The 61,021-nt window shown below is 39.3% G+C and overlaps 2 protein-coding genes and 1 pseudogene across 2 annotated transcripts in view; 2 read left to right on the plus strand and 1 right to left on the minus strand.

The window, feature by feature from the left end:
* Nucleotides 1-1,072, plus strand: part of LOC149116045 (uncharacterized) — a 15,836-nt gene extending 14,764 nt beyond the window's left edge. The window contains exon 9 of the mRNA XM_089283515.1: nt 1-1,072. This exon is cut by the window's left edge and continues 506 nt beyond it. The gene's annotated coding sequence lies outside the window, so the exon portion shown is untranslated.
* Nucleotides 1,073-33,485: 32,413 nt separating this feature from the next.
* On the plus strand, nt 33,486-58,925 carry LOC149116047 (uncharacterized). The gene is made up of 9 exons (XM_089283535.1): nt 33,486-33,576; nt 35,008-36,653; nt 37,406-37,533; nt 38,045-38,165; nt 52,013-52,107; nt 55,161-55,194; nt 56,056-56,127; nt 56,457-56,551; nt 57,524-58,925. The coding sequence occupies exons 2-9, from the start codon at nt 35,034-35,036 to the stop codon at nt 57,567-57,569; spliced, it is 2,211 nt and encodes a 736-aa protein (XP_089139661.1). The 5' UTR covers nt 33,486-33,576; nt 35,008-35,033; the 3' UTR covers nt 57,570-58,925.
* On the minus strand, nt 38,426-39,632 carry LOC149116048 (uncharacterized; annotated as a pseudogene).
* Nucleotides 58,926-61,021: the final 2,096 nt, after the last annotated feature.

Raw genomic sequence — 61,021 nt, forward strand, 5'->3', positions numbered from 1 at the left:
ATTAAATAAATTAGATTTACCTGCATGATTTTTAGCTCTAAGCACGTCATCATATAGGGTGCTTGGTTAATGTTCTCATCATTTAAATTTTTATTAAGTCTATAAGGTGGCTTGCTCATTGCAATCCGTGATCTTTAGAAAACAGCGATAGATAAATAATCAAATACTATACAGCTGACTGTAGCTAAAGATTTAAGGTTTTATGTAGGTCTTGTGGTAATTATAAATATATCATGTAAACAGCAAAGATGTTATCGCAAACTTCGCTAGAATTATAAATTAATTAAGTTGGCAGTGAGAATCAGAGTGAAAAACAGGTTTTTAATATCGAGGACTTCAATGTCAGCGACTCGATTAGAGCCGGACAGGTAGATTTGCTAAATTGCTCTGTATCACGGTTACCGCTCCTGAGGGAGGGAAAACATTGAGACACTCCCAGCAGAACGTAATTAAACTTTGATAGAATCGAGTGAAGTTTGTGATAGTGTTTTTCTCAATATATAGAGACTTTTTGGGTTAGACCATTAAGGATCAAGGAGGGGGACGATTCCCTACAGAAATTCGCTTAAGGCAAAATCGATCATCCAGAACAAAATTCTGGGGGCGATTTATCAAGAAAAATAAATTCAAGTGCGGTACTTACGTGCCATAAAAATCAACAACAAAAATTGGCACAATTTGCACCTGCACTTGCACGCTGCAAAATGTTTACCTCTCTCCTTGATTTCTGTATGGCCTGCCCCTTGCCCAAGACGGCCCCACTATGGTGGTCTATGGATAATTTTAGTTGATTTTAGCTGAGAATATTTTTACTCTTTTGTCGAACAGTTTTTATTGATTTCACACCTCCTATCGGTTTGACTGAGTTGGAAATGTTTTAACAAACTATACGATCGTCGTCTTTCAGTTAAAGGGATCATTAAATAAATCAGAAATGTTGGACAATTTGTTTAAAGAGCGCTGCATTTATATATTACAATAGCGCGAAAGTAATTGCCAGCGTTTAGATTTTTGCAATTTATTTTTACTTTACGAGGTAATAACAGAATAATAAATATCTTTGAAAGCTGGATCTCAAATCATCTGTTTGTTGAGTGTGTGACGATTCCCCTGATGAGACCCCCATATAAAAAGGACGGGGTGCCCGTCGTTCGTTTCAGGGGCAAAAAACGCAGGTTTGGTATCTCTTGGGGTGTTCAGCCTCAGAAGGTCCAGAGTGGGAGCTTTCTCGGTACTTTTTAGGGTGTTAAGCGTAAAAAATATGACAGGAGATAATGTTTTGTTTTAGAATTGGTACCTTTTTCAGGGGTGGAAAAAATTTCAAACAGTATCTTGGTACCGATTCATTCTGTTGCCTCGTGGACTTTCGTACAATTGCTTCAACTGAGAGGAAAAAAAAAAAATGGCGGCCACACGGCGAAATTATTCCCTAGCCGTGTTCTCTCCGTTTCACTTGATCAGTCGACGAGGAACAAGAGAGAACCGGATTGCAATGTACCATAGCAAAGAGACGATTCATGTTGTGTGGCATAATTAGCAAATAAAGAAGCCTAAGCCGTGTGTTACACTGCATGTGATAAAACACGACGGGCATTTGAGAGTACGAAGGAAATGTAGGAAACGCGAGCCGCACGCGAGTGTTTTCTGCATTCAGTCGAGTGTTCCAAAATGTCCGGATCGTTTTATCACAGTGTAATACACGGCTTAGGCTTCTTCATTTGCTTTATGATATAGAGGTAATGTGGCGAAAAACAATAAAACACTCTTTTTCTATGTTTAATACTCTTATGAAACATGGGTATGGGTTAATCAGATATTAACTACAATGATTATTCGATCATTCTTCATGCTCTCAAAAGAAGAAACGATAAGTCCCCACGCCAATTAGGCTTGCATCAACTTGATTATTTGTTACTTGTTGTTCCCCAATGAAAACCTGAACTGAATGAGCTCGAGCACCATAACTCCAGAAACTTATGCCGTGAAAGCGAATAACAGATGAACGAGATAAACAAGCATGAGTTCTATCCATCCCCTTTCCTCTCAGACAATAACGACGGCACACCGGATTTTGTTGTTGAACTTGAGTATTCCATACAGCAGTACAGCAGTACAGTTCCCTTATAGTACCCCTTTGTTATTAAACGTTTTAGGCTCTTGTTTGGTTCGAATCGTCACCCCAGAGTTATCAGAGGGTGAGCACAGGAGCCATTCACTTATAGTTATAAAAGATTGTCAAATATAGTTTCAACTCTCACGACAGAAATCTCTTCTCGAAGTAACCGTATATTCTAAAATTTCGAATACTATTTGCTCACTGGATCAAGTCTTTAAAATGTGATGACAGGCTTTTGGCCTGGGAAAGCACTTTTCTAAAACACGGGAAAATTCTCTGGCTGCAGGGAGGCCGGGATCTTTCACGGGGACGTCATCTTCAGAGACATCAACAGCTGAGCAGACAAAACTCGGGTCCAACAGTGGCATTTAACAGTTATTAACGCTCCCAGAAATTCTGTTGTCTACGTCAAAGCTAAAGTTCACAAAGCTAACAACCCAAGTGCGCTATTGTTTCTGCCTATCTCTAGTTGTCCAAGCTACCAAACCAATGCAATTTTCCAATCGCTTAGACAAAATCGTGCCAAATCCTTACGTACTTATAAACGACACTACTGAACCACGCTGTCGAAGTTTTTCGTGATTTCAACTTCTCCAAAGAAATTAAACAACTAATTATTGTAACCATGCTATAACTGCATAGCATGCAGACCACGCAATTAGCTCTCTTGAACGTAAATAATAATAATAACAATAATAATAATAAAGTTTTTTGGGCGCATTTAAAAAAACTCAATGCGCTTACATTACTATACTATCAATAATTCATCACGACTGTTGTTCAACTTGTTTACCATCTCACTCGGGACTGAATATAGGAACGGAAGTTCAACGTGCCCGTTATCTTATCAGGTGAGCACGGAAATAGTTTTGCTTTGCGTGCACGGTGTAATCAGTGATAGTTTCTTTTGCTGTGGCATATATAGGGTGGACGTTCATTTATGCAAGCTGGGAAAACCGTAAGTAACAAAATTTACTAATGTATTGTTTGAAATATCATTAGAAATAACAAATCTATTGTTTTTAAAACGCCGAATAGCCGATCGAGAACAGACCAACGTAAGGCGCAGTATTAGAAATTTCTTTTCCGCTGTCTTTACTGACCCGCTCTCGATCTTCACGCTTGTCAGCGCAAAACACCGAAAGGTTCTTAAATTTCCCGCATAGTTTATAATAAAACTGACGAAATCTGACGGATAAATGATATAAGCGCAAGTGTAATTGCGATGGAACTGGAAACAAACTGGCCATGCAATTCGCCTGCTTGCACTTGTTTGTAGACACAGTAAATCCAGTCGGTGTCGTAGGTAGCTGTTATGGGCACTCTGTGGTATTTTTTTGGTATCTTTCATTTCTGACATGCTTGTCGCCACAAATTCCATCTAAGCATGCATTAGAGCTGTCTAGAGCACTCGTTCTTCGGTAACTACTTGTCTTGCTAACTTAGCCATCAGTTACCAGGAGTAAACCTCATGACCCCTTTCAACTGTCTCTAAATTGTTCATTTTGAATACATTACAGCCACATGTTTCACCCGGTTGTCGATTGTAAATAAATATTAGTCAATCAGGCCCCTTCCTGAGGGATTACATCATCATATAAAGAAGAGGTCAACAAAGACTCTATAAGTTATTGTTTCTGTCTGTAGACTTAATGATGATTTGTTACTCGTGCTACCTTTGGCTCGGTTCATAATAATGTCTTGTTTGAATCAGAGATAAAATGTCCCCTGATTTTATTCTGAGCCGGAAGTAGCTCAACTACAGCTCTATTGGCGAGCCAGATCTGAGCCAAAATTAATAATCTCTGGGGACGCGGCACGGTGGGCTGTACTCTGCAAGTAACTGGCAACTAGATCCATGTCTGGCGGGGGTCTCTTTGTACACGTATCTCCTATTTGTTTTTGTATATCTTTGCCTTAGGATTCCAAAAGATCTGCCTTGGCTTCCTGAAAATACTGAGCTGCAATTGGAAGTGAAAATTCCTCTCGCTGAAGGTGGAGGTCCAGATCGTGCTCAAGGTAAGGTCGAATACGTTCTGATTGTAAAATTCTCAGTCTAGTTAATTGAATCATGTAGTCCAGGTAGTTCATATCGACAAAGCATATGTATCCTTCCTTGGCTTTCTCATAATTTGTTCGCATTAGGAAAATGTTTTGTTTGCTAGTCACGAGATGATATATGTATGAATTCCTATGGTTCTGTCTGATCCATTTTTGTAGTATAAATTAAGTCTTTACTTACTTTACTTTACTTTACTTTACTTTACTTTACTTTATTTTACTTTACTTTACTTTACTTATGCAATACAATGTTAAAGCGTCGGAACTTGGTTCATGGTAAATTTTGCAAAGTCGGGACAATACTTGGATATTTAGGGAAGACCTGTCACTTGATGATAGTCCTCGGCGTTTGAATGGAGTTGCCATTACCCGCTTAATTTTGCCGCAAACATGCAACTTGACTTCATTAAATCTCTCGAGAATTTGACATGCAAATTGAAAAATGTCTTAAAGAAAACTTTGTCTTACGAAATTCAAATGACGCACATATTTTTACATTAAGCTACTGGCTTAGCTCGCTTGACCTAATAAAAGGTAAGCTTAATACGCCACACTCCATTTACAAAACGTGTTAACTACACGTACACTGAAATATGGAAATAATTTTTACGATCTTCTGGGTTCAGAAGCAAAATAGCGAACAAAGTAACAGCAAAAGATAAATGCCTACATACACGCCTCGAATATTACACTTGACTGCACATTGACAACTACAGGAGACTTCTATCCATCTAATTTCTAGAGCAACTCTAAATCCGGCACTGAGTTTTAGAAAAGCTAAACTTGGAACAGTAAAAGTAAACGTATGACTAAAGTCGCAACAATGTATGTAAATAAGGCTGGAGCTATTAAAAAGTTCTGCGTTAGTCGATTCGTGGTCAAATATGGCGTCCATTGGAGCTCCGATCTCTTCAACGGTTGAAGGTCAAAGGATGCAAAACGAGATTTGGACCATGATCCCACGCACGCTGCTGTCCAACCTCTGCGTCAAACCTGTATTAGCCGGGCACCCTCGCCGGATCCTTGCTAAGCTAGTGTCTGCGTTGTACAGGCCTAGGGAGTCCGTTTTAAAAAGGGTCATATTAATATTCCCCAGTATTAAAAGTATTTCTAGTAAACTGGATCATTTAATTGCTACATTAGAATAATTAAAGCGATTTAAGTATACAGTTAAAGCATCTATATTGATCGAATTATGTGCAGTTTCGCACAATCAAACAAAAATAAAACTTCTGCAAAACAGAAAAGACGAGAAAAATGTCACACTTCCGTGACAGCTCTTCGTCGGCAAACTTAAATAACCGATCTCTTTTTTGCAGTGTCCGTTTAATACAGGTTTCTAACAATAGAAATGACCATAAAAGTCAAGTTTAAGTTGTTCGCGTCCGCTTGATATTAAGCTGCTTTCTGCTTAACAGAGGGTGTTCCCTTAATATGGGGTCCGCTAAATACAGGTTTGACTGTAGATGAGCAGCTAAGGTCATATGTGAACTTTATATGACAATAGCTACAGGTGCAGTTCCTCAGTAACTTTATACTTTGGTTTTGGCTTAACTTCCGGGAGACCAGTGAAAAAGCCGAGAAAATGAGTCAAGCGCTGGGCGGTCGGACTGAACTATCAACTATACCGCGTACGAATAAATGGCACTGTATTATACCTATTTTCATTTCAAAAATGTTGATGAATTTTTGAATGTAAGACAATAACAGCAACTCCTTAAAAAATTTCTCCTCGAAACATCAAAATCGGGGATTCCCCTGCTTTTGTTTTCCTTACTGTGTTTTTGAGTTTGTCTACATGATTTGCATATGACCATGGCGCACTGTCATTTTTCGACAAGACATGCCAGAATCTCTAGCGATGGGAATACCGCAAACAATCACTGACATTACCGAAAGAAGGAAAAATAGCCTCATTAATACACTGGCAACAGTTGCTGGCACTTTTCCAACAGCTATACTTTAACGGATGAATACTACCACTGTTTAACAAGTGGTGCTAAAACTGATAGTGGTCAGCGGTGACACCATTGTAGTTAAATAACGTGGCGATCCATGCTCTACATTCATCATTGCCACCGAAGCATCGCATAGGGTGGACATCCTTTAAGCTGGGGAAACCGGTGAGTACCAGATTTACGCATGTATTATTTCTAAGATGACTAGAGGGAACGAAACATATATTTCGATTTAAAAAGCGCTGAACAGCTGACTGGGCAAACAGACCTAATGCAAGGCGTAAGGTGAGGAATTTTGAGAAAATTTTTTGTTTTTCGTCATCATCTTTGATTTATCATAGTATCTCTCTTCACGCTGGTCGGTGCATAAAGCTGCAAGTATCTTGAATTTACGGCACAGTACATACTAAAATTTACGAAAGCTGAAGGATAAATGATTAGCGCAAGATGCAATTGCATGGAACGACCGGCTTGTTTGCAAACAATATCCGTAAATCGATGTGTAGGTACCGGACGCTCTGTGACATTTTTTTGTGTGTTATCTTTCATTTCTGATATGTTTGTTGTAACTTATTCCGTCTAAGCATGCATTAGAGCAATCTCGAGTGCCAGTTTTGAGGTAGAAAGTGAGCGCGTTACTAACTTAGCCATATGATAAATCAAATACATATCAGACGCTACAACGACACAGCAAATTATTGCCGGGAAGTTACACAAACTTACTGTAAGATTCGGGGAAATCAATTAATTTTTAAGAAACTAGAGATAATGCATCGGTACACTGCAAAAATTATCGGAACATCGCTCATAATTTCACAAAAATCAGAAGGATACTTCGAGATTTCGAGATGACCCATTCAGATGTTAGTGCTCAAACAGCGTTTATTAAAGTTGTTGCGACTAATTCCATCTAAGCATACATTAGAGCGACATGTAGCGCTAGTTCAGTGGTAGGAAGCGAGCGCGTTCCCAATGGCTACTAGTTGTCTTGCCAACTTCGTCATGAGTTAGCAAGTGAGTCTCATGACCCCTTCAAGCTGTCTTTATAGCTTTCATTTTGAATACCTTTACTAGCCCACGTGTCACTGGATGGCTGAAAGTATCAGAATAAATGTTATGCACTCAGACCTCTTCCGCCGACTAATATGGCTTACACTATCAGAAAACAAGCAAGAAGGCGACACTCCATGAACAAAGTGTTGTTTTCTCTGTCCGAGGACTTAAGATTATTTGTACTTCATGCAGTTTGGCTCGATTCATAATAATGTCGTTGTTTGAATCAGGAATCATATGCTCAATTGATTTTACTTTGAGCCAAAGTAGCCGAGCTTTAGTTCTGTTGACGAGCGAGATCTCGAGAGATCTGAACCAAACTTTGTACACCGTTACGCGGGGGTGACATCTCTATCGCACTCTACAAGGACAGAGCAAATTATTGCCGGGAATTTATACAAACTACCGGAAGATTCGAGGAATCAATTAATTTTTAGAAAACTGGAGATAATGCATCGGTACACTGCAAAAAGTATCGGAACGTCGCTCACAATTTTACAAAAGTCAGTAGGATACTTCGAGATTTCGAGACGACCCATTACTTGATGTTAGTGCTCTAACAGCGTTTATTGAAGTTGTTGTAACTAATTCCATATAAGCATACATTAGAGCGGTATGTAGCGCCCGTTTAGCGCTAAGAGGCGAGCGCGCTCCCTTTGGCTACTTGTCTTGCTAACTCAGCCATAAGTTAGCAAGTGAGCCTCATGACCCCCTTCAAGCTGTCTTTACAGCTTTCAGATTGAATACCTTCATCAACCCACGTGTCACTGGATGGCTGAAAGTATCAGAATAAATGTCAGCCAATCAGACCCCCTCCCCCGCGTGATATGGCTTACATTATCAGAAAACAAGAAGGCCGGCACTCCATGAACAAATTGTTGTTTTCTCTGTCTGTGGACTTAAGATTATTTGTACTTCATGTATTTTGGCTCGATTCATAATAACGTCGTTGTTTGAATCAGGAATCATATGCTCGACTGATTTTATTTTGAACCGAAATAGCCGAGCTATAGCTCTGTTGACGAGCGAGATCTCGAGAGATCTGAACCAAACTTGCATAACGTTACACTGGGGTGACATCTCTATCGCACGCTATAAGTATAACGACACAGCAAATTATTGCCGGGAATTTATACAAACTACCGGAAGATAGGAAGGAAGTCAGTATGATACTTCGAGATTCCGAGACGACCCATTACTTGATGTTAGTGCTCAAACAGAGTTTATTGAAGTTGTTGTGACTAATTCCATCTAAGCATACATTAGAGCGGTATGTAGCGCCAGTTTAGCGCTAAGAAGCGAGCGTGTTTCCAGTGGCTACTTGTCTTGCTAACTTAGCCATAAGTTAGCAAGTGAGCCTCATGACCCCTTCAAGCTGTCTTTATAGCTTTCATATTGAATACCTTTACTAGCCCACGTGTCACTGGATGTCTGAAAGAATCAAAATAAATGTTACCCACTCAGACCGCTTCCGCCGACTAATATGGCTTACATTATCAGAAAACAAGAAGCCCGACACTCCATGAACAAACTGTTGTTTTCTCTGTCCGTGGACTCAGGAAGATTATTTGCACTTCATGCAGTTTGGCTCGATTCATAATAACGTCGTTGTTTGAATCAGGAATCAAATGGTCAATTGATTTTACTTTGAGCCAAAGTAGCCGAGCTATAGCTCTGTTGACGAGCGAGATCTCGAGAGATCTGAAGCAAACTTTGTATGACGTTACACGGGGGTGACATCTCTGTTGCCGCTACAACGACACAGCAATTTATTGCCGGAAATTTACACAAACTACCGAAAGATTTGGGGGAATCAATTAATTTTCAGGGAACTAGAGATAGTGCATCGGTACACTGCAAAAAGTATCGGAACGTCGCTCATAATTTTACAAAAATCCGGAGTAGGATACTTCAAGATTTCGAGACGACCCATTACTTGATGTTAGTGCTCTGACAGCGTTTATTGAAGTTGTTGTGACTAATTCCATCTAAACATACATTAGAGTGATATGTAGCGCTAGTTCAGCGGTAGGAAGATTATTTGTACTTCATGCATTTTGGCTCGATTCATAATAACGTCGATGTTTGAATCAAGAATCAAATGCTCGACTGATTTTCTTTTGAGCCGAAATAGCCGAGCTATAGCTCTGTTGACGAGCGAGATCTCGAGAGATCTGAACCAAACTTGCGTAACGTTACGCGGGGGTGACATCTCTATCGCACGCTATAACGACAGAGCAAATTATTGCCGGGAATTTATACAAACTACCGGAAGATAGGAAGGAAGTCAGTATGATACTTCGAGATTTCGAGACGACCCATTACTTGATGTTAGTGCTCTAAAAGCGTTTATTAAAGTTGTTGTGACTAATTCCATCTTAGCATACATTAGAGCAGTATGTAGCGCCAGTTTAGCGCTAAGAAGCGAGCGCGTTCCCAGTGGCTATGTGTCTTGCTAACTTAGCCATAAGTTAGCAAGTGAGCCTCATGACCCCTTCAAGCTGTCTCCATAGCTTTCAGATTGAATACCTTTACTAGCCCACGTGTTACTGGATGGCTGAAAGTATCAGAATAAATGTCAGCCAATCAGATCCCCTTCCTCGAGTGATATGGTTTACATTATCGGAAAACAAGAAGGCCGGCACTCCATGAACAAACTGTTGTTTTCTTTGTCCGTGAACTTAAGATTATTTGTACTTCCTGCATTTTGGCTTGATTCATAATAACGTCGTTGTTTGAATCAGGAATCATATGCTCGACTGATTTTATTTTGAACCGAAATAGCCGAGCTATAGCTCTGTTGACGAGCGAGATCTCGAGAGATCTGAACCAAACTTGCGTTACACGGGATGAGCTCTCTCTTGCGCGCTCAACGACACAGCAAATTATAGCCGGTAATTTATACAAGCTACCGAAAGATAGGAAGGAAGTCAGTATGATACTTCGAGATTCCGAGACGACCCATTACTTGATGTTAGTGCTCTAACAGCGTTTATTGAAGTTGTTGTGACTAATTCCATCTAAACATACATTAGAGCGGTATGTAGCGCCAGTTTAACGCTGAGAAGCGAGCGTGTTTCCAGTGGCTACTTGTCTTGCCAACTTAGCCATAATAACGTCGTTGTTTGAATCAGGATTCTTTTGCTCGACTGATTTTATTTTGAGCCGAAGAAGCCGATCTATAGCTTTGTTAACGAGCGAGATCTCGAGAGATCTGAACGGTAAAATGCCGAATAGAGCACCATGTCGAAAAGAGTATATTGCACAATTTATGCATAAATTTTGTAGTTATGCAAGAGCACGTGGCAGACCCCAAGCCGCCAGGCATGTAATACTCGTGACCTTTGCGTGCTTCATTCAAGAGGGGGGCGTAAGGGGGGTCCGAAAACCGCAAAACCGCGTAAAAAAAACAAAATACCGAAACCGTAGTTACAAATGTGCTACGGTACTGACATCATTACTTCTAGTTCGCCATTCCATTAGAAAAACGACCTTATTTAGTTTGATAAAAGTGTACGTTAATGTTAAGGTGGTCTTATACCTAACATTTTTTTTTTGCAAGACAACTCTGTGGAACAGTTTTGGTATCACGTTAAAGGACTTTGCACTCTGACTTCAAAAATGAGCTTTTCCAGGTCACGTGCCACGATAGTTAATGAATAACTAGCTCCTAAGTATTAAAAAGTGGTGTTCATTATAAACACGATAACGTAATAATGAATGGTTCGAGAAGTATGGAATTAAGTTCATCCTGTCCGTAAGCAAGTTGTCCAGGAGACAAACCTCAGAAAACAGTGTTTTGAGGGGGTTTTTCTCGTGAAATTGTAAAAAAGTATACTAATGTTAACTAACATTAACTATATTAATTAAATAACAGGGAAAAATTTCATAAATTGCAAATTTTGGACGTTTAAGACCTAGATAATTGTGTCCTTCATCAATGTTGAAAATTTGACAACATTCGGTTAAAACCCAGTGGAGATATTGTGTGCGAGATATTGATGATCCGTCTATTTGGTCATTTTGAGAAATAAGGCTTTAAAGTTTTACTTCGGTCTCCGAGAACCCAAATTAGCCCTGTGAACAAGGGGCGGGGGGGGGGGGGGGAGGTTAGGGGCAGGGGGAGGGGTATATTTAAAGGTTTTACATAAATGTTTCATTGAACACCCGAATACACAGCAGTCATAGAAATGTTAACCATGTATAAGGAGCGTATAAGATGGTAGAAGAAACAATGTTCAGGACCATGATGCAAAATTCTCATAACTACACATCTTTAAAGCGTTTGTGTAAGGTATCATTAAAATGTACTGAATTGAATCCATTTTGTGAGTACTTTTAGACTGTAAACAATGGTTGCTATGGGTGTTGCTATGTTGAAATATAGCTAGAAGTGTTCAGATTTCTTAATTTAAACGTAAATTCAGGAGTAATTAGAGGAAAATCGTTTCAAAACACGATTTACAAATGGACAGGGATGTTGAATCTTCATGTTCCCAAAAAATGGTTTTTTGGAGAAAAATGTATATCTGAGAGTATAAGACCCCCTTAAAGTCATTCCGCTGAAATAGAACCTGCACTGAGATTTTTGTGAAACTTTGCCTGTCGATTGTTTATATTATAGGAACTTAAATTTTGAAATAAAAATGAGGGGTCCCCATGTTCGTTGAGGAGCAAAAGTACCTTGTTTATACCCATGTAAATCCTTATAATAGCACCATGATTGTAGTTACGATTGCTTGGTAAATTCACGTTTCCCACGATTGCTTTTTGTTCTACACTGAGAACTGGTTCATATTTTATTTTACACAGAGAAATTTATTACTCAATTCAAAACAACAGAAAAAAAATGATAGGCCACCGTGCTCGTTTGCGAGAAAATGACGATTTACCTCTATGGTGAGGTCCAGCTGTAAAGAAAAAGCCGCCATTTTTTAATGCGCGCGCGCTAATCACGCGTGGAATTATGCGCAGTAGGGATGCGCAATGCAATACTAGGGAATGACCTTAAGGACGGTGCCTACTTTTGGTAGTGCGCACACGTTCTGCGCATTACGCAAGGCGTGGTTTAAGTGGCACGCGCACGCTGGGATTGACAATCAACTACGCTACCAGGTACACGACTGAAATGAAAGAAAAACTTTTCTACTGTGACCAAATCAAGTTTAATGAACCTGTACTTAACCCAGGAACACCAGAATAGCAGCATATCGCTAACCACTAACTGTTAATATCTTCCAGCTGAAACACTAGCTGTTATCTGTCGAAAATTATACTGAAATCCAACTGCAAACATGTACCTGCAGATGGCGCAGTGCCCGCGTAAAACAAGCGCGAGATACGCAAATGTTTTACTTACTGGGGAGGTGACAGGAAAAAATGTAACGGGCACCGTAAAAGTTTTCAAAAAAAGATCAATAAGTCAAAAAAACGCGTGGTCCCCCCTACATTTTATGTTATGAAATGGAAGTGGCAAGCCTATTCAACACAAGATTAGTTTCTGGTTGCAGGCGCGTAGCTGAGGTTTTTAAAAGGGTGTTCGTATTGACAGGAATATTTAGTAAGGGGGGTTATTAAATACGAGCGCCGAAGGCGCGAGCCTCTAGGGGGGTCTGGGGGCATGCCTCCCCCCCAGAAAATTTTGAAATCTAGAGGCCCGGAAATGCTATTTTTAGCATTGTGCACGTCAATATTTCAAACTCGATGGAGTGTAAAATAACAGGTATTTTTAGTCATAACAACAATATTTCCGACGTTTTGTTAACTTGACATATTCATACACTAAACGTTTTACAAAAGCTTGACGTGTGCTGCAAAGGAATCTCAGGGTAGAAGCTTTTAAAGCCCCCCACCCCCCGGCTCCGCCGTCAATGTACTAAAAGCAGCGTCAAAGCGTTGCTTTAATTATGAATACATGTAACTTGGCCTCTCAATACGTAACTACGGCTAGTTTAGCGAGGCTCTGTCCTTGTCAGATCCTTGCGATTGTGTAAGTCTATATCCACGGAAAACGATCGATGTTTAATATAACACAACAGTATACAGGCCTAAACACGCTTTTGTGGTCTAACATAACGAATTTTAGCCTAAAAGGAATAAAAGTTAGTCACTTACCTTTGGAAAAGTAACTTAAAATAGAAGCTGATCGTCCGGCTGATCGTTTAGACGCCATTTTTTAAACTCTATACTTCATGTAAGGTTCTCGAATTTCACTTGTACCCATTCTCCTAACAATTTAATACTTTCTCGATACTTTTAGCGTCTTCTTGCAGGGTAATTTAAACGCTGCAACACTCAAAGTTTGTTTTCCATTCCTCCACTATTTGCTAAAAGCTGAAAATCAACAGCTTGTGCTTTCAGTCCTCCATTATTGACCTCCAAAGGGGGTTCGTTCGAACTCCTCGAACTCCCCCTCCTACGCGTCTTGGTTGTGAGCAAAAGGTATTTAGACTGTATTTTAGTTGAACCATAGTAAGGGTGTCAGAAAAAAAAAAGCGCCATTGCAACGATTTTGTTATTAAAAATAAACCAAAAATGGTTTTTATGTTACCATTTACCATGTAGTTTTAAGATCTTTATAAATGTGTTTGCTTTTCTGTATGAAAGAGGGAATTCTAAGAAAATATTTTTCCTTTTTGTTCAGAAAAATGCTGATGTCAGCATTTTTGTTGAGATTCAAGGCTAATTATCTCGAAAAAATGCGTGGCTACCCCAGTTTTTCTTTGTGGATTCCAATAGCCCTTGAAAAGATCTACTTTTTCCGCGTAGTCATTCTCTGGCGCAAAAACCTTTGTATTTAGTAGGCACCGTCCTTAAAATCATCATTTGACGCACCATTTTGTTAAACAAGTTTGAGAGCCTCGCATGCAAAACCACATTATTCTTCCGTCTTTGAAACACTCAAATATTTTTGTGCAATGTTTAAATGTGTTCTGAGTTGATTTTGGGGAATGTTGCCTTGTCTGAGGGTCTGAATGGGGTTTAGTGTTTAGTGTTATTCGACCATAATTTTTAGTGTTTGCCGTGAAATTAACCAATTTTTTAATGTTTACTGTTTCTGGAGAAACTGTTTACTGTTTCTGTGTTTGGAGGGTTTTCCGTGGAAACCCCATAGGGTCCCATAGTCTTTTAGCATTGTGAATTCTCATCTGCTCTGTGAAAATCGGTAATAAAATCACTCATGACCTTTGAGCCCGTGCTCAAAGCCTCTCAAAGGTTCTGTAGTCTCTTTTTTCGATCCAATGTGCAACAGTATTCTGCCTATTCTGGGAAGCCTGGGTAGTACTGGGGAACTACCTCGTGCCAGGAGCCCACGATCCTTTGGTCAGCGTCGAAACAACATGGCGGCAATGGCGGCATCGAAAATATAGTCGAGAGTTTTCGGAATTCTCCTTGGAAAACTTCGGTAGTCTTCGGACATCTTTGGTAGTCTCTGTACATCTTCGGTGGTCTTCGGAAATCTTCGGCTGTCTTCGGGAATCTTCGGAAATCTTCCAAAAAGATCGGGAATCGTAGGAAAGTGGCCGAAAACGTCTTAATATACTGACCAAAATAACATTGCCCTTTTTTGCATTGCCGTTTTTGTTTCCTTCTGGATAAAATTTACTGTTACAGAGAATTACTGTTAGTGTTAAAATGCCTAAAATTTGACTGTTCTGTGTTACAGAGTCAAAATTTTAAGTGTTTAGTGTTATGGAGGTACCCCAATTCAGACCCTCTTGTCTTTTTGGGTGCAAAATAATTAAATTTCGAAGACACGTATTTCATTCACTTAATAGTACTTCGTGAATATAATTAATTTTCACCATCTGCGAATTCTCGGTTTTCACTGGTCCTGCAATCAGCACCAAACATCGTAATCAAGAATCTGGGATATGATAGATGATCAACATATAAGCAACCGCGCCAAGATTTAGATCTCTGCTGGTTTTCATTCGCAGAAGTGTTTCACCCAGATCTATTGAGCTTTGTATGGAGACACCACGTTGGTGCCCCTCGGAGGGGCACAAATATGGCGGCCGTACAATAAAAAAAACATCTGTCATTGAGTTTCGCTATTGAAACGAAGCGTTATTACTCTTGAGCTCAAGCACGTTGAAATAAATATTTCTTCTGGTGCAAGAACTGTTCAGCTAGCAAAACTAAAGCGATAACTCAACTTTTGACCTATGCGACAGCCTTCTGAGGCCGCCATTGTAATGTCACGCATCGTAAAAGATAAGAAATTCAAATGTGCCCTACAGTTGCAAAATGAAGAACTCTGTTGAGCTAACGAGGAATAAAACAAAAATAGCGGTGATAAACATATTAAACTTACGCATTTTAATAACTTGACGTTTCGTATGCTACGCAACATACATTTTCAAAAGTGGAATAAAGTATGAAAATGTATGTTGCGTAGCATACGAAACGTCAAGTTATTAAAATGCGTAAGTTTAATATGTTTATCACCGCTATTTGTGTTTTATTCCTCGTTAAACTACGATGGCCCAAGAACAAAAGTCTGTTGAGCTAAAACACTTTAAAATGTCAAGTTTCTAAAGGGTCTTTTATATGATGAAACTGAAACCTCAAAAGGCAAGGTAATTTTTAATTTTGAAAAAAGACCACTGTACCGGCGCGGGTGCTCGTGAAAGAAACAACAAAGGCCCATTTGGCTTGAACAACTTTATTTCCAGAGTAAACCTGTCAAAACTGAAATAACATAACGCCGTGAGCGGTAGAGAACAAAAAGGGGAAAATACAATGCGAGAAACGACAGAAAACTTTCGCCTTTCCGGGCTACAAGGGCGCCGCGTGGTCGAAACTACTAAAACTAACAAAGCACATGCTGGGAAGTAATGACGTAAGTAATGACGCAAACTCGAATCGTCACGCAAAGGTGACAGACATGACAAAAGGCACACGGGTGCCGTTACATGGCTCCCCTAAATGGAACTCATTTACGAAAGGTGGTAACTAGTTTAATGTCAATTACTGTTCTTGGTACTGGCTCCTCGGACGGGGATGACATCCAGGTGTGTGGTATCTTCTCGAGCGAGCAACAACACTAGCTTGTGGATCGGCCGTTCTAATTGTTTGCATTTTCCGCCTTGGATTACGGACAGTTGGAATCCGGAATCCACGAATCAAAGAAAACAAGTTCTTCAAATGCGCCAAAATTATTTTGTATAGCTTTTGCCTATAAAAAAATAAGAGGCAAGTAAAAAAGACCTCAAACTTAACCTTTTTTGAAACAAAAATTCCCCGTCTGTTGAAATTCGTGCCACCGTTATTTCTAGTGAGGGCTATGATTTTGAGAATCTAAACAACGTGCGTCGCAATGATTCCAAGCACCCTGAGAGCGTCTAAAATAAGCTTGCTGGTAATTGCCATTTCGTTTAATAAGTGATGTGCAATTTACCGGAGGTATAAATTTAGCCTTAATGTCTAGTAGATACTGAACAAGGTAGAAAATGTCAGAACAGAACAGGGTCTCCGTCAGTTGCAGACCCCTGTACATCGACGGTCACGCCCCTCACTTTCGATGTCCAAAGGCTAACCTGGCTCGTCTAAATAAATTTGTTTCTCTCAACACATACGAGACTAATTCCAGATCAACACTATTTCCACACTGATACTGTCACAAATCACCACTACATATTCTTGCCGGTCATCGTATCAAAACAATTTATAACAGTGTTGCACACTTACTTCCGTCTGCTTCTCGCTTGCGAAAGGATCGGACCACATGTTGTTAAAAGGTGCTAAACGACTGGCAGAAACTCACCGCAATAGCTTGTTGCTATTGTGCTACTCACCAGTCTTCTCAGAGCAATTTGATCTAGACAAGAACCGCTTTCACCAGGGTCAGGTTGAACAAAAGATGGGTAACTTAGCCTGCGTGCCAGCGAGCAGGCTCTCGTGTTTGGACCGGGCTCACATGCCAATGCAAAAAGACACTAGACACTAGAGCCTGCTCAGACACTAGAGACAGATACTAGAGCCTGCTCGCAGGCTATGGGTAACTCTATCCACCCGACAAATCACTAACCCTGACTGGATAGAGATTTACCCAATGCATAGCTTTATCCAGCTTTTGAACAACCGGGCCAGATGTATAGCTAAGGGTTGTTCAGAACTAGTCAAGAATTTTATAACAATTACAATTTGTGGTTGAAGTAAAGCAAAGAAAATAAGTAACAAAAAAATAATTTTTCCCTATATTTATTTATTAGACATTGCTGAAGTGAATTTGTTTCTATCGTCATTCATAATATCTGGATTCCGGATTCCGGATTCTGGATTCTGGTTTCCGGTTCCGTATTCCGGTTTCCGGATTCCGTGTTTTAGGGCTGCCCGTCTAAACACAAGCGTGGTTTTTCGTTTGGTGTTAGTGTTTTTGCACGCAAGAAAGCGGAAGTCCTCACAATAGAAGTCTTCAAGCGTGAAGTAAAGATCCATCGCGTTGCAAGTTTGTTTTATGACTGTCTTGGTAAACCAGTCCGCGGTCATAATGATGAGGAAAGGAGACAGAGTGAAGCCCTGCTTAGCCCTGCTCACAAAGCGTTTGTACGCTGGGTTTATCACACGGGTAGCACTGTGCATTCTAAACCGTCCTCAGGTGGTGATTGTATGTCGATAGTCTTTGGTGGGATCTCATGACTGTAAAGGATTCTATCTATGCCTTTTCAAAGGCAATAAACGCCACGTACATTATACCATCCCTCTGTTCACTTTGCAGTCCCGTATCCGCTTTCTTTCAGAGGGGTGATCTGAGTATGAAAAGAATTGCTACTCTCAACTTCTATTTGTATCTGCCTCATACACACGGTTTTCATATTTTTTAGGCTGAAGTCCAACTGTCCTACTCCCTGTATTTACTATGTATTGCTGGCTGTCTTTCATGAATCTTGATTTTGAATCAAGTTAGCACTTCGTTCATTTAGCCAATAACTACACTCCAGATGTTTTCATAGCCTGCGAGCAGGCGCACGTTGGAGCACAAGCGCGCGAGGCGGGGGCTGGAACCAGTTAGTATGATTTTTCCACATTTCAGAAATGCTCACGTTTCATTTTTCCATGAAACTCCCATTGATCAAGTCAGACGGCAGGGTGAGTACCTCAACAAAATGGATTTGTAATTTAGCGCAAATTCTAACTTCATAAGAAATTGCAGTATGTAAAGACATCGATTTGCCGGCTATCATGATTTGCCAGGCTTTAATAGCGTTTCTTTCGGTATTGCCACGATGTAGATCAAGCATCAGTTATAGCTCTTTCGCTGAATTATTACTGACTTTGGTAGGAAGATGTATATTTCCTAGCCTGTGTATCTATAGCTAGGGTTGCACGGTAAATTTTTCTCAGGCCAATCAGTTCCGAGGTGACTTCCCAACATATAGAAGTTAAACACTTCAAAACGTGAAGACGCGCTTTTGAATGTTTGTAGTAGTGGACGAATCAACTCCAGTCAGGAGCCATAATCAATAGTCTTTGGTGAGCTAGATCTCATGATTTTGAAGGATTCTATGGCTTTTCAAAGTCAGTAAAAGCCATATCAGGAGTCAATCGGCTCCTGCTATATATATTATACCACCGCTCTTTTACTTTGCAGTCTCATATATGATCAATTGACTCGTTTTGCTTTCGAGGTGCGTCAGAAATTTGAAGTCGTTCCGCGTGAATAGGAATCGTTCCTGAGCCCGTCAGAAAAGCAGTAGAGATATAATAAATATCTTACTAACCTCGTTTCCTCGGTCCGTACTGTAATTAAGGTACGGATCCTCGTTTTTTCGTTTTTTCGTTTTTGCTAGTCTCGATTTCGTGGTGAAGTCTATGTCCTCCAAGTCTTTGGCGATGAGGAAAACGCCCGGTTGTTCTCAATGATTTACCTGTTGTTACGATTGATTACTTCCTTGTCACAGTCTTCATTCAGTTTACGTCAGTTATTGAATACATAGACCTTGCAGTCGAGGAATGTTAATTCGTTTACTTTCTCTACTTCCTGGTGGTCCAGGGTGTTGGATATGTAATTCCTCGTGTACTCAGTTGCCATGAAATTTATTGACTCTCTGCAGACCTCTTGGATTAGCTACGTCTAAACACAAGCGTGGTTTTTCCTTTGGTGTTAGTGTTTTGCACGCGAGCAAACGGATGTCCTCGCAATCGAAGTCTTCAAGCGTTAACTAAAGATCCATTGAATATCACGTTGCAAGTTTGCTTTATGACTGTTTGGTGAGCCAGTCCGCGGTCATAATAAAGAGGAAAGGAGACAGAGTGAAACCCTGCTTAGCCCTGCTCACAAAGCGTTTGTACGCTGTGTTTTACATACGGGTAGCACTGTGCATTCTAAACTGTCTTCAGCGGTGGTGATTATGTTGATAGTCTTTGGTGAGCTAGATGTCATGATTGTGAAGGATTCTATGGCTTTTCAAAGTCAGTAAAAGCCATATCAGGAGTCAATCGGCTCCTGCTATATACATTATACCACCGCTCTTTTACTTTGCAGTCTCATATATCCGCTTTCTTTTCAGAAGGGTGATCTGGGCGTGAAAAGGATTGCTTCTCTCAGCATCTCTTTGTATCTGTCTCATACACACGGTTTTCATATCTTTTAGCCTGAAGTCCAACTGTCCTACTCCCTGTATTCACTGTGTATAACTGGCTGTCTTTCACGAATCTTGCCTTTGTATCAAAACAGCACTTCGTTCATTTGGCCAATAACTCCACTCCAGATGTTTTCAGAGATCAACTCTTTTTTTTCCTTCTCAGTTACAGTAGGCGGGGAGAGTATTTCCAGCCTCCACTCTTACTAAAGAACAGCCTCTATTGTTCTAAAAATGATCAACTGATAGAACTAGTGTTCAAAGGTAACCTCTCGACCATAGCTGTTGCACTTTGCCCGGGCCAGTTAATATAATTTTTCCGCATTTCAGAAGTGCTCACGTTTCATTTTTTCGCGAAGCCAATCAAGTCAGATAGCAGGGTGAGTAACTCAACAAAATCAATTTGTAATTAAGTACAAAATCTAATTTGATAAGAAATTGCAGTATGCAAGCAAAGACATACGATTTGCCGGCTAGCATAATTTACCAGGCTTTAATAGCGTTTCTTTCGGTATTGCCATAATGTTGATCATGTATCTGTTATAGTCCTTTCCCTGAATTAAGAACCGACAAATGCCTGTGATTTTGTTAAGAAAACATATATTTCCTTGGCTACGTCGCAGACGACATTACAATTTTGACATGTACAGTGTTTACAGGGGTGTAGTGTATACTAGGGTTGCACGGTAAATTTTTCGCAGGCCAATCAGTTCCTAGGTGACTTTGCAACATTTAGAAGTTAAATACTGCAAAACGTGAGGACACTTCTGAATTTTCAGTTGTAGTGGACGAATTATATTAACTCCATTGAAATGTTTAACTTAAATGATTTGCAGAATATCACACAGACTTAATTGAGCTGCTCTAGTCTAGATCAAACAAGCTGCAGTGTTTTGCGACATAACAATAATCGCCAAAGCTAAGTGTTAAGCAAATTATAAAATATACTGTGAATATAGTGAAAGTAAAAGTCTCAGACTAACTGAACGTGAATATGCTATGAATCCAAGGACAATTGTGGGCCCTCTCAGATGGTCAGTGACCAGAGAACAAGGTTCGAAACTGAATGCACGTGTAACAATCCTAAGGTTGAAAATTATCGCAACTAGCTGTTTTATAAAAAAATGTTGTTTCATGTGACTGCAGAGCAAAGGTGATCGGTTGACTGTCTTAGAGCCTATAAGCCGCACTCCACGAGGGTCTGGGACAATAAGTATAAGCTTGAAAACCTTAAATTAATGTGGTTTGTTAACTTATCATTTTTAATTTCCAACCAAAAATGTGTCATCGATAAGCCCGGTATGGTGTTTAAAGTCTGGTTGTTTACCAGCTTTATCTTCATTAGAATTGCTAACACTACACTTTCGATATCTAATTCCGTGTTTTCTTAGAACTGGAGCGGAGTTGCGTATTCCTGCTTTCCGCCCTTTGGGGCCCACGAAATGGTGCCAATCAATGTAGCTCGCTGCGAAGGAGTCTTCATTACAAATTTTACTTGCTTGTTTAGAAACACAGAAACGCCAAGGACATTGGCCTGTAAGAATTATTAATGATCAATTTAGGGAAACATTTATGACACTCAGTTAATTGGTAACATGCGTTTGTTCTATGCACACTACCAGGAGTATCGAAGGATACCTTGCACAAGTAACCTTCTTATTACCATCCAAGCGATTTTCGGGAAAGGCCACGAAAGCAAAATGTATGCGCTTAACGTAACACCACAAGAGATAACAAACTGCAATGTTTCGTTCTAAAAGCGCTTGTTGTACGCGGATTAACATGACTATCAAAGCACTCGTTCTACAAGTAGGCTTCTTATTCAGTTATAAAACGCACTCAGCTATGTTTTAGCCTACGTCTCTCCGGGAAAATAAGTCATGAGTATCAAGGGATACGTTACACAAGTAACCTTCTTATTACTATCCAAGCGAGTTCGAAAAAATCACCAAAGCAAAATGTATGAGCTTAACGTAACACCACAAGAGATAACAAACTACAATGTTTCGTTCTCAAAGCGCTTGTTCTACGCAGATCAACATGACTATCAAACACTAATTCTACAAGTTGCTGGTTAATTGTGATTTGTTATTGTTTATTTGTAAAATATCATTATGAAGAACTTTTACTTGTGACAATTATAATAATGTCGACCTATCATACTTCAAATTGGGGAAGATAAAACTAATATTCAATATGCCCTTCAGAGTGAAAAAAATTTAAATTGACATCCATATTAAGGGAGAACAACAACCAAAGCTCCAAGTATTCTTTAATAAATAGTTATACAAGGCATAGTAAATTGTTTTCAAATCCGGCAACTTATATATCAAACTCGAACACTAAATATACCCATAACTTGCACGTTGTGCCGCCATATTTATTTATAGTTACTGTACAGAAAGAGACTGCCAGACACGATTTTGCTACGTCATCGGATTCGAAAATATGCGGATTCCCCGTCTACACGTTATCAGATTCATTTCAGATTTATTTCTTTCCACTCTGTTTTAAGAAATTTCGTAATTTTCGTTGGGGACTTCCATGTGACCCTTACAGTAAAAATTTCGTGCATTTCGTTGATGGACAGCCGAATTATCGTAAATTTCGCAATTTTTTAAAATATCGCAATTTTCGCAATTTTCGTAACTTTGGATGGGCCTTCCTTGCAACCCTTGGAATAACATTCATAGATTTTGTCGTTGCTCTTGCGAAATACAGTAAATTTCGCAGTTTTCGTAAATTTCGTAATTTTCGCAATTTTCGTGACTTGAAGGTTTCCTTGGAGTGTTAGTTGTTTTATGTTTCCTGCCGGATCTCCCATGGCCCAAAACCAGGGATGTGTAGAAAGAAAAAATCAAAACATCGCTGAAATAAAAGGGAAGATAACGAGGCATTATTGTAACAACTTTTCCCAGCGACTGACAAAATAATTATAACGCAGTAAATTGCTCTCATTGCGAACTAGATTTTCTTGTTTACTACAAAAACTTTTTTTTAACGGAAAACCGAAGAGTGGTCGTTTATCTTGACTTAAGTTTTTCCTGTTTTCTGAGAAAAATGTCACTTCATTGTTTAATGATAATAATAATAATAATAATAATAATTATAATAATAATAATAATAATAATAATACTAATAATAAATCATTATTTAGCCGACATGGTATTCATTTCATAGTTCTCTTCCGTGAAGCCATCCATCAACCCGTAAATAAGTAGGCTGCGTAGCAAGCGTTTCCGTGGGGTTCGGGAGCAAAGAATTACCCTCTTTCTTATTTTGGCTCTCGCCCAATTTTTACGCGGGCAAAACATTGAAAATTCCCGTTCCTTGGTCTTCCTTTGCTCCCCAAACGCACGGAAACGCTTGCTACGCAGGCTAGTGAATAAGCAATCCCTTAACCAACTACCGTATATTCAGCAACCAATAACCTTGTCAATCTCCTTAAATAATGAGTGATTCAGCAATTTAGTTTCTAGTTCCCTGTTCCGTCATTGTATTGACCCCTTTATCGATGGCTCTAACTGTTGGCTACGGCAACGTTTTTTCGAACTCAGCAGACAAGTCGTTCATTGTAAACAGTCGCATCTCTTTGGTTATTAGCAGTATTAAAATCAGACGTTGCCCTCCGTAGGACTGAGCTATGAACAAGGTACGATTGGTATTTTTTGTCAGTTTCCATGGAGAATGCAACTGCTCAGCTTGACAGTAAGAGAAAACCCGTTGCGGTAAATTGACGTACAACCGGCCAAAATGACGTAATGTGGTTGAAAGCAATTACTGAGCAATTCGGGGATTCCCCCATTTTCAATCAACCACGGTATGTTAATTCGTCGCAAAAGATTTGCATATCGATCATGAAACATGGAGAGCTGTTTTGCTCGACCATAAACTATAAACTATATTTTTTTCGCTCGCCGAGTTTTTTGTGTGACAGCATAATTTACGTCTTTGGATTTTTGAATTGATTTATGAACTAGGTTTAACGAGGCCAAAACAATGGAAAAAGTTCTTCTAAGTTTTGTACTACTCGCTTAAATCAGAATTTTTTAAAACTATCAACATCGTAAACAGAATGCAATCTACTAAACTTGCTCAAAAGTCGAGCTCAGAGAGCGCGGATGGAATATCTAGAGCGGGAGAGAACGGGACTATTCGTCGAGCAGCGAGCGACTTTTATAACAAAGCGCGCACGCTAGTCCTATCTAATTCCTATTGAGCGATCATAAACAAAATCCCTATATACTCACGGCCGTACGTATATAAGATGAAGTGTGCAGTTTTAATTTAGTTGCAAAATTTTTGTCGAGTTTAGTGCAATTTCCTTTTGTTTAAGTTTTGGCATTGTGAAGGTTATTCTGAACAATCCACACTCTACTTTGAGCAAGATGTTTAGTTAAGCTTGAGTATTTTTGCCTTTGTTTGCTTACGTTCGAGGAAGCGAATTTTTCATTGACAATTTTGGAAACCAGGTTAAGCGTTTTCGTTCAATCGTTGCTCAGTTGATCAACTGACTGGGACGTGTTAGGATCGTAATGACATTTGTTTTCCTTTACCGTGCATTGTAAGAACTTTGTAGTCAATCAGAAATAAAACATGTCTTAGCGCCCAAGTTGTTGTCGCCATGTTATAAAAGAATTGGTTCATGCTTTTAGCTGTGCGTACATCAAGTTACGGATGCACTTGGGAGTTTGGAGAGCACCCAAGAGGCTAGAGTTACGCTTACGCTTTTTTCGTGCTTTCCAAATACGCACGCTAAGCGTGAACCCAATATTCCTCATTAGTTCGTAGTTTTGTTTTTGGTGGGGGAGGGAGTGAGGAGAGTGGTGTGGGGACTCGGCTAGGAAGCCGGAGGGGGGAAAGGAGGAGGATGCATGACGGTGCTACTCCTTTCAAAAGTATCATCCAATCAGAAATCTGCTTGCTCAGTAAGGTCAAGTCGGTAAAGCAAACGCGGCGTCTGTATGGCAAGTTTCGTAGTCTCACAAGCTAAGAGAAAATTTGTTACGAGTGCTCGCTGGCAGCTGCGGAAAAGACGTGAGTGAAGAAGTGAAAAAGAAATATGGAGAGCAAATTGATATGACGACTGAATTAGAAGAGAGGGAAAAAAACGGATACTTAGGTTAGTGATTGGATGTAACAAAGCTTCTACATGTAAGCTTACATGTTAGCTTATTGATATGGTTGGCCATTCGTTTCAAAATTACGACAGGGTATACGCGGGTTTTTCTGCCGCGTACACTTGTTTACATACGTTACGTATGGGCTTTAAGCTCATATATACGACCATTTAGATCGCGTATATACGCATTTTTAAAGGGCCACATATTTGCGTAAATTCAAGCGCAGAGATATGCGAAATAAATGCCCAAATGTGCGCGTCCTACAAGGACCCATATATACGCGTGCTAAAATGCGCGTATATGCGGGTCTCGTAAATTAACTTGTATATGCCAGCACGAAATGTACCTTTTAAGAGAATGGCTGTTCGCGTATGATAGCAATGAAAATTACTTTAACTAAAAATCGTCAATATGGCGGCAGTGGCGAAATGGCTTGTCTTGCTCTATCTGCTATTTAATGTTTGTTGCTGCAGCTCCCCCAGTGACTGAACTTCTAGAAACAGTTATGCGTGTTTTGAATGACTGTTCAAGATTTTATCCTAACGCTAATCGTCGTGAAGTTGCTGTGGATTACTCTGTACATCGTTTAGTGGCCTGCGTAGCTTGGCGGTTTTTAGGCAATTTGAACGCTAAGAAAGCGGCGAAGCCGCGATAACGAGCGCCAAATGCGGCGTAGACACGAGGAGCCTTGGTTGGGGGGAACTGACTTGGAGCAATCTAACCATGGATCGAAATGACCATAACTCAGATTTAAGCTTAAGTACATGCTTAAGCTCAAATAAAAAATAAAAAAACAAAACAAAACAAAACAACAATTAGAAGCATTGAAATCAAACAGTGCTAGTAGTTAATACATATCCTAGAGTACTTTTCATTCTTACACGATTATGGGATGAAATTTTAAGTGTCCTGCAAAAGGTGCAAATATATACCTTACATTATTATTAGATAAGCTTATAAGTCTTGGCTACTGCGATTTATACATATACAACATCTATGTTAACAAATACTCACAATATTGTAGTAACAACAAGTGATATTCTATTAGAGATAGAATAGAGGTAGCATGGCATACATGATGTTTGTACTCGGACGGTCATACTAAGGTCACCCTCTAGATCTGTTATACAAAATATGTGGGCAATGCTTGAGCTTGATCTTTTATGCACCTGAAATTTGTGCTTGCTCCCTCTTTGCAATTACTGTCCTTTATGTCTTCAGGAAAACTTTCTCTTAATGCTAAGAATACTGCATTCTGTGCTTATTGTATATAATTACATGTATGTACAAATTAACCTAGCAGTAGTTAGGATTTTTGAAGTGATAATGCACATTTGTCACCTTATTCTTGTCTCTGTTATACATGCACTTGTGCTAGATTGTTCCCTTTCTTTCTGTGCAATACATAGTATGAGCTAGTAACAAATAACATTAAATAACAATTCAATTACTTCCTTATTCCATTGTATACCTAGCACATTTTTTCACATATTACACCACATTGCCTGCAGTATTACATAATATTTGTCTCGTTTTACTATTTATTTGTTTTCCTGTTCAAATAGCGAGCTATTATTATCACAGTTCGTGTTACTTCACTGTTGTACTAATCACGGAATCACTTTCAAGGTTTTGTGTAGCTTTGTTAATTTATTCACCCTTTGTGTATAAGCAGCTTCCTTTAGTTAGGTTTGGTTTTAGTCTTTCATTTTTATATTGTAAATAATTCTGAGGAGGGCCGAAAGCCGAAACGTTAATTAAACCAGTCGAACCTGTCAGAAGTTGATCTATTTATGTTCCTTGACAAGTACACAGTCTATATCAGTATATAGATATCATTGGACGCTGCTAACGTAATGTTAACGGAAACATTCGGGGATTCCCCGTACTTTTAACCTTTCAATTATTGATTTGTCTTGAAAGATTGCATTTTGATATTTGCAATCAAACATGACACACGTGCGTGCACAATTGTTCGACAAATATTGCCTGAATTTCAAAGTGACATTCGTTCGATCCAGAGGCATCGTTTAACCTGATAAATTTTAAAAAGAAGTAAGTAATATATTTGCAAAGTCGACAGATAATGTTATTGATTTCCTCGTAAAGGAAGGGTCTCCGGCTATACTTGCATAGCAGTCTTTCTTGATATAAGGGTTTAAATAAGTTAAAGACCAGTCATTCTGTATCTTTGCAGAAAATGGTTTAGCATACAAAGTGAACCGCATCATGTCTTTAAAATTCGGAACTGCTTTTTGTCCTTGTTGAAACCTCGAGTTTCGATCGAGCTACTTCAGTTACAGACCTGGGAAACAGACTAGAAACTGACAACTCGTGTGAAGATTTTAGGATCCTAACTATACAGCCAGACCTGTATTAAGCCTACAACCTTTGTTAAGTGGTCAGTGACCGAAATTTGTTTCCCTTATTTACTGTAAATTATATACCTCTACGGCCAGACGAGCTGGGGACATCTGATAAGTGGCGGCTAAAATGGTCAATTTTTTGAAATTATGCTCAATCGCAAAAAATGTTCTAGTATATGAGAGAGGGGTGAATGGGGGTATGGGAATCCGCCGATCCGTGAATATTTTTCGCTAAATCCGTTGATGCGCCAATATTTTTGTTCAAATCCGAAACCACAACCACATCCGGAAACAGAAGTGTAAAATTAAAGTTCAAAGGCAACTGGTAAATGTGAATGCCATTGTTAATTTCGCACAAAGAGTAAAGAAGGCAACCTGCTTGATGACTTTAACACAGTTCAATTCCAATAACAGTCTGACACCTGAGTTTCGTTCGAAAAAAGAAATAACTTGGAAGAACTCATTAACATACCGACCAAGGCTGAAGAAAGATCTATGATCCAAATTTGGTTTAGGACCCAAGATCCGAACATCAAGACAGGCACAATCCGGAATCCGCGCCAAAATTCACAGCTGATCCACGATCCACTATGTTTCCAAAATCTGCGAATCCGCTCGATTTACCGCAAAAATCCACAATCTGTGCGCTTTTGAAGGCCAAATCCGTCGATCTGAAAACCTATTCAGCTCCCTCATAAAATGACGATGATTACGATGATGTTTTGAAACAAAAATAAGAAGTCCCAGGTGCAATAATTGACTGAAAGGCGTTATTTCGGCACCTCAAACTTTGCGCTTGAGGCCGTGTTGCTTTGAATTCAGATCGGTTGACGAAGGGTGTATATCTGGTTACAATCCGAGCTCTACTATGAAATTCCCAGATCAACGAGTTCACATTTAGGAATACAGACGAAGTGATGGAAATCTGAACTTACATACACGGCACGATGTATGCTTTCGGTTCGACCTTGTTGAGCTGCGTCGTTGCTGTACTTTGCGACGGCGATTAGCCGCGACAATTATTATTATTGTTATTATTATTATTATTATTATTATTATTATTATTTAAAGCTTCACTATTTAGCCCATCCGTTTTCCTCTTTAAAAAAATAAAAATTAAAGTTGTTCTTGATTATGCTGGCAGCATTACTTTCTGTAAAATCGCAAAAGTTTTGTTCGTTTTGCTTACAGATTACAATAAAAACAACGCGAACATAGCGCATAAAACGGAAGTGAATGCATGCTGGCAGACTACAAAAATGTTGGATTTTTGCTAAGGCTGTGTTTTGCGTTTACAGCTTTGATTTCCGGGAACTAAATGGACACTGAAATAAAAGGATTGGCAGACTGGTTCGTGGCTAGACACACACTAGACCCTGCTTTGCCCAACCAGTGGCCCTTCAATTGCCAGAGTTCAGCAAGAATCCGACCCACAGATAGACTGCTGGAGGTAAAATAATATAGTCATCATCCACTACCCTCAACGGTTGAGGAAAAAAGAAGCACATGATACTAGGGATTGTAGATAGTAAACACGAGGCTCAAAAGACTCTTCACTAAAAGTGTAAACATGATGGTTGCTGGTTAACTAAACGTTTCGGGCTTAGCCTTTCTTCAGTAGGTAGAATGTTCGAGCCACGTCATAAAAAAAACTGTAACTGTGAACTATGTTTTCGGGATAACAATAATGGTAGAGGGGTTATTTGTAAGGTTGGAAACTTGTAAGAGTGAAAGTATTTTAGAGGTTGGGTTGGGATTTCGAGTTAGGCTCCAGCTTTGTCATGTTCACTTGTAGTATACGTGGTTGTAGGGATAGAACTGACATAGGTCAAGCAATATGGACTAACATAATGTCCTCTTACGCCTGTACTGGTCTAACTGAGAAGTCCCACCTCTTCAAATACACTGGCGGGAGACAGACAGTGTAGAGAGCATGGCCTAGACCATTAGATGTGATAGGAAACACCTTATATTTGTTGTCTTTATATCATTCCCCAGAATGCTGAACCAGCTGTGAACACTGATACTGTCAATACTGCCATATCTACAAGAGCCTCCGCAGGGTTTACGTTGTTTCAAAACTTAAGTACAAATTTGATGGAGTCCACAGCTCACAACAGGCCGCTCGCTCTGGTGTCACGTGCTGCAGATTTAGCATCCACAAGGCGAAGTCAAAACCAACCAACTGGAACGAATTATAGCGCAGAAAACCTAGACGCAACGTTGCTGCTAACCTCTCTCCCTCCTTGCATAAGTAACCATACTGTTGAGTCCGTTGAGTTTACGAACAACAGTAGCCTGGCATTCAAGCAAAGAGTCTCTAGAGCAGCAGTGTTAATGCGTAAGGTGATGGAGGAAAGAGAGGAAGAGCAGTTTCAAAGGGAAAGGAATAGAAGGGAACAAGAAACAAGAGAACGAAGAGAAAGGATCGGAAGGCAAGTAATGGAGATTGAGGAAGCTAGCAGGTGGCCGGAACAACAGGAGGCAATTACAGGTCCTTGGTGTAAATGCCTTATTGAGAAGGTAATTAATTTTTAGTTTGAATTTCTTAGAGAGAATTATTGAGCAGACCACGCAGAGTGTCTTGATCTGTTGCCTTCATGACAAATCTTGTGTTCGTATATCTGACAATTTTAGGGAACTCACAATATATCTTCGGTCTTTTTCGCAGAATGCACAGAACTCAATTTGCAGACGGTGTGGCAGAAGAAAATACGTGTAGTTGTTGGCTTTTCTTGTTGTGCATCACTGAAGTATAGCCTCAGAGCACGACGAGAAACTTGTTATGAAGGAGTATACTGACTGTAGATGAATAGCCTATGTCCTATTAATCAATATTTCTAACATGGCACCGAGGCTTTCTGGTCACACGGCAGCGTGTTTATTGAAATCAATTTTCTCATGGCATAAAATTACAAAGTCGCCTTTTCTAACTTCATCGATCTTTTCTAACCAGGAAGAGGGGGTTTTCTTCTCTTATTTCATTATTTTAGGAGACGCTTGTTAGAGAGGTGTGCATGAAGCACACCGAGGAAATTGAGTATTTTGTAAAAGTTTAATTGAATTTGTGATTTCGCAAAATTGATTAATTTACGAAATAAGTATGTAAGGGGATTCCGTAGGAAATTATAGCAATGAAATAGATAATGTTTATAATGCTTATGCTTTCTTATGAGCAAGGCATTTAGCCTTAACAGGTCAATTCGAAAATAAATTCAAAGGTCATGCGAGGCATGCGATTATACTAGTGACAGGCCAGTTTGCGATTTCCACAAGGTTTCCTTGGAGTTTTAGTTGTTTTATATTTCCTGCCGGAGCTCCAATGGCCCAAGACCAGGGATGTGTAGAAAAAAAAAATGAAAACTAATTCCGCTTCACCTAGGCGGTTCTGACGCATATCCCGTTTCCACATGTTCATCTACGTACGAACGTAGCCCATACAAAGCTGTTCAGCCGATGCATCTTACGCGACAATCTGAGCAAGTGTAAATAGAGATAGGCAGAGTATTTTTACCTTTATCATATAATCATCTCTTTAAACTTTCTTATGTATCATTGTTAAGCCGTGTGGAAAACGCCGATCCTGACTTTTACCTGTTATATTAATGACTCAAGCACGGTTTTCAAAGACCTACAGTTTCTAATTCTTACGTACCTTGGGTCAGCTCGTTAACAGAGCTTCACCAATCTCTGATAAGTACAGTTCTGGCGAAAATGCACTTGTCCGCGAAGAAACAGCAATCTACTTGCACTAGACTACCAATGAAAAACAGTAAGTTAAAGGATGATATTTTGGATACTTGGCATCTCAAAGCTTGATCTCAGAATCGCAAAGGTCTTTCTTATGTCTCATTTTCCTGTGAGGACAAATACAGTCGACATCATGCATCGGATTGGTCTGCGATCAGGCTTTTTTTATCGTGGAACTGGGAATAGAGCCACAATTGTGTGCTAAGGCTAGAAATGTGTGTGGAATTGGCGGGAAATTCCCTGAGTTGATTGACGCACGCGTGGTCACATGTCACTCCAAGGCATAAATGTTATCACGCAAACCTCCTAAAAACTAGAAAATGTTCCTTGTTGTCCTCTCAAACACAACAAAATCATCCATTTATGCTTATGCTGAAATCACATCAACTAAATGAAGTGCACTGAGAACAGCCCAGAGAGGTAAGTTTGAAATATTTCTTTAATTTCCATTTCTCCCCGGGTGAAAGGGTTTGTTTACATAAAATGGACAGGCTCTAACTTGACTAATTTAAGGCCTGTGAATTTTATTTTGCATCGATGAAAATTGAAATAGTCCAGTCACATGATCGTAATGCACAGGGAAAATCCCACCTCTAATGCCGCGTTTTCTCCATGTTCTATTGTGATTTAAGTCTCCTCTCTTTCAAAGCCATTAACATTCATGCTCTTTCGTCGATTGAACATTCCATGTGTTGATCATATTTTGTCTGGCTTCTTTAAAAGATGTTATTTACAAACGAGATAACTCCGTTGCTCTGTGACTATTAAAGCGACGAAAGAATCAGATCTATACTTTTAAAGACTACGCAAGTTTCATCAGGACAGATGTGTGAGAAAACACTCGTTTCTCATTTCGTGTTATAAAAGCCATTGTGATGTACGGTGAAAAAAATATGTGTTAAAAATAAAGTAAAGAATAATCTAGGTGATTTTTGTGCAATGTTGAAAGATGTGTTTCATAAGTTTAGGGCTGTAGGAAAACTTGCATATGCACAACCTTTAATACCAAGATTTAACGCAACGAAAGCATTAGAACCATGCCAACTAACACATAAATCAGCATTGTGGTCTAATCACGTAGGATCAGTCTTAAAGGAAACCACGATACCCTACAAACGCCTTTTGTTTTCTGTTGTCGACATGTAATTTAGATGCATTTGTCCAAGGGTAGTGCTGTACGTTTAATATAAACATCAACTGATCGATGCAATTAACAACACTTTCTTACATTCTCAATGCTTTTGCTCCCAAATTGCCCAAGCTCATAGTGCATGAAATAAAGAACTTGCGTTTTATATTTATGGATTATTGACTAAGCGTGAGGTCAAGAAGGCTGGATATTGCTAAAGTTCTTTCTCTGCGTGTTTATGGACCGAGACAGAGCCGAGATGCATAATCAAACAAAAAGTAACAAGGTCAGCTATCTTGACAGAACATGCTGGCTTAGTCAATGAAAGTTTTATTACAAGGTGAACGAGGTTCAGCTCCGGGGAAAGTTTTCTTGCGGGATAAAGCGTGTAATAATAATAGTACGGAATGGATTTTGCAAACGAGGATCGAGGATTAAGGAGTGTCGTGAACTCAGCTATTCGCGAGAAGAAACATACACAGAGGACAGGCCCACGCAGAAGAGCAGCGTTAGAACCGACGATTTCTTCTGTGTGAAAGGTTTTGTGGAGCTGTCCTCAGTAGAGAGAATAGAAAGAGCCGAGAAAGAGTGTTGAAAACTAATTTCATTGCCAACTGAGAGTAAAATAATGCTACTGACTTGTAGTCGCTGAACGAGTGAATGACTGAAACTACCCAAGACAAAAGCTGTCGTCGGAGAAGACACAGGATGATATAAAAGAAACTGAGAAAAAAAGAACGTTCCGTGCGCATCGAGGCTGCAACAGACCAGAATCTCTCTTGAAAGACAGAGACCGCGAGAACGAGGTTGCCGCCGGACAAGACCAGTGTATCCATCGTTTACTAACCTGCGTGAGAGGCGTTCAAAAGGGGAGGGAGAGGGGGGAAACTAGAAGTGCGAAGCGCCGTAAACGCATGGAAGCTAGGCATGGAAACAGATCTCCTGCCATTTATGATTTTGAAAGGGGAACTTTGGTAATTTTGTAACCAGTATTAAACTTCAGCTCACGCAAAACATTCCAGGTGGAGCTTGTTGGCCTAGCTTTCTTTGAAGGATGTAGAATGATACAGAAATGCACGAGAAATTGTACCAGTCTTGTTGAAAACGAAAACATTTGATCTCCAGTTGGAGATTTGCATCGCCTGCGGTGCAGCGGAACATGTCACAAAATCCTCAGTCCAGCCCCAGTCCAGGCTTTAAAATTGGTCGTATTTGACACAGACTATGATTTGCAGGGGAGGGGTACACAAGACAGAGTTTGGCTAGGAGGTGTATTGACCTGTAGCTATCTATTGTATTCCAACAATAGGGTTTCATGTGACTTCAACTTGTGATATGCAAACTTCCCAGAAGCTCAAATTGAACTTGATTTCTCGAAGTTGGAATTGATCTGCAGTAAACCGCTTTCAACCAGGCTATTCAAGAAATTCCAGGTACATAATATAATGTAATTACATTGTGAAATGAGGTGTGTATGTAATCCATTATTGACAGATGGTGAAAGAGTTCAGCTACTTCGCAAAATCTGCATGCATGCCAAGCATTAACTTCCTGTGCCATTTCCGCCCAGCTTATAAGAGTCATAAGACTTCTTACCTTTCAATATTTATTTCAAAGTACAGTAATGCTCAGCCGATATGACGGAGTTGGTTTACTCCCAAAACATTTATCAGTTTCGAATCAGTTGATGATGCAGTATCCTCTCTGTACGGGTGAGCATTCTCAAGCATTTGTGCAAAACCAAACCTGGCAGCTCAAAATAATAGAAGCACGAACGAAATTTACCATGCCGCCATTGCAGAAGACGAAAAGGTTAATGCTATCAGATTTGGTGAGTGTTAAACCGAAATGCATACACGACCAGTGCAACATATATAAGGCAGAAAAAGATAGATCAAGAAAACCAGACCAGTGGATATGACTAATTGCGAGACCCGTAAAGGCATATTATAAGGCTGCCCGTCATCCCTCACCACCCCTCCCCCATCCTTCCCCTATGTTTATTATAAAATATGCTATGACTGCAAAATTAGAATTTTTAGCGCCAACTTCTGTTACACAGAAGATCATAGACGCTTGCCAGCTTCCCAAATCCTTTTACACCATGTACGAACAGTCTCCCTGGTAAATATAGCTCGATAGCTCTCAACTGATTTTTCTACTTATGGTGTAAATTGCATGCTATTTTGAAACAAAACTGAAACTAAAAATATCTATTTCCAAATGTCTTGCAAAGGCTGGTCAGGTTGGTTTCCATATCATCGCTGCGATGACCTGCGATCACTGCGATCGTTTAACTGCCCTACTTACAGAAAAAGAACAAACCGTTGGGCGATCCTTACGATTACCGATCGACCAGTTTGCATATCGCTGAACATTTTTTGCAGCGATCGTACCGATCATATGAACACCACCCTGAACCGTATTCTGCAGGTATTCTTCTTCCCAGAACATCCAAATTTACGATTGAATAATTGTCCACGCTAAAGCCTTTTGAAGCCTAAAATGATCAAAAATACGAAAAAACAAGAGGCAAAGAAGTTCTCACAATACCTTGACGTGCAAAAGCTCGTTTCGTCGAGTAAAAAGCACCAAACCATGCAAGTTTGGTACCACCTGAAAGCTGCAGTTTTCAAGCATCTTTCTTCGAGGAGCATTTTTGGCAATATCCGCTTACTGCATAGCACTTTGGGCGCAAAGTTAATGATTAGCATAGCAAAGAAGTAATTTGACCCATACCCCCACGGGGGAAATAACCTCCCCCCATGTTGAAAACGAATTTCGCGGCCACATTTTGAGTCTCCTGTGCCCACCGTGAGTTCATTCGACATCAATCAAACCAAATTTTATTTCCAAACAAGCAGAAACCTCCTTGGCATCAGAAAGAGCTATGAGGCGACAGGAAAGAGAAAGAATCAAGAGAGAAACGGTCACGGCAAGAGTGTCAACTGATGGTGAAAGTACAACAATGCAGCCAAGACTGGCAAACAGTAATTCAGGTACAACCATGAAGCCATGCGTTATTGACGACCGGCAAGAAAACTTTGCTGATGATGTCACCGATGGCGTTGTCACCTTTCAAGTTTCTTCTTCCGAAGGCACTACTGTAGAACAAGACCACAACAAAGAGCAAGAAAGAAAACTTCACACCACAAATCAGGAGACTCATGGATACGGAACGGTGGTTAAAATTGTAAGGCCGCCTAAACAAGACGGGGTGAAAGGAATGGGCATATCAAAGAATGGAAAAGAAAGACGAAGCCTCGCCTACAGCAGAAAGAATGACGCCAATACCTCTTTCTGTCGAGGAGAAGATGTTGTTGCAGATAATGGAGATGCTAATCATGCTGATGAAGTCCTTGGAGCCTGTGGTTATCAAAAGAGCCGATATCCTCAAGCGACTGAAGGTAAAGATGTCGATAAACGCGGCTCAAAGAAGAAGCGTAAAGAACCTCTTGGTTCAAAAGGAGGGCGACGAGACGAATTTTCTTCCAACCACAGTTCCCTTTACATTCCATGCACCTCCGAATCAAGTCACCTTGGAATAAAGTCTGGTTTTCTCGCGCGCCATAGCAATGACAACAGCATGTATTATAGCAAATACAGAAGTCCTAAAAACGAGGAAATCTTGAGCCTACCACCACCACCACCTCCTCAATTTCCTGGTCTTCCATACGATGTGCCTCAAGAGCGTCACCACCTGTCCGAAAATTACTTTGACATTGGTGATGTCCAGTCGAGAACTTGGCATCCTATCGACTCTGATGCTAGTTTGTTCGCTCAGACATCTTCGAACTCTTCAACGTGGTTTGGAGGGTTCACGAATCCCAAAAACGGTACTGGCTTGGGGGGACAAAATACCGGAATCAATCAAAAGGAAATTGGACGGTCTGCGTTTTCAGTTCATTCGACAACAACCACACCAAATTTTACTTCCGAACAGGCAGAAACCTCCTTGGCATCAGAAAGAGCTATGAGGCAACAGGAAAGAGAAAGAATCAAGAGAGAAACGGTCACGGCAAGAGTGTCAACTGATGGTGAAAGTACAACAATGCAGCCAAGCCTGGCAAACAGTAATTCAGGCACAACCTCAGATGACAACTCTTTGGCTGCCCTCGAGCAACGCGTAGCCGAAGCTTGCTCACTGGTGGAAAGAGTCTTGAAAGAAGAAGAAGAAAAAGAGAAAGCGAGGAAAGAAAGAGAACAAAGACAAAGGGAAGTGCGTGCCAGGAGAGAACAACATGAACAGGAAATGATGCAAAGAAATGAAACCGGAGGCACTTCGACAGGTAGCGAAGAAGAGGCTCCTTCCGAGCGTGCAGCTCTCCCTGAGAGTCCACAATGGCTATGTGAACATTATCAGCGGCTGTGTCGTATCAAGTTCCCCTGCTGTGGAAAGTTCTATCCGTGTCATCGTTGCCATAACAACTCAGACGAGTGTGAAAATCATAACTGCAAAGCAAAAGAGGCGTTTTATATCGAATGTTCGGTTTGTAGACACCAGCAAGCGGTATGTAAAACTCTCAGCTATTTTATTGTTATTTTCTAAAACGCTTTTATGCGGAAATTCAATTGTTGCTTCTTTCATGAAAATTATTCGATTTGTCGACCCGGTTTATCGCATGAGCATTTCAAGTTTTCCGTCTTGATGACGGATGCATGCTATGTTGAAAGAAAAGAGAAAAGAGAAAGACTTTGAGAATTGCAAACAAAGGTTATGGTTAGATCTATTTCCAATGTTAGTTCTCGGTACTTAACAAAAATTTCCAAAACACGTTTCCAGAAAATCAAATTAATTTAAGAAGTGATTATTTTGGATCACATTTCACAGTGATTATTACATGACTTGATACATACTTTAGAGGTCTAGGCATATCGATTTGTAGCTCATGAACTAATTGATTTCTTGAAGCTTATAAGAAGCCATTTCGTATGACTATAAATGACAACCACAAGGGCAAGGTCGAAAATCTGAACCTCTCTATGAGGAGGGGAGGGGGGACAGGAGAAGAACGTCTTTAATAAAGGACTAAGTTTGGATTCCCTTGAAATTTTGCATTACCTTTTGAAATATGGATTTCTTATTCGAAATGCTTTCTCTCACCTGTACTTAAGGTTGACTTCATAACGATTATAACACCTGAAGTAAGGAAGAAATAGAACTCGATATACTATAAATTACTCAACGTTAAAGCCATCGTGTCGTTTATACGTTTGGTGTGTTTAATCATGTGAATTATCATTCCACATTTTTGTATAAAGATCAACCGAGATGCCCATACTTGTGCCAGATGTAATACAAGGATGTCGGCATACTTCTGCTCAATCTGTAAACACTTCACTGGTGAAGATAAACATCCCTACCATTGCACAAAATGTGGCATTTGCCGGTGAGTGAGAAACATTACGTACAGACTGTTTCAAAATAGAGAAATGTATTGATAAAGATGAAATGCTCTTTTGCCACGAGCATAGGACAAAGAAACGATCCGAGTCCCCCACAGGATTCAAACCCATAATTGCCGTGGTAATGAACCAGTAAACCAGGCAAGAGATGAGTTCAAAACGTCATGTTACGAAGACTCGACGAACTAGAACAATATGCAAAAACACACAAGCATGGGAATAACTAACACGAACGAACTCATCACGCCCTTGGTCATGTGACCGGAAGAGGCTAACACTGCGTAACCGAAACTGAATATTATACCTCCCAGATACCGATTGGGCACTCTAACCAATAAGCTTCGGAGAGACTTTTAGTCAGCTAGACCATTTACTCCAATAATGTATAATGTGTTGTTACTACACGCTACATGAAGAGACACGGTATTAGTAATAGTAAAGGAGAGGTAGAGTATTCGTCTTCTAGTTGAATAATATCGCTTTCCATCATTTCAGGATTCACAAGGACAGATCTTTTCATTGTGACGTGTGTAACGTTTGTCTTGACAAACGGCTTCAAGGAAAACACAAGTGCAGACCAGACTCAGGACACGATGAGTGCTGCATTTGCTTGGAGGTAATTGCATGCATCACTTATAGAAGCCATGCCGTTTTTTTGATCGTGAAAACGCGTGCAGAGTATGTAAGTAACGCGTGGGGAAGGCTAAGAAACATGTCGACGGTGAGAGATTATCTATGGCGTTGACTTGCTCGGCGGCTGAATGCTACAGAACTTAATATCAACGTGTTTGAAAACCGAGCAGCATGGTAAATTACAATTGGTTACACCAAAAACTGACATGACGGAAAGCCGATCAATAACTTTTACCTGCTTGGTTTTTGTTTTAATTTACTTCAAGTTTTGTTTAATTTTGGGCGATGCTACAAACATCTTCCGAAATGTGACATTACTTGAAAAATCGATCAACATCACCATTCACAATTTTCCTACTATTTATTAACCACTTGAAATATCGATAAAATTGAGGCAAACACTAGGCTGGGTTTGGAAAAATACTCTTTTATTGGATCATCTTCTTCCCTATCGGCTACGTTCCTAATAACAATCAGACAAGCGAATTCAGACGCGAATATAATGAATAGTTTTCCAAACAAACTCAGTTTCCAAATAACTGTCATTCCCTTAACCTTATATTAAACAAAGTTCAAGTTGAGCGGTTGATTGTGAGCTGTCTTTATTGTGACGATGGAGTCCGCTCTACTGGAGATGAACCACCGTCTGACCGTCGTCTAAAGAATGGAGCATGTTTGTGTTGGTGATAGCGAATCAGGACGGCCTTTTTCCTCTTCTGTTCTTTGTCATCCGCACGGCCTGGTGTATTCCCGCCGACTGCTAGCGTGTTTGGCTTGGACTCCGCTTCTAGTGAACCCACTGCAGATTTGTCCAACTCGTGCACCACTTTGTGCAAATCCTTGGCAAACACGGTCAGATTTTGCAGACACTTGGCAGCATCTGGAAGCCTCGACTCGCCAATTGCCCTTGTCAGCTCATACGATCTGCGGGTTCACCTTCTCCAAATCGAGAACTCTAACTTGTAGGTAGTAGCAGAAGACATTCTTGACCTTGTCAATGATGCCTCTAGAAGTGAACTCATACTTATACATCATGTAGTCGACTCGCAATAGACTCTTGTTGGCGAGAACAATATGGAATTCGACTTACTCCGTCTCCTGCCGATGCGTTTCCAAACATTTGGCGCAGACCAACACCTATTAGATTCTTCAGCCCGTCAAGGAAATCCCCTTTCAGGACTTCGCCAATAGCATAATTTATCTCCTGACTCGGGGCGCTGGAAACTTTAATCTTGTACTTTTGTGACTTGTCAACAACTGCCACGATAGGCAAACATTTGTCTTCAATGGCATCGTTCTCCATCTTGGACGATGCGGCTGCAATTTTGTTCACCAGCATCTTGTGCATCATCTGCATAGTTGCCGTTACTTCTTGATCATTTTTTTCTTGTTGCTCCTTTATTGCAGTCGAAATGGCAGTCCCCATGTTGTCGCGATGGAAAGATCACAATGTTCAACTCGCTGGAGTCTTACCTGCACGGTGCACGAGTTAATATGAAAGACTTATTGACTTCTCTTATTTCAAAAGGAGTGTTAGTTACAGGTTCTGTGAATGTTATTGCAATTGGCTAAAACTGGAAAGACGCAAGCTATTGAATTCACATGCATAAAATACGGTTGCCAGGCAATGGAAATCTCACTTGGTGTGTTATTTTCTTTGGTCCAAAGCAAAATCAGTATTGAAAAGTAATAAGTTGATCAATCCAAACCTACCAATTCATGTGTCCATGCACGCACTCTGTCCACGTGCTGCAGTAGGACTGAAGTTTTCATTCTTCGTTCCTTAGGAAAAGGCCAATCTTTTTGTACTATGGTCACAGGGCCTCTTTCAAATTATGCCGGACGTTTAGTTTTAAAATTTAGTTTTAATTAAAAGACGGTAATTGTAAATGCTGAACTAAAAGTAAATTGCTTTCACAATGATTATTTCGTGGAAAAAGCGGGTCCTTGTTCTTTTAATCTCAATAGTGATAACACAATGGGGTTAGGCAAGAAATTTTTCTTCGCCCGAGAGTTATGTTTTTTCATGTCAGTGCATTTGTTAGCCGCGTATTGTTGTTTTTACCTACTCGACATCGTATTACTTCAAAGCCGTACATTTTGTCTTAATTAACGTTCAAATAGTCTGAAATGATCAAAAGCCAATTATTACGTAATAGTAATGAACCATTCTTCCAGTTATAAGCTCAGTTTCTGAAAGATCCACACTCACTTTTGTTGATGGATCGTAAGGCGTTTTCTCCTGTCTAATTATAAATCAAAACACTTCCAAAAGCGATTAATAACATCGTTGCCATTGTTTCAAATTTCATTAAATGACTTTTGCACCCCAAACGTATTTACTTGTAAGAACTCCATGCCTGCATGCAACTTGTCCTGAGTGTGCAATAAACAGAACGATTATATCTCTGTACAGAATGCAATAATCGATGTTTAGAACAGATATCAAAGAACACTTTCTCCATCAATAGAAATGTTTCCATGGATGATAAATAAGTAACTGTATTAAGGTATATTGCATTCTTGGCTGGTTTTCTACACTACCCGGGTTTTAAGTTCAATGCAGTTTGTTCCACTACTCGGTGTATTTATACTGACCCAAGTATGTACAAAACATGAATACCGCCCATAATCTCCATGGAAATCCAGATTTTTGGGTTTTTAATTAACGTCGCATAACTAACCCACAGTGCCCAACAGAGGCAGAAGATCTTGTGATGAAAGCAGCTTAACGTCAATATAAAGCGTCATCTTCTGCATGTCATTTCTTTGTTTGGTTTTCTATATTATTGCCCTTGCAATCCACTTCAGTAGGCCCGTTGTTGAAAATGTGTTTGACCTGGAATAATAGAAGTTACATGTCAAAGGAATACCCTACATTAAAAAAAAATTGGCCCAGCAACTGCTTTGCTTTACATGGAAATCTAATTTAAAACAAATTATGAAAACAGGCGCTCCCAGGCTAACCATCTAAAAGCCTTCTTTAAGCCAAACCTGTAGGAAGGCCCAAGAATGGGCAACATCTTGGATACGATTGAAGCACAACAAGACAAAAATGATGCCGAGACAATGGAAAAGCTTCAAACGGTTCACAAAATGATGGTGGACAAGATTGCAGCGACATCGGCCCAGATGCAGAATGCAGCCATTGAAGACAAGAGTCTTCCGATTGTGACAGTCGTGGACAAAAGTCGCAGAAGTACAAAATCAAGGTGAAGGAAGCGCCAGATCCAGAGATAGCTGGCGCCATTGGCGAGCTCATGAGTGGAACCTTTCTGCAAGGGCTAACCAGCTTCATCAAGGTCCCCCTGAACGAGTTCCTGGGAAACACCTCAGCGGGTGAGACAGAGAAGGTTGCTTTTCACGTCATCTATGCCAACAACAGCCTCCTGCGAATGATGTACAAATACGAGTTTACCTCCAGTGGGCTCAAAACTGAATTCCAGAATGCTTTCCGCTACTACATCGTTGGGTCCAATTTAACTAGTTCTGGTAAAGCGCTGTTTGTTTCAGCCAGTTGAAACGATAGGGAAAACAATCACAGATAGACTACAATCAAGTTTTTTTTTTTTGTAATTACTTTACAAGTAACTACAAGCAAGTTTTTTTATTGAGTGCTTTTTAATTTTCAAGTTAACCCTGGCCCATTGGATAAATGTGTGATAAATCCTACTGGAGCTTTGAAAGAAATTAGATAAATTAGCTCTCCAAAGTTTTGCCTTGAATGTTGCTGTAACAGCTGTGATGTGAGCGGAATAAAAGCATGTAACACATCAGTTTGTTGTAGAGTATCTTTTTTTGCGTGTTTTTTTTTTTTTTATGCCCGTAGCAGATTTTTTAAATAGATCCTGACAACTACTGTCTATTATGCACAAAAACAGAAAACAGAATACACCTTGAAATGGCATTACCATTCTATCGAAAGTGGAGGCAGGGGTGAAGAGTAGAGTGGAGCGGGAGGGGGCGGGATGGGGTGGGAGTTTTCCCCTACAAAAGCCAGTATTATTTCAAAGGTACTCTTTCGAGCGGGTCCGATATATGGTATTGAGTTTGAAATTGGTTATGACATTTGAAGAATGCTTAGTATTATAGTAGTATGCGTTGAAGAAAATGAATTTCTCTAGATTTATTGGGAAAATTCATCTTTAAGTGAAACAATGACTCACAGAAAAGAAATAGGAAATGTTAGACTTGTATTTGTTTCTAAGTATTCCTGACTTTGAAGTGAATGGAAACCAGCATTAGCAAGACCCTGACGGGTTTCAAAAAGTTTCAACAAGGGCGTTATAGACCATGTCTTGACTGCTTAAAGAATAAATACCGCTATCCACGTGCACCGGATAAATTAATATCCACTGGATAACCTGGTTTGTTTTGCCAACACCTATCCATTGGATAGTGACTTATCAGTCAGATAGCATTATCCACCAATAGGCAATTCCTTGAGATTGAAAACTAGTACCAGTCTCCCGATGTCCAAGAAACTCCTCAAACTTTGGTTGTTTACAAAATCAAAGGTTGTAGGAGGTTTTCAAGGCTTTTCAAAGGGAAATCATCTTGAAATGACATATAGATGCAGAGTTTTCCCAGATAAAGCATTAACTTATTTATAAATGGTTTATTTTGTTCAAGTTGTACAATTTTTCTTGAATTATGGAGTTTTTTCATGAATTGTGTGATTGGATGGGATTTGAGGCCGACTGTGTGAAATCGCACCATTGCGTAATATCAGAAGACCTGTCTAGGCCAGTCAGCATGCTGAAACTTTTGCATGTATATAATTACCATGAAGTGCCTTGGTAACTGCACCTATTGCATGTGGGCTGAACCTTTGTCTACCCTCAGAACAAACCTGGAACATTTGGCATCCTTGTACACAGCAGAGTGTATACTTCTCAAACTCGTTAATAATTCATCAAGTTTGAACAAAGGAAATCATGACTGTGACGGTGTTTGGATATCTGATCTCAATTAGCATAGATTTTGACGCTTTTATTTCTCTGTTTTCTCCTTAGTTTTAGTTTCGATTGAGAAGATATATCAAACACCTCGAAGTTCGTCAAAAATGCTGCGCTGCGCGTTGTATTTTCAACTCTCTTCTCAGTGTTTGGAAATGTGGACAAACATGTTCTTTCGTGTTTGATATATTACATGATGTTGTTCTATCTTAAGCAAATGCAACATAATCATAATAATTGCATACCTAAGAGATGGTTTGCAATTTAAAGCAGAAAGATAGATTATCTTGAGTTTGTTTAATCAGTAAAATTCATCAGCAGGAAACAATTTATGAATAACTAATCTATACTTAGTATAATGTAAAATGTTGAACTAAGACTTTCTGCTGATAAATAACGTTGAAATCACGAAACAAGCTCAGAAGTATATCTGTTGTTTAAGCTCTTTACAGTCACCCGGTCAAGTTGTTTAATGTCCTCAGAACCAGCTGTTTTGTGGTGCTTTTGTGCTTAGCTCAATCTGATATTCCATATAATTTTATACACTGTACAAGACCTCTATTTTCAACTGCCTTTTGACTTACATGTAAGAGTGTTGTGTTCCTTTCACTCCTGCCTAATGCCTTGAATCTTGTGAAATTTCTTTAACTTGCATTCTACTGATGGTTGTGTTAATGTCAGTTCTCATGGCCTTTGTGATGTGGGTTCTTTATTGGTAGCTACTTGTAAGTTAGCAGTACAGCAAAGTCCAAGGGGATTGGTTACATCGTTCCAGCATTAACATTACATTTTAATTTGTGTTTTTATGTCAGTCATTCTTGTATAAAAATTAAGACATTTGGTTTCATAATAAGAAGATTTGATAGGAATGTTTATGTTTATTTAATTACTAACATTCAGCATATGGCAACATTTTCATGCATGATCCTTATTATAAGATCATTTATTAACTAGCTCTCTGCACATTTATTTCATTTTTGATGATGATGATAATGATGATGTATATTTTTACCTTTGTTGGTCTTATAATTACTAACAGTTTCTGTTGCAAAGCTACAAAAACCCTCTGTCCTGTGATTCATGTCTATTTCCTTTTATCTAGAAGTGATAAATCATACATTATATGTTATTTGCTGGCTGGGAGGTGTGGTCCCGGGCAGCATTTTCAAAACATCAGTCACAGGTTTTCCCTATACAGACTAATACCCTAAGGCAGCAAATAACATTATTTAGTTTTTGCCCGGTGACAATATAAATTGGTTTTAATTGCAAATGGGTTAGGTTATGAAACTTTGTCATTGAATAGGCTTATGTTCCATCTACATGTACTATAAACAAAGGCATCCTGAACTCACTATTCAAGGAATCGATCAAACATTAATGATTTATGTACGCATATCGAGGGAGATGTGACTGCCTTAAGTGCGCGGTGTTGTGTTACACATTGGGCCATTGAGAATAAGCCCTTTGCACGAGGCGGTCACATGGTATAAAATCACACATGCTGGTGAGCAAGTTCCACAGTGGGACTTCCAAAACAAAGGCAGGTCCAGGTGGACTGGTACGAGTTGCATTGTTTTAGAAGTCCCACTGTGCAACTTGCTCACCAGCATGTGTGATTTTGTACCATGTGACCGGATCATGCAAAGGGCCCATTTGAGTGCTCTACAAGGCATTCTATGGAATTTAAAATAACGAAGGATAAAATCGTGCAATGAAATAAAATGTTACTTTTTTTGAATAAATTAAGAAAATAAACTCACCTTGCTTGGTTTCTGTTGTCCACTTGGCCTGTTTCATCGTTTTTTTTTTTTTTTTGGCGGGGGGGGGGGGTTCAGGTGTTTGTTGCAGCTTTCTATAGACGAAGTCAAGGCTGGGCACTGCTGTTTCAAAAGACCTGGACTGCAAGGCCATTTTCTTGCTGAAATTTGAATCCGCTGCTTGATTTTTCCCTCCAGCGTAAAGAAGGATAGTCCATTGATCCCCTTTTCCACTCGGCTTGGAAAAATATTCAAACTTTCAGTGCTCCGATTCGAACAATGTTTGCTTCACTACTGGAGCTTTCAACTTTCCGCTTCTCCTTGTGACCGTCCTCTAGACTACGCCACAACATGAATTACAATGAGGCGACAACATGCTCCCGTGGGGTCGTGGAGAGCGCTCAAATTCTCAACGGCCCAATGTGTAACACAACACCGCGCACTTAAGGCAGTCACGTCTCCCTCAATACACGTACATAAATCATTAATATTTGATCGATTCCTCGAATCGTGAGTTTGGGACACCTGTGCTATAAATGATTTGTAAAAGGTCTTCACAACGAGCGAGTCTCAGATGCTAGACAAAGAAAGAGGTATTTAAGAACAAATTTATTTTGAACTTCTTTATGTTAGTTGCATTTAGTTCACCAGTCAAGTTCTCCAAAATTGTTTTTCAGTTGTGAAATTTCGAGCAAAGTTCGAAGTTGAACTACAAAAGCAATAATTTCTGTCAGTCATAATTTGTGAATCACTTGAAATCTGACTTTTCTACCGTAAATTGAATAGCAGAATGCAAGGAAATTCGTCAGGTGAATTCCACAGAAATTCTCTTTTTTACAGCAATAATCACAAATTGGAAACTTGTCGGGGTGGTCAACCATGTCCTAGATAGGAGAGGGTCAGTAAGTCAAAGAGTAGATTTTTACATGACAATTTTCATGGCAAAAATTCATAGAAATCTCTCAAATAGTCACAAAGTTATGACGTTGTTTACCAATTGACACTCTTAGGGAGTAAAGAGTTAATCAGTGTAGGTACATATAGCCAGTATGCATGTTTATTCCAGCTTATTTCTTTTGCATACTGAAAAAAGTACATTTAGTCTCTGTCTTCATGGGCGGATCTAGGGGGAGGGTGCAGGGGGTGCACCCACCCCCCCTGAGATGTCATGCAGCTTTATAAAATTTGTTTACCTCACCAGTCAGTTACGCCTTTCCTTAGTGGTGAACCCCCTCCTAAGTGGTGCACCCGTCCTAAGGAAAATCCTGGATCCGTCCCTAGCTGGTCTTTTGTGTATTCTTGTTTGTGTTTATGGTGAAGACCTGACCCTATTATTAATATTTTATTTATCTACATTTATTAATGATGGTCTTGCAAAGTCATGATTATTTTGGACAGCCAGAACTCTCCCCTGTTGTAATATAATATTATGTCTTTCTCTGAGTGTATACAAAAGTTTACTGTTGCTGCTGTCTTTGTTTGATGATGACATCATAATGTTGACATTGATAATAATGGTAATGAGAATTCATTTACTCTGTGTAACATTACAGTTCAATTATTCCAGTAAGATCAAAGATGGTTTACAATGTAAAAGAAGCTGCTGTGAATTAGAACATGATGTCGCATACTCATGTATCTTAACATCTGATAATTTAATGTTACAGAAAAAAAGTGAACCAGATACAGAAACAAGAGATCCAATAGAAGATCAGCTTGTGCAACATTTGATCAGCAGTGAAGATGGATTACCTGCAGTGCCAGATAATGTAATACTAATGAAAGCAACCACCTTGCAGAGCCAGAAGCTGAACGTAATGGAACAGACTTGTCTCCAACAAGTGAAGGCGATATGCTGAGGTTATATGAAGCCACGGCTTCTGATGGTAACTCCCAGGAACATATAGACCATTTGGAGAACGCGGTGCAGGAATGTATAGCGGAGAATCAGATTCTCAAGGTAGAGTTAAAAATAAATTCTCTCCCTGAAGATAAAGAAAAGCAATTTGGAGAGGTTGTCCAGTTACCCAGGGAACATGCAACAGATGGTGCATCTCATGTGGAAGACCATCAAGAACAGCAAAGTAAGTAACTGTTTTCACAACACTTTATAATTTTGATTCATTCTGGAATGTAATTAGTCAATATGTTGCCAAAGGGTAAATGAGACTGCAATTGTTTTACTTGTTTCACTGTTGATAGCTTTTGTTCGCTCACATCCTTCCACTGACTTGAGGGTCTTGAAACCAATCACAGACCTTACTCCAAGAAACCACAGTCGTGATCCACTGGTTGTAAGACAAGATGTGGTGGATGAAGAAGTTGACAGGGTGGCACGAAATAACAACGAAGACTTGATTCTCAACATTGGTTCAAGTGGGAACAACTTACCTGATGGAGAGGAGCCTGTACCTGCATACAGTGACTACAATACCAGTGTGGTAGCCTCTGATATACATGTAAGTACATATTGACAAATGAATGGAATGTAGTGCTGAAAGAAGTTGCATAACTGTTGGTTTCTGGAATTGACGTTTCATTCCTTGAAAAGCCCTCTGAAGACAGAGGCCTTCTTGAATGGATTCAAGCCAGTGCGGGACCTTCTTGTATGACTAGTATCATAAACTTTGTTGAATGTAGCTCAGGGCTACACTGCACAGTACATGTTCTCATGTAATAATGTTTAATATTTCAAGACGGAGAAAAACTGACTCACAGAGTTCAACAGCTACATGTAAACCATAGTGAGTGTCTGTCGGTAGTGCTAGACGTCTGGTTAATTGAATGCTGTGTTTCTCCTATTGATTTGTATGTTTGATTTTTTTCCCCTCAGGTTTCATCAGCTGGAATCCCCACTGCTCCAATAAATGACCAAATCTCAACACGGTAATTCCCGAAAGCTCATGTTCAATATATCAAAATTCTAGCATGGCACAATTAGGCTTTGCAAAAGGTGCCATGTTAGAATTTTGATATATCGAATGTGGCTACATGTATTCTCTGCAGCATTTGTCATCTTTGTAATTAACTTGTTAATTTAGTTAGCTAGCAGTTGTGTGCCTACTCATTGCCAGTTACTTTATACTTGAATTTAGGGCTTGCACATTTCTCAAGTTTTCTAAACTAACACATGTGCTGGTACTTTACTTTACCCTGTCACATGTCAATCATATGAAATTGTCCTGGAACAAAATGGATGCCAGAAATGTAGAGAACGTGACGAAATTAGTAAGACTATCAAGTGGGCGAAATTTTAAAATTTTAAGGGTTTTTATAGTCATAGGTAATGAAACGTGGAAAGTGGTATTTTAAACATAATAAACTGCAGACATTTTCCATATTCCATGTACTCTTTTGTTAACAGTGAGCATTACTAGCAGAAGGCAAAATACAGAATTAGTGACTGAGATAAATAAATGTTCTTTTTAATTTTTATTTTACACAGGGGATCATCGGAGAATGACTGTGTGTGCTGGGAGGTAATGTTTGGGTTGGGTATAGCTTTACGTTATATTTTTTAACAATCACCTTGACGGTCCTGTAGTTGGAATTCCCCAAATCTGATTGATTCTCTCATGTTCTCTGTTGCTTTTGTCTCTGCTGACAATTTAACAGGATTGTGCGTTGTACTTTGAAAGGGAAAATTCAGGGGAGCAGGATTGGTACAGTGGTGAGAGTGCTTGCCTCCCACCAATGTGGTCCAGGTTCGATTGTAGCCCTGTGTCATGTGGGATGAGTTTGTTGTAGGTTTTTCTGCGGGTTCTCTGGTTTTCTTCTCTCCTGAAAAGCCAACATTTCCAAATTCCAATTTGATCAATGTTGTAATTAATTATTTATTATTTATTTTAATTCTCCTTGACTTTTGGGTTAAAAACACATAAAAGTGAAGGCTTTGGAATTGTTACAAGCAACGATGCAGGAATAGAGGGCAATTCTGGAGTGAAAATTTGCCCAGTATTCATGGATTTAATTTTTAGATATGCAAGTTAGACATTGGATGCAACATTCACATGTAATGTTGCATTGTGTCTGGGGCTTGAAAATCTCTTGAAGTTTGCGTATCTTTTTGCAGCGATTCATTTTTGGCCTAGATTCAAGTCCTTGAAGGAGTATGTTTAACAGCCTTTCTTTCATCTTGTTTATATGCTTTTCTTTAATAATTCAGGTAAACTATGGTCAGACTTGTCGTGTCCTTGGTATCATTACGCCTACAAACGGCCCGTGCTGCTTATGCTTGCAGGTGATATTCAGATTACATTTGATATAGATTCCTTTACACTACGCCCCAACGGTCTTCTACCTTCTGCGAGTGTGAGGAGAAGGGGTGGAGGAGAGATAGTAGGGTGGGAGGGGTGGGGGTGGGTTAGAGATTCATATAAATAGTGGTCATGTGGGATGAGTTTGTTGTTGGTTTTTCTGTGGGTTCTCCGGTTTTCTTCCCTCCTGAAAAGCCATCATTTCCAAATTCCAGTTCGACCAATGTTATTATTAATTATTTATTTAATTCTTCTTGACTTTTGGGTTAGAAATTCATAAAAGTGAAGGCTTTGGACTCGGTCCTTTAGAGTGTATATTAAAGCAACTGGACGTCTTGTCCTAGTTTTCTGTGAGCGATAGTGATCTCAGCATAGCCTTGTTAATGATTAGCCTTTAGAAAACTCTAGGTTTTGACAATAGTTATCTTTTTAATGTAGTCCTTAATATCGTTTTTAATATTGTTAATTGAAAGTGAAGGAACGTATGGTCTGCCACTTAGTGTTTATTTAACCTGTCTGAAAAAGTGACACTTGGTTTGTCTTACATGTATGTTCCGGCATGAAAGTGAAACTGAATATTTAAAGTATTAAAATTGCTAATACCTGGACACATGTTGGAATTGTTGTGAGAAATGATGCAGAAATAGAGGGCAATTCTGGTGCAGAAATTTGCACCGTATTCATGTATTTAATTTTTAGATATGTAATTCAAACATTGCGAGCAGCATTGCGCATAATTTTGCATTGTGTCTGGGGCTCGAAAATCTCTTGAGGGTTACGGTATTTTTGGTCTTAAATAGGACAAGGGTTTTGGGATGTGGGCTGCACACCCAATTTTTATGGGAGTTCACCACCCCTCCCCCCCCCCCCCCACCATAGTGGGGTCTGTTGGTAGTGCTGGACATTCAGTTAATTGAGTACTGTGTTTCTCCAATTGATTTGTACGTTTGGTCTTTCCCACAGGTTTCATCGGACGGAATCCCCCAGTCTTCTCCGGTGAATGAGCAAACCTCGACTCGGTAATTTCCGATAGCTCACAGTGTTCCATGTATGAAGACTATAGCATGGCACAGAGGCTTTCCAACTAAAACTGCGAATTTTCTTTTAGAGTTTAGTACAAAGCCTTGGCGCCATATTAGAATTTTGATATATTGAATGTGGGATAATCTACACAGCATTTGTCATCTTTGAAATTAACTAGTTTATTAAGTTAGCTAGCAGTTGCGTGCCTACGCATTGCCAGTTTTTTTATAAACTGATTGGTTTTATACTTGAATTTAGCGCTTGCATGTTTCACAATTTTTCTAAACTAACACATGTGTAGGTACTTACATTACCCGGTCACATGTCAATCATATGAAATAGTCCTGGAACAAAATGGATGCCAGAAATGAAGAGAGCGTGTCGAAATTAAGACTATCAAGTGGGAGAAATTTTAAAATTTAAGGGGGTTTGATAGTAGGTAATAGAATGTGGAAAGCGGTACATGTATTTAAAACATAATAAACTGCAGACATTTTCCATAGTAGTTACTAGATATTCCATTTACTCTTTTGTTTACAGTGAGCATTACTAGTAGAAGGCAAAGTAAACAATTGGTGACTGCGATAATGTTCTTTTTTTATTTTTATTTTACACAGGGGACCATCGGAGAACGACTGTGTGTGCCGGGAGGTAATATTCGGGTTGCATATAGCTTTATATTATAATTTCTAACAATTATCTTGACGGTTCTGTAGTTGGAATTCCCCTAATCTAATTGATTCTCTCATTTTGTGTTTCTTTTGTCTGTTCGCTAATAAAACATGATTGCTCATTGCACTTGGAAGGGAAAATTCAGGGTTGGCGCAGTGGTGAGTGAGAGTGCTTGCCTCCCACCAATGTGGCCCGGTTGCGATTGCGGCCCTGCGTCATGTGGGATGAGTTTGTCGTTGGTTTTTCTCCAGGTACTACGGTTTTCTTCTCTCCTGAAAAACCAGCATTTTCCAAATTCCAATTCGTTCAATGATATAATAAATTATTTATTATTTATTCAATTCTCCTTGACTTTTGGGTTAAAAACACATCAAAGTGAAGGCTTTGGACTCGGTCCTTTAGAGTGTATATTAAAGCAGCTAGTCTTCTTGCCCTAGTTTTCTTTGAGCGATAGTGAACTTCTTAACTACTGACCTACAGCAAACTCGAGCTTTTAATAATAGTTTAACTTTTTAATATAGTCCTTAATATCGTCTTAAATGTTGTTAGTTAACAGTGAAGGAACGTATGGTCTGCTACTGATTATTTTAAAGTTAACAAATTGACGTCAGTTTTTCTTCCATCTGTCCTGTTATTGATCATGAAGTTCGTCATAACATTGTCAAAGTAGCTGGATCTATGAGGCGATAGCCAACCATCGCCTTGACTATATCCGCAGACTATCATTTTCATATATGATTTTCTTTAATATTCAGGTAAACAGTCAAACTTGTGGTGTCCGCGGTACTATTAGGCCATCAAACGACACGTGCTGTATATGCTTGCAGGTGATTTTCACTGATTACATTTGATATAGATTCCTTTGCACCAGGCCCCGATGGTCTTCTACTTTCTGCAAGTGCAGGGAGTAAGTGTGGAGGAGGTTGGGAGGTGGGGGGGGGGGGGGAAGGGGGGTTGGAGACTCGTATAAATAGTGGTGCTGTTTGTACCTCGTATGTATGAGAAAGGGGTGTTTGGTACTTGTCTCAGTATCCACCATTGTATTTATAATTGCTATTGGAGAATTTCGGTAAATTTGTAGTTGGATAAAATTAAACTACTTTGGCATGGAGTATTTTCTTTTTTTTACTGAGTGCATATCATTCTGCACGCTACTTTTAGGATGCGTTCAGTGGTTGCCAAATCCTGCCATGCTCACACAAGGTACATACTGAGTGCCTTATCAACATGATTCGCCAAGGTGGCATAGACGGCGGGTAAGTATATGCAGTTAAATCTTTCCCTTGAGCGGTAGCCTCTCTTTAGTGGTGTGGTCTGTAACATTCAATATTGTGAAATTTGCCTTTATTCTCCGGTCACCTGATGCGGTGACTTTGACGAAGTCCCAACAAACTAGTGTATTTTATTGTAAGTTACAAAGTTATTTACTACAAAAAGAAAAAACACCTGGAACGCTACTGCAAACATTTGTAATTTGATTTGACTGAAACTTTGTTTACGACCGTCTGTAAGTCTCCCTGAAGATCTCCTTGAAGATATATTATTGATTTGCATTCAAATCCTCGTGAATAAACTCTTCTGTAAACCAGTTGCCCTGGAGCTGGACGGACTGTGCACTTGATATTAAACGTTCAAACTGTATTGAACGCTCGCCTACCCGAAGCCCTAAAGATGATCAGTCAGTACATGTTTGACTGTATCAAAAGCCCTTTTAGTGCCAATCGCCATTCACTCATTTTCATTTTTATCAGGAAAGGGTTATTTCTATGTTTATTTCCACATGTTTAGGAAGTTTCTTACATACCTTACGACCTTGTTAAATAGCAAAGCTGCCGTAGTTGCCTAAGCTCCAGTATAGTTGTAGTGTGCACGCTCTTTCTGTAGAAGTTCTTTCTACCAAACTGTATTCAATTCAATTCAATTTTGATTTAAACTCCGACAAACATTAATTTTACGGAGGTGTCAGAAAAAAAATAGAATACATATAAATATATACAAATTACATATAGAAGATGATAAATAGCATTAAGGAAATAATTTAACAATTGTGATTAAAAAATAGTGCTAAAGAGAGAAAGAAACGGAGATAAAGGAAGACAAATAGTTTTAATGCAAGGTTGATTGTGTTGAGTTTGGGACACTTAAATAGTTTATGGAACTAATCGAGTAGGTGCCCCAAAGTAACTAAATTTAGCAGAAGGAATACAGTGTTAAATAAACAGTTTAGGTTAAAAGTATTCTTCAAGATCTAACTACAAAAAAAATAATTACTTTTCAACTTAAGAACTAGCAATATTATTATAACTGTCAATAATTTTTTTTATATAGTTTACGAAATCTAGAAAATGGAGTAATTTGCTAGATAGTAATTGGTAGTAAGTTCCAGAGGCTGGTACCAGTGTAATGAAGAGGGCGAATACCATATTGGATAGTTCGGACTGATTTTGTAAACAAAGTTTCATTCAGTGACTGACGTGTAAAATACTCATGTACAGAAGATATCGGTTTGAAGAAATCAAAAAAACATGAAGGAGTTTGTTTATGAAACCACTGATAAACAAAAGAAAGGACTTTTGAGTGAATTATATCATTAAATTTCAACAGATTAAGAGATTTCAACAATGGTTCTGAATGTGACGCAGGTTCTGAGAATGTTATAATTCTAGCTATTCGCTTTTGCAAAGTGGTAACAGGATTTAAGTAGGTTGGGTATGTTAAACCCCACACTCGAATACCATAGTTGAAAAAGGGATAGATTAATGAATAATAGAGGATCTTTAATCTTTAATCTGTAATACAAATTCCAAATTACATTACATTGAACAAATCAATCCAACGAATTTGAGGACAGCTTAAAACAGAATACAAGATTCCTTAATATAAGCCGCCTTAATGTATCATTGTATGATTGTACACTTAGTAAGTAAGGATAAGGATAATAAGGATATCAGTGTTCCTCCTGTATTTTTGATACAATCTTATTTAATAATGAGAAAATTTTTATCTAAGGTAAAACTTTTTTCTGGAAAGAATGGTTTACGAAAGACATGAAAAGAATAGAAAATCTTTTAGATAAGAAGGGGCAAGTCCTGCCCTTTCCCGTCCGTTTCAGCGTAAATATCCGTTGAAGAAAACTTCCTTCCTTCACTATTACCAAGTTATTTCTGCTATTCGAGCTCACTTCTGACAAAAGCAAAATCCAAGGATTTAACATCTGAAAGTATTATTCATGAGGACCCGGAATCCTTCCTTCTAACTGAAAAAAGACTTCTGTTGGCTAGTTATTCATCGAAAATATAATGATCAGCATGCAGGCCCAAGGCGATGGAACAAAACTATTACCGAAGACAAAACAGACTGGAGAAAGATATTTAGATAGGATGGGATGGGATAGGAAGCCTTTATTTCAACACGATGAGATCGGTTCGAAAAGTATGCGAGGAAAACAAGTTAAGAGAATTCCACTTCAAATTCGTTCACAGAGTTGTTGTCACAAAGAAGGAACTGTTACGATTCCGAACTGTTGCGACTCTCACCACACCCAAAACATATGCACAAGAACAACCTGCGCTATCGCAAGCACCAACCTGTGCCTACCAAGAAATACCGTGTACCAAGTCACCTGCAGGAAATGTAACAAATTCCACATCGGAAGCACCACACGATTTGTACTATATCGCATTAAAGAACACCTGAACAACTCGTCCGTAAAAAAAGAAAACATTACAACGTGTCAAGTGGCAACTAACCAAAACAGCCAAGGTGTTGATGTCAAAGTAATCGCACAAGAAAACGATCCTGTCAACTTGCGATTATTCGAGGCGTTCTACATCCGAAAGTGCAAGCCGGAACTTAATTCCCGTGAAGAATGCATCGAACTCAGAGACCTTCTATTTTGGACTATTTTGAACTGCTTTATTAATTGTACTCTAACGATTTTCCATTTTATCGTATATTTCCGAAAGAATGTATCGAACTCTGAGAACTTTTATTTTATTTTAGTTTATCTTGAACTGCTATATTTTTATTTTTACGCTTTATCACTTATACTCATTAGCTATTGTCCATATTATCGTATACTTCCATTATCATTCGCGTCACCTACACCACTTTTATATCACGCAGTATGGAATATTTTCTTTTATTCCCTGATGATGCCGTAGAATGGCGAAAGCCTGGAATTAAAATACAGTTCAGTAGCTGAAGGCCTCAATTGAATCAATATATTTCTCTATTCGGATATGCTACTGAAGGACAACTTCAAAGGTTTAAAGAATTAGTGATTGAGATAATGCTTTTTTTAACACAGGGGACCGTCTGAGAACGACTGTGTGTGCCGGGAGGTAATATTCAGATTGCATGTAGCTTTATATTGTAATCAATTAATCATCTTGACGGTTCTGTAGTTTGAAATCCCCGAATCTAATTGATTCTCTATTTGGTCTGTTGCTTTTGTCTGTTCGCTGACAAAACCCGATTGCGCGTTGCACTTGAAAAGGAAAATTCAGGGGAGCAGGGTTGGCGCAGTGGTGCTAGTGCTTGCCTCCCACCAATGTGGTCCGGGATCGATTTCGGCCCAGTGTCATATGTGGGTTGAGTTTGTTGTTGGTTTTTCTCCAGGTACTGCGGTTTTCTTCCCTCCTAAAAAACCAACATTTCCAAATTCCAATTCGATCGATGGTATAATAAATTATTTATTATTTATTTAATTCCTCTTGGCTTTTGGGTTGAAAATACATAAAAGTGAAGGCTTTGGACTCAGTCCTTTAGAGTGTATATTTAAGCAACTAGACTTCTTTTTTCCCCAGTGTTCTTTGAGCGATAGTGAACTTCTTAACTACTCGGCTATAGAAAACTCGAGCTTTTAACAATAGTTAAACTTTTTAATCTAGTCCTTAATATCGTCTTAAATGTTGTTAATTAAAAGTGAAGGAACGTATGGTCTGCTACTGAGTGCTTATTTCACCTCTGTGAAAAAGTGACACTTGGTTTGTCTTACATGTATATTCCGGCACGAGAGTGAAACTGATTATTTTAAAGTTAACAAATTGACGTCAGTTTTTCTTTCATCTGTCCTGTTATTGATCATGAAGTTCGTCATAACATTGTCAAAGTAGCTAGATCTGTACGAGGCGATAGCCAACCATCACCTTGACTATATCCGCAGACTATCATTTTAATATATGATGTTCTTTAATATTCAGGTAAACAGTCAGACTTGTGGTGTCCACGGTACTATTAGGCCATCAAACGACACGTGCTGTGTATGCTTCCAGGTGATTGTCACTGATTACATTTGATATAGATTCCTTTACACCGGGCTCCGATGGTCTTTCTGCGAGTGCAGGGAGTAAGTGTGGAGGAGGTTGGGAGGTGGGGGGTGGGGGGGGGGGGGGGGTTGGAGACTCGTATAAATAGTGGTGCTGTTTGTACCTCGTATGTATGAGAAAGGGGTGTTTGGTACTTGTTTCAGTTTCCACCATTGTATTTATAATTGCTATTGGAGAATTTCGGTAAATTTGTAGTTGGATAGAATTAAACTACTTTGGCATGGAGTATTTTCTATTTTGTACTGAGTACATATCATTCTGCACTCTACTTTTAGGATGCGTTCAGCGGTCGCCAGATCCTGCCATGCTCACACAGGGTTCATACTGAGTGCCTTATTGACATGATTCGCCAAGGTGGCAGAGACGGCGGGTAAGTACACACAGTTACATCTTTCCTTTGACTGGCCACCTCTGTTTAAGTGGTGTGGTCTGTACATTCAATATCGGGAAATTTTCCTTTATTCTCCAGTCGGAGAAAAGTCGGAATTTTTGTTTAGAGTCGGGAAAAATTGACATTTTGAAGAAAAGTCAGGGAAAATTGAAATAATTCAACACGGCTGATTTAATACTGTTCAAGGCTGGAAGAAACATTTGGGGTCACTGTAATCTCAGCGATATTTTTCCTTAAGGGAGAAGAAAATTTGTTGTCAGAGAATTTTTAAAAAAAATTATGTCCGTGGCAACTATGAGTATTCCCGGAGCTGGATGGGTGCACTTGATATTAAACGTTAAAGCTGTATTGAGCATAATCCCAAAAGGTGATTGCTCAGTACATGTTTGACTGTATCAAAAGCTCTTGTAGAGCCAATCGCCATGAGCTCATTTTTGTTTTTATCAGGAATGGTTTACTTACAGGTTAAGGCAATCAGCGAGTGAATTATCGGAATTTACCTGTACGAGTTCACTAACAATGAATGAGAAATTTCAATACCGCACGAGGCAAAGCCTCTTGCGGTATTGAAAATGTCGAGTTCATTGTTTGTGAACGAGTACAGGTAAATCCCGATAATTCGCGAGCAATGAGTGCGTTAACATTTTTATTACTCGAACTGAATACACTGCACAAAGAAACTCTGCATTGAAACCACTATTTGAGTCAGCTGGCTGAAGCCATGGTGTAATGACAGTGGTGTGTTGAATTTACACCACGGCTATTACACCACGATAATGACGTCAAGCTGGACGTCAAGGTAGTTGTCTCGTCACAACCCAGTATCACGTGGTACAAATTAGCCAATCAGAAAATCGGAATTCCTGTATGAAAGTTGAATAATAATTCTGTTTATTTTCACGCTTAAATTATAGAACACACTAAATATATTTACTTTCGTGTTTCTTTCAGATTTATTTGCCCAAGTTGTGGCTATGTATTTCTTCGGCGAGGCTAGCTGTGCCTTGTCCAAGCCGAGGCGTTAGTGGGGGTTTTTTAATGGATAAGGGTAACACAATGAAATAAACAGAGAGAGCTAAGTTGTTTCGTTTTGGGATAACTACTCTCATATGTGTTTGTAGAAGGGAATGACAGTTTTGATGGACAGTAAACAAAATGAAACAAGGCCTTTCTTCAACAAGATTTATTGACAAAAAGTTTTTTAAAAATGAGATACATTGTATTAGCGACTCTATGACTAGTGTGTTATGGAAAAGATATTTTTATCGTCAAAGTCGTTATTTAAGAGGGAATGATGTACAAAGAAAAAGTTTTATTCCATAGCACCACTGGCTTGCATTGAGTCTGTATGATATGAATTAAGATAATTGTGGACTATAAACTAATTAGAGAGGTTAAGCATGGCAAAAGGCAAACGGCAAAAATGAAACTTTTGTCGTTTGTCTTCAGCAGTCTGTACAGTAGAGTGAAAATATTTGTATTGCGGTGAATAGTAGGAGACATTTTTCTATTTTTGTGTGATTTATTTAAGGATTAGAAGAAAAGAATAAAAAAAATCAGAGGTTCTCTTGGCCGTTTGCCGTCTGCCGTAAACGTCATGCTTAAACTCTCTATTATATAAAATATATTTAAATGAAATAAATATTGACCTTGACCGGTCATGGTCAAGGGAATTGGATTCCATTAGTTTCTTATGATTGTGGCTAACCGTGTGGCACTAAATTTTGGCGGGAGTTTATTTTTGCGTATCGGCGATTTTTTGTGTCTTGCGGGAACTAATTTTTGCGATTGTAAAGACTAGGTTTTCCTGCTTGGTACTAATTTTTGCGATTTTCTGGAAGTCGCAATTAATTGAAATTCACCATTTTCGCATTTTTGCCTCGTGTATATCACGATTACATCGTGCTCTTGTGCGGAATTATAGATGATCTTCTCGATGGAGTACTGTACGGGTCCGCAAATAATCCTGGACCGCAAATTATCCTGACCGAAAATAAGGAATGGTATGGGTTTATATCAGAGGAAGGTGAAAACATATATAAAAATTACAAACTAGAAAACATGTTTTATCATTTTACAGGAAATACTCCACAGTTGCTTTTTGTTCTTCGAAGGGTATTGACTTAGAAAAACATGTACTAGTAAACATCCTGGAAATCTCGGTGGCGATAGTATCAAACGTATGTGAAACGGGAGTTAATGTCATCTATCTAGCTGATTGTCAAAACGAAGCGCAAGCCACTGGAGATATGGCCTTGCTTGGACATGAAGCTGAACTTCATAACTGTAGCATGGAACTATTGGCTTCTTAGAATACTCAATTAGCCATTCCCCAGAATTAAAGCAAAAATAAGACCAAGGAAAAATTACAAAATAAATTTGTCCAAAATTTGGAAGAAAATTCGAGTGCTACAGACATTGACGAAGCGTTGTAGGTCTATTCAGATGACAGCGTCTTCTGCGATGGTTGCTTCATGGTTTGATTTTAGTTTAAAACTTTAGACGAGTGACGTTAATGGCTCATAAAATTTGATTTAACTATAACACCGAAATATCAATGTTTAGCTAAGGAGGATATGTAGCGTATGTTGCATTGAATCTGGTCATGATTCTACTGAGAACTGCAAAGAAATTCAAGCCAAGTCATATTTTGATGATTGAGTGGTGCAAGTCATAGCATCGTGGTTAGCAACAAAATTTAGTCGAAAGCCGTAGGAAAAATAAGCAAGCTGTAAAGCCATTACAATTATTTAAGATGGCTTTAATAAAAATATCGGTATTCACGTACGCCAATTCCCCTATCCACACCATTCCACCATCCATGCGATTCCTTATTTTTTGATCGGGATCATTTCCGGTCCGAGATCATTTGCGGACTCGTACAGTACCTTCATGGAACCTTCAGACGGATCGTGCAAAAAACGCAAAAAACGCAAAAGTTAGAGCCCGCCAAAATGTGGTGCCACAAGGTAGTTCTTAACTGAATCGTTTTTTGGATTTAATATTTGCGGTCCAACCGTCTTAAGATACCGGAGATAAACGACTGTGCCGTGACTACATTTTAGAATGATGTTACATTCATTTTTTTATGGGCATTTTTATTTACCTTTTTAATGTGTTAAAACGTTAGATCTATGTGTTGGTACTATTCTCATTCATTCAAATGCCATTGTAATGTCTGCAGCATTTTTTACTTTTTCTTCTCGTTCCCTCCTTGGTGGAGCAGGGTTGACGCAGTTGCATATAAACGCGGGTTATTTTTCTGCGAGGTGAGAGCGCACGCCTCTCACTACTGTGGCCTAGGTTTGATTCCGACCCGGTAATAAATATCCTCTCGAAATATTATAATTTATTATTTATTTTTTTATTCTTCCATTCTCCGAGGCGTTTTCCCATCCTTATGGTAAGTGGTTTTGTTCTTCTTTTTATCGACGCTGGCTTGTCCCCCCATGCACTCCCCCCCCCCCCCCCCTTGCCTTCATTAGCAACAACCTATCTGTACGTTTCTACCTCCTTTCTATGCCTTACGCGAAGGTTTTCAGCCACAATGTAACTAACACAAGTCACAGAGAGTGTTTTGAATGAATGTGAATATACATGGTTACGGATTGTCTGACGTATCCGTCTATATTTAACTATAAAAACTTGCGATAAAATATTTCTACGCATATCGAGAAAGTTAAAAATTTTGTTAAAAAACGACTACGTTTCGACGTTGAGCTAACGTCATTATCAAGTCAAAATGATAGCTGATAAAAATTGTATAAATAGTCAGTAAAACAATAGTTCAGTGGATGTGTTAAAATGTTTAAAATTAAACAAAGAGTTTCGCACGGATGGAGTCAGTTTGCGTGTTCAAGTTTGGATTCCGTTCCTTTATGCAAAGCATCTCATAGACTAGGCAATCAAATTTCCCTTGGCACATTGTAGGGTAGGGCACCACCCTACAACCAGTATTTATTAGCAAGAAACTGGAACAAGATGTCAAGCCCAAAGAAATCAAGCCTCCGATCGTAAATCAACAATGCGTGATTTATTTATTTTCATGTGATCTGTGCGATGCAGATTATGTCGGCTGCACAGCCCGACACCTCCACCAACGTATTGCTGAACATAAAAACTCGGCGATTGGAAAACACCTTTTGGAAGCCCACGGGGACATAAGCCTCCTCAACGAAAGCCAGTGTCGAATTCTCCGAAAGTGCCAATTTGATTGCCATATAAGTTGATACGTACTATGACGGCACAGTAATGTTAAAATATTAGAACAGAGGCGCTTATTGGAATAGGGCGCTTATTATTAAAAACACATTCGAAGGGGGCGCTTTTTCGAAAGGGGACGCTTATTGGGAGAACGGCGCGAAATCGAATCATAACGGTACTTCAAAACTACCTAAGAACCTTAATTCTAAATGCAATTATACATCAATCCTATCAGCCTTTCAGTTT

This window comes from Orbicella faveolata, unplaced genomic scaffold, assembly GCF_042242905.1.
Source record: "Orbicella faveolata isolate gen_17 unplaced genomic scaffold, um_ofav_v1 contig_12, whole genome shotgun sequence".
Lineage (NCBI taxonomy): Eukaryota > Metazoa > Cnidaria > Anthozoa > Scleractinia > Merulinidae > Orbicella > Orbicella faveolata.

Bases quoted from the DNA above. Each gene is read 5' to 3' on its own strand.
- LOC149116047 (XM_089283535.1), top strand. From the start codon at position 35,034: ATGAGGCGACAGGAAAGAGAAAGAATCAAGAGAGAAACGGTCACGGCA. The intron at 36,654-37,405 runs GTATGTAAAACT...TTTTGTATAAAG, and splicing joins TTTGTAGACACCAGCAAGCG to ATCAACCGAGATGCCCATAC. The intron at 56,128-56,456 runs GTGATTGTCACT...CTCTACTTTTAG, and splicing joins CGTGCTGTGTATGCTTCCAG to GATGCGTTCAGCGGTCGCCA.